The sequence below is a fragment of the Diospyros lotus genome, chromosome 15 (genome assembly GCF_014633365.1).
Source record: "Diospyros lotus cultivar Yz01 chromosome 15, ASM1463336v1, whole genome shotgun sequence".
NCBI lineage: Eukaryota > Viridiplantae > Streptophyta > Magnoliopsida > Ericales > Ebenaceae > Diospyros > Diospyros lotus.
In genome coordinates this window covers 14,241,229-14,313,317 of record NC_068352.1, presented here as the reverse complement: position 1 = coordinate 14,313,317, position 72,089 = coordinate 14,241,229, and the positions used below count along the sequence as shown (strand labels likewise).

General features: G+C 40.2%; 1 long non-coding RNA gene across 1 annotated transcript; it reads left to right on the top strand.

Moving 5' to 3' along the window:
* The first annotated feature begins 32,838 nt into the window (after window positions 1-32,838).
* On the top strand, window positions 32,839-44,454 carry LOC127791510 (uncharacterized). The gene is made up of 3 exons (XR_008020960.1): window positions 32,839-34,060; window positions 34,310-34,394; window positions 44,354-44,454. It is a non-coding gene; the product is annotated as an uncharacterized LOC127791510 (long non-coding RNA).
* The last annotated feature ends 27,635 nt before the right edge of the window (window positions 44,455-72,089 follow it).

Sequence of the window (72,089 nt, the reverse complement as noted above, 5' to 3'; positions counted from 1 at the left end):
GTTATACAATTACACAAGTACATAATAAATCAAAAACCCAAAGCTGGCGAAGCTCCACCTCCTTGCTCACGCTTTGAACTGGAACCTGAAACACCTGATATTTCTGATATACCTAGAATGTGGAACGTTCCAAGGGCATCAACCCAAGTTAGATATTACATCTAAGTGAGTGAATCAGAAAAGGGAAGGTATGTGCGTGCAAATGTAATAATGCTATTATGAAATCCACCCTTGTGGTAGCAATGCCAGGGTGTTGCAATCACCCTCGCGGTTATCATAGTCACCCCTGGCTCATCATAAGAGCATGAGATCTTCCATGATGTCCCAACAACTAGCCACAGTCACCAACATAAACATGATATATGAAAAAGTAGAAGGAATATGCATAACCAAGGGAAAATATGACATGTAAGCCACAAAGGCATGATATGCAAGCCAACACCCTCACCCAATGAAGCCAAAATGACTGGGATATAGAAAAAGTATGCAAGAAACACTCACCTTGAAGGTTTACCCTTTGATAGCACTGTTCACAGCATGATTTTGAGCATTAGGGGTTATTTCTACAGAAATCACGCATTCCAATTAACCAAACCTCAAATATTTTTACATAGGATTGTAGATACTTAAAATATGAGAATGGTGAAAATTTCAGGTCAAACAGAGGTCGTACGCACCCTCATGCTCCACCAAAAGGTGGCTGATGTGCCCACACGCGCAGCCCCTTGCCAGCACGTGAGTTACACGCGTCGCCCTTAAGAATCGGCCAGCTCCGCCTCCTTTTGGTATTTTTGCCATAACTTTCTCGTTTTAACTCTGATTTGACCCCCATTTTTTCCTACATGCTCATATTTCACCCGTCTACCAGATTATGGAAAGAAATCAGACTTACCTTGCATTTTCATTGACATTTGGCATGCTTTATGGTAGAAACATGAACATTCCAACGAGCCTCATTTCTTCTCCAATTTTCTCTCTCGATTTTGGCAAAACCTTCCCTCTATTTTTGTAGCATTTACCCTCTCCAAAATCTCTTCCTTTTCTTCCTTTCTTGGTGCCCAAACAATCCCCCCCCCCAAAGCCTTATATTTATATGAAATTTTGGCAAATACTGTCGCGCCACGTGTCGTGTTATCATTTCTCCCATGTGCATCTAACCCAAATGTGCCACTTGTCTCATAATTGAATTTAATAGAGTTTGGAATCCAAAGCTCCATTTAATTTGAGTTTGAAGTCCAAGATATTTTGAAGAGATATTTTAAGGTATTAAGAAATGACGCTTTGGCCCGAACTTTTCATGTAACTGCATTTAGACCCTTGCAACTTGGTCCCCGAGCCATTTTTAATTGCAATTTTTTGTCCTTAGAAAATGGATAAATTACACTTTTACTCGAACTTCAGTATTTACGATTTTGCCACTGGTTTAGAAACTGAATCTTTGTCTCAAGGCTTCTACAATCCCTTGAAAGGACCTATTCCCTCAAGTATTAGAACCTAACAATCTCAGGTATTACATCATTTTTGAGTTCAAAACTCTAGGGTATTATAAGCGAGATCGCCACGAGTGGAGAGCGACATAAGCAGCCAAGAAGGGAGCAAGTACATCTTAAGGTTCATCCAATAATAAGAAGAGAAAGTGGACTGCTGGACTAGGAAATACTGCAGTGAGTAATCCACAATGTAATCAGTGTGGGAGAAAGCATAGAGGATTGTGCTTAGACGAGAAAAATATATATTACCAGTATGGCTAAGAGGGGCATAGGAAGAGAGATTGTCTGAGGTGTCAATAGTACGTGATTTCCCAGATGTTTTTCCTGATGAGCTACCAGGATTACCTCCTCGGAGAGGAGCAGAGCTTACTATTGAGTTATTACTTGCTACATAGCCTATTTCTGAGGCTCCATATCGAATGACACCCAACAAATTAAAGGACTTGAAGGCCTAGTTAGAGGAATTAATAGAGAAGGGTTTTATTCGACCCAGTTCATCCCCGTGAGGCACACTAATATTATTCGTGTGGAAGAAAGATGGATCTTCGAGATTATGTATTGATTATCGCCAATTGAACTTGGTGATAGTGAAGAATAATTATCCTTTAGCTCGAGTGGATGACTTTTTTGATTAGTTGCGAGGAGCTAACGTATTGTCAAAGATAGATTTGAGATATGGATATCATCAGGTGCGAGTTAGAGATGATGATATCCAAAAGACCTCATTCAGGACACGTTATGGACACTACGAGTTTTTGGTGATGCCATTTGGATTGACAAATGCCCCAGCTATTTTTATGGATTTAATGAACTGAGTTCTGCATGAGTACCTAGATCGCTTCATCATTGTTTTCATAGATGATATTCTAATTTACTCACTTAATGTGGAGGAGCATATAGAGCATCTTACTTCGATATTACAGAGGCTCAGGGAAGAGAAACTGTACGCAAAGTTCAGCAAGTGTGAGTTTTGGGTTACTCAAATTGGATTTCTAGGCCATGTGGTGTCTGGAGACGGTATTTCAATGGATCCAAACAAGACTAAAGCAGTTATGGATTGGTCAAGGCTAACGACAGTGACAAAGATACATAGTTTTCTGGGACTAACAGGTTATTATAGGTGATTTATTGAGGGGTTTGCTCATTTATCTTCCCCTATGACTAAGTTAACAAGAAAATGAGAGAAGTTTGAATGGAATGATGCGTGTGAACAAGCCTTCCAAGAATTGAAGCAAAAGTTGACTACTACACCAGTCTTAGCCATACCAAGAAATTGAGAGAAATATTCAATTTATAGTGGTGCCTCCCATTTAGGATTGGGATGCGTATTGATGCAAGAGAGTCCAGTTAGTGCTTATGCTTCCAGACAATTGAAAAAAGATGATGTGAATTACCCTACTCATATTTGGAGTTAGCAGTGGTAGTATTTGCATTGAAGATATGGTGACACTATTTATATGGTGAGAAGGTCGAGATTTATACAGATCATAAGAGTTTACATTATCTCTTATCCTATAAAGAATTGAACATAAGGTAAAGACGTTGGGTTGAGTTATTTAAGGACTTCGATTGTGAGATTTTATACTATTCAGGAAAGGCTAATGTAGTAGCCGATGCCTTGAGTCGGTGAGGAGCTTTTATGGCTACGATGATGGTTCAAGAATGGAAGTTATTGGAGCAATTGAGTGCTCTATCTATTTTAGCCCCAAAGGATAGTATAGTGATGAGTTGCGCTTATATGAGGGTGCAACTCGAGTTATTTAATTTAATCAAGGACCAACAATCAAAAGATGAGAAGTTGGCACAGATTCTAATAGACATTGAGAAATTTTCTCTTTTGGGATATACTCTACGGAGTGATGGTATACTCTTATTTCAAGAACATATTTGTATACCCGATGATGGAATTCTTAAGCAAGAAATTTTGAATGAAGCGCACAAGAGTCTTTATACTATTCATCTAGGTGTTGGGAAAATGTACCACAACCTAAAGCTACAGTTGGCCGGCTGTCGAACCACTCCAGAATTAGATATTTATGTATCTCTTCTCTAGTTTGCAGCAAAGTGCACCCTAGGTCGTCTCTCACAAGGAGCCTCACTTTCTTCTACCAACAAGGAGAACCAATATAAACAACAGTTTGTTTAGGGGGGGGTTTTGACAGAAAACTAAGTAACAAAACAGAAATGAAATGGAAATTAGTAAATGAAATGCAACTAGCTGTGTATTTGTCCCCTCTGTGAAATCTTCCTCGTCCAACCTATAAATCTTGGCTTGTTAGATGTTTTAATCTCCGGATATCAAACTTAAAGCATCCCCAACAACCGTCCAAGGATTAGAATGATTGGAACAACAAAATGAATACAGAAATCTCTTATAAACAAAATGCAACCATTCACTCTCTATTCAACCCATCCGGAGCTATGCAAGAACAACCATTCAAGCACATTATATTCATTTCCGAGATGTTATACCAACCGGTTACAACACTCTGTTCTCTTAAGCATTTAACAGAAAATGAATCCATGCAAATTCACACAAACCTGCCATGAACTCCATGCATTCGAAAATCTGCTCAAACTAAACCAAATGGAAATGAATAAGATTAAAACAAATAAACCAGGTTTTTGCAGCTCATTCGGGACTCAGATTCCACACGGGTTCAAGATACACAACCAGTTACAATAGCTCTAGCCTTTCATTACAGCAAGGAAGACAAAATGGAGACAAAATGAAGAAAACAAAAAAATGCTAACAATAAGAAAACGGCCAGAATTTCCTCTCTTTTTCTCCTCTCCAATCCCCTTGGAAATAAGTGCTAAGAGGCCTTAAATACATGGCTAAGAAAGGAGGAGCTAGGAAGGCTAGGGTTGGGCCTAGCCCAACAGAAAAGAGAAGAAACAAAAGAGGGATAAGTGAGCCCAAAACAGCAAAATTGAGCAGCCCAAATCTGCTCCTTGAAAGTGAGCCTAAGCTCCTTTAGATGAGTCCCACAATTGCCCAAGGCCGGCCTACCCTCATGAAGTCCGAAATGAGCCACTTCAAGTCTTTTCCAGCTGCTTCTCTAGCCCATCCAATATTCCCTAAAGCTAAGCAAGCTTGGATCCATAGAAGTAAGATAGAAAATAGTGTAAGGACGATTTGAAGTATAATAAAATAGAAACAATGAAAGATCAGCAAAAATTACTTCAAATGGCGTAATAAGACTGAGGTGAAATGCCAAAATATAGCATAAATATGCATGCTATCAACAGTATTGGTGGAGTGGTATGAAAAAAGATGTAGCCAAATATGTTTCACAGTATTCAGTATGCTAGCAAGTTAAAGTGGAACATCAGAAACTCGTAGTTTTATTACTTCCATTACCTATTCTGGAGTGGAAATGTGATAATGTTGCTATGGATTTTGTGATGGGTTTACCTAGGACGAGGAGAGGCTATGATGTTATATGGGTGATTGTGGATCGTTTGACTAAATCAGCTTATTTTCTACCTATCAAGAAGACTTATCCTTTGAATAGATTTGTCAGGATTTATATTGAGCAGATCATGAAATTGCATGGTGTTCCACCCAGTATTGTTCAGATTGAGATCCTCGTTTTACTTCATTTTTGGGGAACTTTGCATGATACACTAGGATCTCAGTTGAAGTTTAGTACGGAGTTTCATCAGAAGATAGATGGTCAATCAGAGAGGACTATCAGGACTCTCGAGGACATGTTGAGAGCTTATGTTTTGGATTTCCAAGGTAGTTGGGATGAGCCATCTACCTTTGGTAGAATTTATCGACAATAATAGTTTCCATTCAAGTATTGGAATGTCATTGTAGCTTTATATGGGCGACCATGTCGATCACCAATATGTTGGCAAGAAATTGGTGATAAGGCTTTGTTAGGTCCTAAAATTGTTGAGCAGACGACAGAAAAGATCCGAGTGATCAAAGCTAGAATGAAAACAACCCAAGATAGATAGAAAAGTTATGTAGATAAGCGACGATGAGACCTCGAGTTTGAGGTAGGAGACCATGTTTGGTTGAAAGTCACGCCTATTGATAGCATGCATATTTATGCTATATTTTGGCATTTCACCTCAGTCTTATTACGCCATTTGAAGTAATTTTTGCTGATCTTTCATGGTTTCTATTTTATTATACTTCAAATCATCCTTACACTATTTTCTATCTTACTTCTATGGATGCAAGCTTGCTTAGCTTTAGGGAATATTGGATGGGCTAGAGAAGTAGCTGGAAAAGACTTGAAGTGGCTCATTTCGGACTTCATGAGGGTAGGCCGGCCTTGGGCAATTATGGGACTCATCTAAAGGAGCTTGGGATCACTTTCAAGGAGCAGATTTGGGCTGCTCGATTTTGCTATTTTGGGCTCACTTATCCCTTTTCTGTTGGGCTAGGCCCAACCCTAGCCTTCCTAGCTCTTCCTTTCTTAGCCATGTATTTAAGGCCTCTTAGCACTTATTTCCAGCATATAGAGAGGAGAAAAAGGGAGATTCTGGCTGTTTTCTTGTTGTTAGCATTTTTCTGTTTTCTTCATTTTGTCTACATTTTGTCTTCCTTGCTGTAATGAAAGGCTAGAGCTATTGTAACTGGTTGTGTATCTTGAACCCGTGTGGAATCTGAGTCCCGGATGAGTTGCAAAAACCTGGTTTGTTTGTTTTAATCTTATTCATTTCCATTTGGTTTAGTTTGAGCAGACTTTCGAGTGCATGGAGTTCATGGCAGGTTTGTGTGAATTTGCATGGATTCATTTTCTGTTAAATGCTTAAGAGAACAGAATGTTGTAGCCGGTTGGTATAACATCTCGGAAATGAATATAATGTGCTTGAATGGTTGTTCTTGCATAGCTCCGGATGGGTTGAATAGAGAGTGAATGGTTGCATTTTGTTTATAAGAGATTTATGTATTCATTTTGTTGTTCCAATCATTCTAATCCTTGGACGGTTGTTGGGGGTGCTTTAAGTTTGATATCCGGAGATTAAAACATCTAACAAGCCAAGATTTATAGGTTGGGTGAGGAAGATTTCACATAGGGAACAAATACACAGCTGGTGGCATTTCATTTACTGATTTTCATCTATCCTTGTTGTTCTATTTTGTTACTTAGATTTTTGTCAAAACCTCCCCCCTGAACAAACTCAAACTGTTGTTTATATTGGTTCTCCTTGTTGGTAGAAGAATGTGAGGCTCCTTGTGAGAGATGACCTAGGGTGCACTTTGCTGCAAACTAGAGAAGAGATACATAGATATCTAATTCTGGAGTGGTTCGATAGCCGCTGGCTACCTATTAAAGGAGTTCACAGATTTGGCTTAACAAGGAAGCTTAGTCCCCGTTACATTGGTTCGTTTGAGATTTTGAGACGGATAGGGACTTTGGCATATGAGTTAGCTTTGCCACCTCAGTTGTCCCATGTTCATAACGTGTTTCACGTATCAATGTTAAGGAAGTATGTGGCAAATCCTCAGCACATAATTGATATTCAGACTCTTGAAGTGAGAGAAGATGTGTCTTATGAAAAGATGTCAATCAGTATTCTAAAGCGAAAAGAGAAGATTTTGAGGAACCAATCACTTCCTCTTGTAAAAGTGCAATGGCAGCGACACTCGTCAAAATAGGCAACGTGGGAATTAGAAGAAGAGATGTCGTGTCTTTACCCCTCATTATTCGAGTAAATAGGTATGAATTTGGAGGACCAAATTCTTTTAAGGAGGGGAGAAATTGTAATGACCCATTAGAGGGTCTAGAATTTATTTAATTTCTTATTTAATTTTGTTAAAGAGATTTTGCTAATTAATTTTTTAATGTCGCAATTTAGAGATTTTAAAGGAAGAGAATAGCATTTAATTCTATTTAATTATTGTGAGAATTAGATGCAAGGACATGAGGGTCATTTAAGAAGTTGTTATTAGAATTTATTTATTTAATTAAAGTTATTTTAAGAGTGGGAGTCCATGCAACAAAAGGAAAAGGATTGAGATATCCATACGTGAGGAGGATTTGGATTGGAATACTCCTAGTTGTATAAGGACATTGAGAGGGCTTTTAGGGTTGCTCTCCTTCTCTCTCTCTATATATATAATCCCATAGTCATATTTCTCTCACACCGTGAAGGAGAGAGAGCGCAAGAAGAAGAGAAGGAGTCTTTGTGAGTTGTATTGCATAGGATTTTTCTATTGAAGCGGTTGAATCCGATCAAGATTATGAGGCAAGTTCTTCTCCTTGTAAGCCTTCCTTACAAGAGCATGTTTAGCATTCGATCTCAGTTTTTCAATAACTCTTTATTGAGTTCTCAAAATTCATTTACAGTCAGTATATGTATATATATATATGCGAACAGTGAGTTTATAACAGTTCATGTATGATTTTTTTATAGCGATTCCTTCCAATATCATCGTTGAATCATCCTTGTCAATGTTTCGTATCGTTTGGGATTGTTTTCCCAAGATTTATTTCAGAATGGTGTAGTTTGGTTATGATTTCAATCAAGATAGAGTCTCTATAATCATTCGTTTATGTGATATATAATAGCAGACATCTGGATGAGAGCCCTCGTATCCAGATAGAATTGTAAAAAGTTGTGAGTAGCATCCGGATGGGTTTGAGCATATCCAGATAGCTTATTAAGTCTCTGTGAGAGACATCCGGTTGGCCTTTATTTGTATCTGGATCATCTTAGTGGTATCCAGATGCTTCATCTTCATATTCGGATGTGTCTATTATGAATTGTGAGTGATATCTGAATACTTTGTATTGTATCCGAATATGTCCAATTATGTTTGTGTGCGGTATCAGGATGATATTTTGCTCATTCGAACGACTCTCACAACCCATTAAAAATTTATGTGTCTTATATCCGGATGAGACCTTGCTCATTCGAATGGCTCTCACAACCCATCCAAAATTCATATGTCTTGTATCCGGATGGGCCAATTCCATATCCAAATGGGCCTATGGTGTATAACACTCACACCAAATTTCCATCCTTCACATATTAGGTTCCAATATTTTCAAAACTCCAAAGTTAAGCGTGCACGGGTGGGAGTAGTTCTATGATGGGTGACCCCCCTATGAAGTTTTCATGTTGCACTCTCATAATAAATAATTAATTAAATAAATAAATAAATATCAATGAATTTGGTATTTTAAAGGAAAGTACGGGTAACAGTTGGGTTCCAATAATAATAATAAAAGCTTGTGCATTTTATACTATTATGTGATGTTATGACATGTTCAGCATTATTTCGTGAGATTATGTGCATACATTTTGGTATGAGCATCGAGCATGACTTTATATGGAGCACTACAAATCATGTGCCAGCATGTATATGAGTATTACATTATGCGCGCCAGGCAGCTAGTCCGTAGGCATCCCACCAGTTTTAGTTTAAGCTCAATTTATGAGTTGCCCACCAGGGGGCTAGGGGCATATTGCCCACAGTATGTACTTATAGCTTTTATATTTATAGGATTCAGATCAGTCGGGTATGTATTACAGTTATGTGGGCCTATGAGCCAAAGTTGCATACCTGCATTTAGTTTATAGTTATATGCATTACATTTTGTGAATGCTAACAGATAGAGGTTATACTCAATTCAAGTTTAGTAAGTAGTTTTTCAGTATCGATATTCTTTGATTCAGCTTCAGTTATTATTTTCAGCTTATACTTGTTGAGCTTTGTAGCTCACCTTGTACTCTTCACCATTCCAGGTCATAGCAGGGGAGTACCAGATGTGGGGCCTAGCAGCAGTGGTCAGTAGTGTGTGTGCATGGAGCCGCTTAAGATAAAAGATGTATGGGATTAGTTGATGTCTTATCAGTTCAGGTTTATTTTATATTTTAGTTGAGGGATTGTCCCTTAGACAGAGTTTATGGTTTTCATCTTATGTTAACTCAGAGTTTTTATTTTAGTTGATTGAGATATTCATTTATGTTATCAGATTTTAGTTCATCAGTAAGTTTTATTTTATTTACCCGTAACACCTTTTCTCGGGCAGTTCTAAGAGAAGGGGGTGTTACATCATATATGTCTGCATTTATTTTATCCTTTCTTGATTGGGCTAACTTTTGAGGGAAAGGTGGTCTAGGTTCAAATTTCGGTCTCTCTTCGACACCCTTCCCATTTTCAGTTTGTTTTCTCTCTTGCTCTTTCTCTCCCATCTCAGCTTTCTTTTCACTCTCCTCCTTACTCACTTCCTCTTGGTCTTTCTCACTAGTGATGGGGTGCACTATCCTAGGGTCCTTAAGTTTCTTAATTTCTTTTCCACTCCTAAGGATAGTGACGGATTGGACTTGCTCATGGTTTTCACTCGATGATGCTTCCACCCTATGGGCTTGACCTACAGGGTTCAAACTTGGCTGCAAGGGGAACTTCCCTAGTTCTCTAACACTCAAGGTCTAAGTCAACTTAGTTAACTGAATTCTTATGTCTTCCATAGCCCTATTGGTTTGTTCTTGAAACTTAGCTACTTGGGCATTGGTTCCCATCTGACCTTGAATGAATTGTTAAAGGGTATCCTCTAAAGATCTCCTATGAGGAGGCTAATATGCATTGGATGGCCCTTGGTTTGATTGGTATAACTGTGGCTATGAGGGGAATGGTGTATGGGATTGGGCTATAGAATCATTTCTCCACGAAACATTTGGGTGATTACGAGAGTACTGTGGTGGTTCATGTTGGAATTTGGATTGTATCTTGAGTAGTCCTAGCCTGATTCGGATTCTGATAAGGCCTACCCTCCATGTGACGTGGTTGTGAACTAAATTCTTGAGCATATAGGACTTCTTTGAAAGTAGGAATGGTAGGGTAGTCTTTTTTCCTATGGTCGTTTGTCTCACAGACCACACAAAGAGCTTCCACCTCATGGACAGTCTTAGTCTTTTTCAGCTCTAATTCTTTCATCTTCCTTGTTAATACTGTTAATAGGGCATTAATGTCATCACTCTCACTTAATTGAAATTTTCCTCGAGGTTGTGGACTGACATGTTCTCTCATGTCTCCCGAAGATAATGGACTTACCTCCCAATTTATGGTATTTTTAGCTAAGGTGTCAAAGAAGTGAAAGGCTTCTTCAGGTATTTTCTCATAAAACTCGCCATTACACATTGTTGACACTAGCATATTAATATTGGGGGTTAAAGCATCATGAAAAAAACTAACCACCTGCCACTGCTCAAAAGCATGATATGGGCAAGCATGGAGTAGATCTTTAAAGTTGTCCCATGCTTGAGTAAATGACTCAGTAGTCTTACAAGCAAAATTCATCATCTATCTTTGAAGGGATGTCGTCCTATTGGCTGGGAAGAATTTCTTTAAAAACTTTGTTTTCATTTCTCTCCCTGTCCCTATTGACCTTAGCTCTAATGTGTTCAATAACATTTTAGCTTTTTCTTTTAAGAAAATGGGAATAACTTCAATCTTACCACATGCTCATTAACATTTTGGTCCACACAAGTTCCACACACTTCTTCAAATTCTCTCATATGCGCGTATGGATTTTTCGAGTCCATACCGTGAAAAGTGGGCAACATTTGAATGGTGCTTGGTTTGAAGTTAAACTTAGGTGGTTAATGAAAGTAAAACAAGATCGCTAGAGGGAAAGCAACGTAGTTCAAAAATTTTGAACCTTACCCTGATCCTTGGCGATTGGATCAACGTCGAAATCAAATCATTCACATACAAATAAATAAATATAACCTTTAGATTATCGAGTCGTTCGCAGATTCGAGTCGTCCAAGCGTCTGGCCTCTAACTCGTGATACGCGGCATGCGTCCGTTGGCAATGAGAGCGGAATAGGAGTGGTAGCTCCTTCTCCTTTATACGGCTTGTGTATGGACGGAAAAAGAATGCCCACATTTCAAATTGATGCCAAAAAGAAGCGGGGAAGAGTGAACGGCAATACGTTTTTCAACTCTTGAAAAACGACACCAAAACTCGCTACAATTTTGGGCAACCCATAAAGGGATATTTATAGTGAAATATCCTAGGGTTTCTAATACCCTAATGGACATGGATTGGGTTAACCCATTAATTCTAATTCAATTAGAATCTTAAGTGGGCTTATTCTAGTCTAACTAGAAATATATTTAAATAAACCAAATCCTTTTATAGGTTTAAATAAAATATTTTGGCCCAAATCTAATTCAAGCCCAAATATATTTTATTTAATATTTAGCCCAAATCTAATTTGGTCCAAATATAATATTTAATATTTGGCCCAAATTCAATTTAGTCCAAATATAATATTTATTTTAATATTTGGCCCAAATCCAATTTAGTTCAAATATAATATTTAATTTAATATTTGGCCCAAATCTAATTTAGTCCAGATATTAACTTAAGCCCAAATATATTTTATTTCCTATTTGCCACTCCAACAAATAGAAAATTATTAAATTAGAAACTCATTCCTAATTTAATCAATTGTCATTTTAGGAAACTCTTTCCATTATAACGACTCATCGTCATATCGACGTCATTAGGTCTATTTGTTCTTTTTTCGTGAGAACCTATGACGGCACAACTTCTTGCCGAAGTGCCCCACTTAACCATACGTCCACTCTCCTGGTTTAAGCTAGGGACCGTGCCTATTGCGTATGACTCATTAGGCTTCCGAATATGTTGGCAATGTGTCAGTACAAACACATAAGACAAGATTGGCCTCTAGCAAGGCATCATGCCTACCCAATTATTCAGAAGGATTCATAATCCGCAAATAACCTTTCATGAGCATGGTTACCGTGTAATATGATCCTCTCATCAATGTATCCTATGTGATCTCAAGTATGGCGATGTATTTGCTTGATAACGATCACATGAGTTTTCTTCATTCTTCCGGATATCTTCACCTAATTAGAAAGTAAATCAATAACTCCTTATTGATCTCTTTCACCATGGCCATGGATTTAAAGTGAATATCCACCGAAGGCGCCTTAGATACATCATCCTCTATCAAGGGATAAACGACTCCCATCTTGGTTATACACCCATCTCCATAAGCCTCACGATATACCCAACGATTGCCCACATGCAGCCTTTGTATAGGCCCATCGAAACGATGTCAAACCATACCGGTCTTCTTATGAGATGACCGTGATAACCTCAAGTCCAAGGATTAGTTACACCCATCTCGTATGAGAATACCATCAACATATAACCAAAATAGATTCTCATGGCGAGTTATGTCCAGTGACACGTTCTCCAACATTGGTCACCTACGTACTTGTCTAGGCATCCCCATGCCTATGGGTGTGAGACCCCCATTGCTATCACATAGAAAAAACATAGCACATACAAGTCTTACCGCAATTGTCAATGTCTATTCTTGACATTGCTACGACTTGGGATGTTTAATGATGTCTAGAAACTATAATGCATCATCTCATATCTTTATAGATTAATTATAGTATACATCATATGGACTTCTATCTAGTTTCTTTCGGTTATTACAATAATAACAAGAAACTAATAGAATGACTTCTTGTGAATTTGAACAACTCCTTATTCAAATAATAAACATAATTACAATTGTCAGTGTACAACATGCCCAATCTGATTGGGTCTAGAGCACCTACACTAACAGTTAACTGGAAGTATGATGCAAAAGGGAGTAGTTTGCCTTTGAGGGTGCAAATATTCCCTAAGAGGTCAAAACAGATGTGGGTCCAAGGGATCCTGATCACCATGATCACTCCCTTGTGCAAATATATTTTCATTTTTTTGAGACATTTGTGCTTGTGAGGCTAATAGTTTAATTGCAAGTAAAGAGTCTACAACATGATGTGAATGCAGTTGTTGTTCTACAACTCTACCTGATCTCAATCTCATGCATAGTACATAAAAATTCAATACAAATAGAACGAAGTTACCAATATATTTTGGGGATTATTTTCACACTTAAGTCTCCCCGGCAACGGCTCCAAAAACTTGCAGCATCACTCACCCTGCAAATCAGTAACACTTTTATTAAAATGTGGGTGAGGTATTTATACACGCCAGTGCACGGGTGTACTTGAAGCAGTTTTAATTTTACTAGATGAGTCTAGGTCGGTTCATTGGGAGACTATTTATTAGTGAAAATAAACATTCCAGAACAATTATATTTGTCAGAACATGCTGGAATTAATCAAATTCAGATTAGACACTGATATTGAATAGAGAAATTAACTAACGGATGTTGAGTAAATAAATAAAACTAACTGATTTTGGTGTGAATTGATTGCAGAAGATTAAATTGAACTGATAAGTAAACTTGACTGGTAAATAAACTTAATTGGTTACTGGATATGGAAAGTCTTGGGTCAAGGCAATTTTCTGTGCCTATCCCATATAATTCCCACACAGTAGTTCGAATGACAACATCAACTTGAGATAGCCTGAGGTTTTGTCATTAAATTAACTTTTGGATGATGATAATTCTAGGTCTAGCAATCCCCATGCATGATATGAGGGATTCTATGTTAAGAAATTACCATAAATTCAAGTATAAATAATACAAAACGCCTATAGAATACTCAGTTGGGCTTGGGTATGATGACATTTCTAGGTCTAGCAATCTACATATGTGATATGAAGATTCTAAGTTAGGTATATGTCTCAATCCAAACTCAAAGATCTAATTTAAGAATATTTACTCAAGCTAAATCAGGTTTCTGTTTTCAATATTTGAGGTTTGACTTTTTTGGGAATCAGTGGCGTTAGACACAGTCCTTACCGTGGCCCAAGTATGAACTTAGCCACACATCCTCAAAATGACTTAACAGAAACAAAGTAAACATAAATTATAAATGACTAACTACTGAATAAATTAAATAGAGAACGGAGAATAAAATGAATGTTGAAGCAATTGCATTAAAGGAACAGTAAAGTAAATACAGAAATGTAAATGCTAAGTTAGTTTAATAGAACAGTGGGATATGGAATGCTAATAGAATAGGGTTATGTATTGAAAATTTAAATCTAAGCTAATACAGAAGTTAAACAAAGTAAGAATAGAATGGGGATGAAATATAGAAAGTAAAAACCCTAATTTAGAAAGTTGTTTTGAATTCTTCTTGATTCCCCAAAAAGATCTCCCTCCCCATTGGTGAAGACGATGATGGGTTTTTATGGAATCATCCTCGGGAATCGACCCATGGTTGGATGAGAATTTATAGCTCATGCCACAGCATTTATTTGCGCAAAGAATCTAAAATCGCCTTCAAAAAGGTATTCGGATGCCTGGTCTTCATATCTGGATGCTTAGTGATGGGTTTCTCTCTAATATCCAGATGAGCTTCTTAGTATCTAGATGTGCAGGCGAGGCTTTTTGTCTTATATCCAGATGCTATAGTTCCTTCATCCAAATGATTTCCTCATGGCATCCGAATAAGCTTTGAGATTACGCCTCATATCCGAATAGGCTTTGAGGTATCCGAATGTTTGAAGGTACATTTAGATGGATGACATGGAGTATCTATCTGGTATTCGAATGCATGGCTTGGTATCCGAATGGCTTCGTCTTCACATCCGGATGCGTGTCTTCCTATCCGAATGGGTCGGTGCTTCCTCTGATATACGAATGGAATCCTTATTATCCAGATAGATTTTTCTCATATTCAAATATGGCATCCATGTATCCGAATGACACCTTTAATCATGAATAATTGACAATTTAGCACATTAAATTAACAAGAAAGGGATAAAAATATGAAAAAAAAAATCTACATTTTCAAACATTAATCAATAAGTAAGAGGCTGAGGTTTCTAGGGAAACTTGCTAAATGACGTGTTTTGTTGTGAGAAGCCAGTCTAAATCTTGAGGTTAGGCATTTATGAGTTATAGAAGATAGTTTGGAGGTAACGTGATCTGGTTGACTATGGACATAGGTCTTTAGTGTAACACCCAAAACTTTAGCAAAGGGATGGCCAAACTCTAGCCAAAGGTAGGTTCATCATAACCTAGGATACTTAGTGACCAAGTCTTGGCCGTTGATTGGCCGAGGGATGGCCTCTTTTTTGCCTAAAAATAGCAAGGGCTTTGGCCAACGGTTAACATGCAAATTGCTCGCATTTGAGAGTGATTCGATGGAAATCAATAAGGGGCATTTTCTCTTAGAGTGGTGGGCATCATTTCTGGAGAATTTGTGAGGTTTTGATGCAAGTTTGAAGGTGTTTTGAGGCTTGGTCAAAAAGTCGAGTTTGCCAAAAATCGAAGCTTTGGCCGGCCAATTGGAAGCCTTCCGATTGGAATAGTCCATAGGCTAAGGTGGTGCAAGAAAATTGGGCATCGGAGTAGTCGCCGATGGCCAAAGTCAAAGAAGACGACCAGCAGGTGAGATGCACGCATTGGCCATTACGGGCAGGGCGCGTGAGTAGCGCGAGGTACCATTTTTGTCCAAAATTAATTTATAATTTTCCTAAAATTATTTTATGATTTATGGTGGTGGAAAATTTGGGAAAAATCTTGAGGTATTTATTTTGGAATTTTTTAGGAAAAAATAGGAAGAAAACAAGAGAAAAATTATGAAAAAATTAAGAAAAATAGAATTTTGATTTCCTTGAATAAATATGATGGCCAGGGTACGTTGAGGTTCAAAATTGAGTACAATTATTGAAGTCTAGCATGAGAATTGAGGATTGGGCACGAGAATCAAGGTATTCTGAGTACGTTCAAGGTAAGTGGTTTGACCCAAAACTTGGCTTCTTTTATACAAATGGTTTGACCTGTGATAGGATGATTTCATGTGGATGGTTCATCCAAAATGTTTATTTACACGTGCATTGAAATGTCATTTTATGTGATGCATCATTACATGTTGTGGTTATGGCATTGGCATGTGTATTGGAAATGGGTAGTGTTTCCGGATTGCTTTCGAGTGGAAACATAATCCCTGACGTGATTGTGATGTGATACTTGGGTTCTGACATTGATGTTTACCCTCCTATGACGGAACTAGTGACAATTGTTCTCATGGTGTTGGGGAGATGTGTTGATGTTGCCCCTCTTAAGTTAGGAATGTGTTATGCCAATGTGTTAATGTGGTTATGTTGCTCTTGAGAGATTGTTATGTTGCTCTTAAAGAGATTGCATTTTTCCTAGTTCGGTTAAGTGCTGCGTGGGGTTCTTTGGGGCTAGGACGTGTCGGTTCATGGTCTTGCATATATTCATGAAAACATTTTTGAACGTTCACTTAGATGAATCATTTAGGCTATGTCCCTTGAATATTCAAACATTCCAGGTGAAAGTAGCTACAGTTATTCAGTTGTTACTACTAGAGATGAGTTTCCATGTATTTTGTTTTGAAGATGTGATGTTAAACAATGGTTCAGCTTCTATGCTATGAATAAAGCATTTGCAATTATGTACCATTTGAGGTTTCGATCTTGCTTTTGCATATGTGATGATATTACCTATCTTAGCTTATTGATTATTAACTTGATATGTTGAGAAGGTAGAATGGGATTATTGGGAAATGATTTATGTTAAGTGTGTGTTGGAAAAATATATTACCAAAATCCTAGGTTAATGCCATGCATGGGAAAAACAAAGTGTTACATTCAGAGATAAAATGATTTGGGAGTCTTGAGAAGTTTCCTTAAAAGGTTGATTTTAATTAAGAGCCATCAAGAATCTAAGGATTCATGGTAAATCTTGAAAGTTTTTCAAGAAGGAAGTTCAGCGGTCTTTGGGAAATAACGTTGAGGAAATAGAGTTTGAATCCCTTAAGCTATGAGAGTCATGCTAGATGTTCCTAATGGCTTAACAAAGATTGGAGTTTTTCTTGTAAGGCTTTTATTTAGGATAGTTGTGTGGGGACAAGACCACCCAATGGGGAGTGAGTTAGATCTGTCCTGGTATTGGGAACAACAGACACCTCATTTGTTTTAACGATGAGATCATTTCCCAGATGAGAAGAAAAGAGAAGAGTATCATTTAGGCAAGAGAACGTTGGTATTATAAAAGTCAAGTGGTATTAGATTAGGGTACCATAGGTGACTACATGCTCTAGCTATTGGTAAGGTTATAGATTGTTGTCTTTGTGGTTATGCGAATATTGAGATATGAATCAAAGTGGAATGGGGATTTTGTGTGAGACAATGTGAACTCAATTAGAAGATATGTGAGTCTTTGTATATGCTTGGGAGAAATAGGTGATGGCAGATGTGCCAAGATGTCAGGTCATTAGGAGAAACTACGTTCTTAATAAACCTAAATCCATTAGAGATCCAGAATTTCAATTTTAAATGGAATTATTGTATTAAATCTTGGGAAAAAAGACAATTAGCCCTGGTGGGCAAGTTGTGAAGTTTAAAGGTATATAGATGGGCAATCGTTAAAGATCATGTCAACTAGTTGTGAATATAAGAGCCTGTGAATATGTGGTGGAGGTGCATGCGGTTAGTGAAAAGCCATAGGAAAGTTGAGATAGTGAAACAAATACCAGAGTGTATTTTCAGAAATTTATTGGGTTTATTTCTTAATAATGAGATTAAGCTTGTTGTCAATAGCTTGAGGTTATGGGTCACTTAGCTATGTGTGGCTTTACTGCAATTAATAAAGGTATGAGTTATCTAGATTGAATGAGGTGATAATTAGGAGTCAGTATCTTTTACCTCAAATTGATGATTTATTGACCAACTGCAAGAGGCTGGGATATTTTCTAAGATTAATGTGCAGTCGAGGGTAAGATAAGGGAATGAGACATTCCTAAAACGAAATTTAAGTTGTGATGTGGCAGATATGAGGATTTGATGTTGCCTTATGGTTTGACCAATGCATTAGCTACATTTATGGATCTAGTAAACTGGGTATTTAAAGTCTTATCTAGACAAATTCGTGATCATATTTATTGGTGACATAGTGGTGTATTCCTCGAATAAAGATAGGTGCATGAGGAACATTTAAGGATAGTGTTGGAAACTCTTAGGAAGCACCAGTTGTATGCTAAATTCTTTAAATGTGAGTTTTGGCAATCCTGAGTGGAATTTTTGGGAGAATCACTATAGATTTTATGACCAATATTTTCTTGCTAGGTCATAACAATCAAAGAGGAAATGTTGAGAGCGTGAGGCTCCATGTCTACAAACACATAATCAAGATTGATTGTCATGAGCTTGTGAGTTCAGAAAAATCAGGTGTACTAATAGGTTTCGTCAGACAATTCAAAGTTTTTGGAAGAGGTTGGTCAATAATCCAGTAGGAAGTGTATGATTTTTTGGACGAGTGATTGCATATGAGTTACGCCAGTTGAAGAGGCACAAAGTGAACTACCCAACGTATGACTTGGAGCTGCAGTTGTGGTATGTGCTCTTAACCTATGGAGGCACTACCTATACTTTGAGACATTTGATGTACTCACAAACCACAAAGGTCTGTGGTGTGTGTTCTCACAGAAGGAGATGAACATGAGGCAGCAACGGTGGATAGAGTTCCTTAAGGACTACGACTACACTATTTTGTATCACCTAGAGGCATGGCAATGAGGTGCCTAACGCTTTGAGTAAGAGTGAGCCTACTGTTGTAACTGGTGGATGGCCCGAGAATTGCAATTATTGAAGGCTTTTAGCCTATTGAGTGTGAGTATAGTGCCAAGGGGATCATCCATTTCTTATCGCTAGCCTGCCAGTTTAGCTGGATCTGGTGAAAGAGATACGAGGGGCATATGTAGTGTTAGAAACCGGCCAACCGTGTAACTTCGATTTTGCCTTCTTTGATCCGTAGAGTTGAAAGCGCAAACTCCTCCAAGTCGGTCCACTTGAGTAGTGCTAGCAAACCCTAGGCGCCTCCAATGAGAGATCCAAATTTTTTTCTCTCTTTTCCAACTTCAAAAGTGGCATATTTATAGAGTTAAAAAACCCTAGTTGTGCCTTGGAAATCCCCTAAACAATTTAGGCCCAGCCCTTAATCATATTGGGCTGAATCTCTCTTTTAAATTGTGGAACGGGCTCGACCTAAGTGTGTGACCCCTTAGGTCCACCATTGGGCTAGATGTAGGGCCAATTATATTGGGCTATATGAAGGCCCAACTGAATAGAATAATTAAACTCTTTAATTAAACTTATGGGTTTCATAATTAACTCATCTCATGGGCTTCTTAATTAAACTCTTTGATTAATAGTTTTACAACTAATCATATTAATTCTAAAACCCTATATATCATGGTTAACATCTAGCAACATGCCATGAATGCCTAGCCAACGATGAAAAAACACGGACCTTTTCAATTGCAATTACCGTACAATAAAATCCTTTCATCAATCTATGTCCCGATTGAATTTAGGGTATGGTTTTATGACGAAACCCTAGTCATTCAATAACTATGTATCCATTCCAGATTTATGACTTAATAGGTGAAATCAAAACACCTTTTGATTTTCACCTCACCTTGGCCAAGGATTTCCTTAGTCATGAAATCATCAGAATACACAGGACATCTTCTCATCTTATCGATAAGTGATGAATTCTATTTCGACATCCACAAGCCTTCATATGTGATAAGGTTATGCTCAGTGATAATTTGTTAATGACTCCATTGGAATCCAAAAAAGAACCAAAGCGTAACCAGTCAAATATAAGACTACCATGATGTCTCAAGTCTAAGGAGCAATCTGCACTATTGCAACATAGAAATTCCAATTCGACAATAAACAATTACCATTAGGAATTCTGTAGTAGGTTAGTTCAGTGTACTTATTCTTATAATAAGCACCCACATATATGCAATAGTGTCCACACACCAATGTCCATGAAACAAGACATTCTCCTAATTGAGCATGCATCATATATGCTAGTCTATCCGAGTTATTAGTGTCCAATCCTAATAACTCTATGACTAGGAACATTTAAGATCAAGGCTTATAAGGAATATGTTTCATGATCATCATCTCTATGCACGACCATATTCCATGAGCCTATTTGATCTATGGACTTTGTCAATAATGGAAATAATAAAGACAACCATCAATGACAAATAAAACATAATGCCTTACAATAATAATTGATTGAAGATAAAGAGTCATAATGAAAAATATGATCAATTACATGTAAATATAATTGGCTTGTGGGGCATAACTCTAACATGTAGGTGACAAGTGTATATGTCTATGGATAGATGAGCATTACCAGCCCAAGAATTCTGATTTTTGAGATGCGAGATGACATTCTCACGTTTTGGGGTACAATATATGCGCCTAACCTTTGAGAATTTAGGCAAAGGTTTCTAGATGAGACCCATAGGACTCGATATACAGTGCACCCAAGAGCCACGAAGATGTATCGAGATCTTTGGGAGATTTATTGGTAGCCACGTATGAAGGTGGTTAGGAGGGTGGCACAATGGGATAAATGCCAGAGGGTGAAAATCAAGCACCAAAAACCAACGGGGCTAATGTGACCCCTAGACATCCCTAAATGGAAATGGGAACGTGTTAGAAACAGACTTTGTAACAGGATTTTCGAGGAATCGAATGAATAGTGATGTGACTTAGGTCATAATGAACTGACTCATGTAATTAGTACACTCGTTGCCTAGTGGATAAATTAACAAGAGAATTTGTAGAATAGTACATAAGAAAGATAATCAGGCTCTATGACCCACCGGTGAATATAACCTTGGGTCGGAACTCGAGGTTCACGGTGAAATTCAGGTAGTGACAATTGAGTGGAAAGATAATTTGACCTATCAGGAGTCACCCGAATGGATCTTGGGTCATTGCGACCAAGTTTTGAGGAATAAAGAAACTCTTTTGGTAAAGATTCAGTGGAGAAATCGCTCAAAAGAGGAAGCGACATGGGAGCTCGAGGATACAATTAGGAAGAAATATCCCTAGTTGTTCGAGGAAATGGAAATAAAATAGAGAATTCTTATAATTTCCTGAAAGTTTGCCAAAGATCTTGTGAATAAAGAGATGATTATAGATTATATACTTCCAAAATCAACTCATGGAGGCGTATAGATCATTTTGGGATATGTGTGACTACCTGTAAGGAGCTACGATAGGAAATTCTATTGAAACTTCCATGGTCGTTACAACACACATGGTCGTTGGCCATGGGCTCGAATGGCCAGCCAGGGAAGGGGATAAGGCCATCATACCCTAGGGTAGGCCTTGCGGTGCAAGGCGAGGCTGGTATTGGTCAGAGAGGCAGTCGAAAATGGCTATAAACAGCCGAAGTTGGGCAGAGGTTTCTTCAAAAATTAAATCATGTAAACCGAGAGTTTTGGGAGAAATTATGAGGATTGGATAGAGGGCTTTTGTTCCTAAGGTAATAAGGAACAATTCTGGAAATTTTGAGGGATTTTAGAAGTGTTTTGAAGGTTATTTGAGGCTTGATCGGGAAGTCGAGAGATCGCCCGAGACGGTCTGTAAATGTCTTATTTCGGTTGCTTCAACAGAATTTTTCAAGCCACTAGTGGGCTCTTTATGTTCGGGAGAAGAAGTATAATAGAACGGAAGAAGAAATTGGGAGGAAACGAAGTAACCTAAGTCACCGGTGGTGAAGGAGAATCCAAAGAAGATGACCAACCTTTGGGCCCGTGTAGGCATGTGCCAAGCACATGGATGCAGGCGCATGAGAGGTAAGGAAAATGGGGAAATTTGGAAAAAATAGAAAAAAAAGAAAAAAATATGAAAAAAATTCTAGAAAAATAGGAAGGTATGTTTTATTAATTTTTCAAAGAACTTGGCCAGGAAATTGTCTAGGCAGATGTTTTGAGGTCAAGGCACGCATATCGAGAAAGCCTGAATGGCTAATTCAAGGTGTGATTTTCCTCAAAAATGTACATCTTGTCATATCTATACATGTTTTGTTGCATTGATGATTGTGATATTTCATTTGGCATGATATTGTTGGCATATCGATACTTATGTTGGGGTGGGATGTTGCCATGGTAATGTAACTACATTTTCCCACGTGTGTTTGCCGAAATGGCCATAGGATATCCCGTGTCATGTGTGTGTGTCAGGATATCAAAATTTGTCTTATTGTGACTGATTTTGTATGGATTTACTTCCTTTGAAATTACAATATTCCTATTAAGTTTCGATTCCTCAAGTGTTTATGCTACCTTTCCTTAGCTTTCATTTAGAATGCTGAATGTATGTATGGGGATTTTATATTGAGGAATTTATGATGAAAAGAAAAGAAATCCCAAGAATAATAGCATATTGGAAATGGAGACAGAAGAAGGGACAATTGTGACTCTTGGAGATGGGACAAAAGGTTCTAGCATAATAATAACACCACAAGTGCATGGCTTGTAACAACGGATCTGAGCCTAGGGACTAAGGACAATGAACTAGTGATGGGCTCGTAACGGTGACCGAAGCAACATGGTTGACATAGTTGAAGAACTATAGGCTGGCTCATAGTAGTGGTGTGAGACTCTTAGGTCAGAGTGACAGAATAGACTGTGGAGACGATCAAATGCCAAAGTTTGGGTAGCATCATGGTTGTCAAGAGAGAAATGGGAACATGTAATCTTGATCGAAGAAATAGTGGTGGATCCAGCAAAGAGACAGCCAACTAGTGTGAGCAAGGTGAGAAGCTTGTTGAGCTTGGCAAGCTATTATCACAGACTCATGAAAGGATTCTTTGGACTAGCTGCATCCATGATAGGACTCATGAGGAGAGTCTAATGAGAATGGTTTGCTAGATGTGAGGAGGGACTTTTGAGAGCTTAAAGGCAGGTTGACCTCCACACTTATTCTGGTAATACCTAGTGGGCCTAGAGGTTATGTTGTTATACTAATGCCTCGAAGGTAGATTTGGGTTGTGTGTTAATACAACATGGACGAGTGATTGCATATGAGTTACGCCAGTCAAAGAGGCACAAAGTGAACTACTGGACGCATGACTTGGAGCTAGTAGCCGGGGTATGTGCTTTTAAGTTATGGAGACATTACCTATAAGGTGAGACATTCGATGTGCTCACAAACTACAAAGGGCCTGAGGTATGTGTTCTCGCAGAATGAACTAAACATGTGACTAGTGGTCAATTTTATAAAAAAAAATTTATAATTTCACCCTTATTTTAATTTTAAAATTAGTTTAAATTGAATATTAATATGCATTTTGTGATTACGTGCAAGTTTACAAATATTAATATAAAAAAATATATAAAATAAAAAATAAATATAATATATGGCTTGCATACCCCAAAACAAGGAAGGCCAAGCCCAACACAAGGAAGGCCCAAGCCCAAAACTAAAGGCCCAACTTATGGAAGCTTCTTAGATATTTTGTTTATCTTTGTATTATTTAATTAGATATTTTGTTTATCTTTGTATTATTTAATTAGATATTTTGTTTATCTTTGTATTATTAAATTAAATATTTGTTTATCTTTTTATTATTAAATTAGATAATTGTGTGGTCTTCATTGCATCTTGTGGGCTATAAATAGCTCACTTAGTTGCATTTGTAACCATCAAATTTTTCTATAATGAAAGCATAGTTGTGTTTTTAGAATTTCTCTTTCAAATCTTCAACTTTAGTTTCCATATAGTTGTGTTATTAGAATTTCTCTCTTAATTTATTCAAACTTTAGTTTTCATGTAATTGTGTTATGTTATTCTTTTTGTTATCTTTTATTATCCACCGCCTAATATGGCCGGTTAAATACTGTCTTTCAATTTTTGCAATTTCAATTCCTATCTCTTTATTGTCCACTGCCTATATGGTCGGTTAAATATTGTCTTTCAATTACTGTCTCTTTATTATCCACTGCCTATATGGTCGGTTAAATATTGTCTTTTAAAGACTGTCTTTTAACTTCTGCAATTTTAATTCTCGTCATTTAAATTCCTGCTAATTTATTTTCAAATGAAGATGAATAGCTAAATCCAGTTTTGGGTTAAGGCAAGAATAGTGTCCAACACCAATGATTCCCAAAGAAAGCTGCGCTTCAAATGTGTAATATTAATCTGATTTAATTTGGGCAGTGTGCGTATAGTGTATCTTTGAGTTTGGATTGGAGCATAAGTCTAACTTAGAATTTTCATGCCACATATGGAGATTGCTAAACCTGGAAATGTGTAATATTAAATCGGGAATTAATTGGTTTTGACACTGAAATTGTTTGGACCCAAGCTGCTTAAATTCAGTGTTAGTTTAGTTTTAATTCTTACCTTTAGATCGTCTTAATCACCTCCTAAAATCAAATATTTTGTGATTTTTGTTTTCATCCATAAATAATCTCCCTATGAACAGACTTGGACTCACCGAAATATAAATTTAAAATTGTACTACATGCACACTCGCACACTGGCGAGTATAATCACCCTATACTTGCTTTAATAAGAGGATTAATGTTTGATGAATTTGGTTATTGTTTTGATAAATAAATGTGCAAGGTAGTGTAGCAGTCTACATGAGGTAGCGACGATGGAAGGAATTCCTCAAGGACTACGACTGCACTATTTTGTATCACCCGGGGTGTGACAACACGGTGCCTAACGCTTTGAGTAGGAGTGTGCCTACTATTGTGGCTAGGTTGATGGCTTGTGAGTGGGAATTGTTGGAGGCTTTTAGCCTGATGACAATGAGTATAGCACCAAAGGGATTATCCATCCTAGTAGCTGGCCTGACGGTTCAATTGGATCTGGAGAACGAGATATGGGAGGCATGTGAGGATGATCTGTGAGTAGACGAGCATGGCCAACCCAAGAGTTTGGATTTTGAGATGCAGAATGGCATTCTCAAGTTTCAAGGTAGAGTGCATGTGCCAAACCTTTAGGGATTGAGGCAAAAGATTCTGGATGAGTGATCGGGGCTCTCAAACACCAATAGATTAGATGAATAAGAATTTTGATTTGCAGCAAGGGTGCAACCCAAAGTCGTCTCCCAACGAACCTCTAACGGATCTGTCAAAACAAGGCTAAACGGGGGGGGGGGGGAAAGTTTGTGATGAAAAACAGAAAACAAGTTATGCAAGAACACAATGAATCAAGATGCAATCAGTTGCAAACCAACCTTCTATCCCAGTTTTCATCGCCTTCTCAATAAACAATTTGTTTAGTTTTAATCCTCAAATCGAAAATCAGAAAAATCCTTTAACAACCGCCAAAGATTGGAAAGAAAACCAATAAAAAGATTTCAGAAACCTCTTAGTTCAATCTATCAGTTTTGATTCCCCTTATTGCACAGATTCAAGACTGATTGTTCTTGCTTCTAGTTAAAGCCTCAACCGAGCACAAAAACCTTGGATTCTCAAACAAAGACAATGCATGCATTCATCCAACTGGCATCAACACATACACAGATTTAAGAGAGAACAGAAACAAGAGAACAATAAAGTTAAAACTAAAAACTAGATTTCCATTAAAACCAAAGACTCAAACCGGGAACAAGGATGGTATTGCAACTGATTACAGAATCCTTAGCCCTCCATCTTGACAAGAACAATGGGGAGAAGGAAATCTGGCTACTGTTCACGCCCTTCAAAAGAAATAATATCAAAATCGGCCACTTAAGGTGCTTAAGTAGAGCTTAAGGATGAAACCCTAGGTTATTGCCACTTCTCAGCCGATTTCGGATAGGTTAACGTGCGTTCTGGGCTTCGGCCTCTTCACAAGAATTGTAGATAAGGAAGATTAGATAAATTTGGGCTTTTGAATCACTTGATTTGGATATCGGACGCCCAAGATATGGCCTTTTAAAGAATCAGCATCTGTGCAGCTTTCCTAATTTGACCCAACTTCCTAGCCCCGACTTTGAAGTGCTGTTTGAAGGCCCAAACGAACTCGGATTTGGACAAACCATACCATTCCAGAAAGCCCAAGAAGTCCTCTACAGTATCTCTGAAGACATCATCTTCATTCTGGAATTTTATCTTGGCCAAAATACTGAAGGAAGTGCAGGGGGTTAAATCTGCTAAAATTGCCCTTACTTCTCTATCTCCAATTTCCAAGATATCTCATTGCCATCAAGATGTCTCATGCCCCATCTCATGCTCCCATAGCCCTAAACCTGGAAAAATAAAGTAAAATAGTGTGAAGCCCAATTCCTATGAAATAAAATGAAATAAAGTCAAGATGAATAAAATGACACAACTAATGTGCAAAAAGACTAAATATGAGGGCTAAATAATATGAAAATATGTGCTCTATCAATGAGGTCTACAGGACTAGGTATAAGTGCACCCGAGAGCCACGAAGATAGAAGGGTGGCTAGGAGGGTGCCACAGTGCTATATGATTACTTTGGAAGTCAGATGATATTCAATGTCCCAGGAAATTGTATTAGTTGCCCTAAGATATTCAACGTCCCAAGTAAGACGAATAAGAGAAAAGGAAAAGATATTTGTGAGATATGATTACTTTGGAAGTCATGTAATAAGTCCTATACCAATGCTAGGACTAGTTGTATTAGTTATTTTTATGCTGAATTTTTTTTACGAAAATTGTAATATTAAGGTTATTAACCAATTTTGTATGGATTTACTCCCTTTGAAATTATAATACTCTGTTAAGTTTCAATTCTAGCTTTCGTAAGTGTTTTATGTATCATTCCTTAGCTTTTCATATGGAATGTTAAACATGTGTATGTTGGGGATTTTTAAATATGGTACTCGAGGCCTTAAGATATGGTATTCTATATATATGTGTTGTAAGAAAACCCTAGCATAGTGACACTCCCTGAGAAGGCAGGGTGTTACACGCATAGATTTGGTATTTTGGGGGAAACTTAGTCCCCGCTATATTAGCTCGTTCAAGATATTAGGGGTGAGTAGGGTCTTCAGCTTATCGATTAGCATTACTTTCCTAATTAGCTGGTGTTAACAACATGTTTCATGTGTCAATGTTGAGGAAATGTGTGTCAGACCCTTAGCACATGATTGATTATCAGACTATTGAAATCGAGAAAGATGCATCCTATGAGGTGTCACCAATTAGTGTTGTGGAACTGAAAGAGAAAGTATTGACAAACAAAATAATTTCATTCATGAAGGTACAGTGGCAATGTCACTTACTGGATGAGGCTACATAGAAACGTGAGGGAGAAATGAGGCATTTATACTCCCCACTATTTGGTTGAATAGGTACAAATTTGGAGGACCATATTCTTTTAATGGGGGAGAAACTGCAACAACCTGTGATCGGGGTTTAGGGATTTTTGTGTCATTGAAGGGGTGTTGTTAATGTTTTGTAGTGTGTAAGAGGCAAGGAGGCAGCAACTATTAAAAGGAGGAGGAGTAGCTCTCGACTGTTAGTGACTAAGAGCACTGTCGGTCGACAGATGCCTAGGAATCTGTCGACTGATTAATGAAGCTATTGACCGAGTATGTCAGTCTGTCGACTGGTTGTGACGAAAATGGTTATCCAGCTGAGGCGGTGGAGAGTTTCTAAAAGCAAAGGGCATGTGAGGGGCCTTCTATATTCTTCCAATGCATGTTATATACTAAAGTATACCCGTGCCTAAAGGCATGATGTAAATAATATTAAAATTAAAATGTATTTTAGACATTTTAAAAAACCATTCTACTTTATTATATAAATATATTTCAAGAATTAAACACAATTACTTCATGTTCTCTAAATTAAAATACACAATTAACATTTTTAGCCATAAAATTATGCACCTTAATTTAGACAACACATTTCCCAAAATACACTAAGAGAAATTACAGATTTTAGTTTATGAGCCAATTTAGCAGCTACCACTCACTTTAATCTATAATTCAATAACTGGGATATTAAAATTATGCCCTTAAAGAGAATCATATGCACCAAACAATTAAATGAGACTGTTAATATTAATTATCTCAATTTATTTTTGTTGTTGCCAAAATACAACAATCTATTTTTACTTGTGGACAGATGTAAAAGTCTTTGGAGTCGTGCCTTCATTGATGAGAATCTTAACAAGCAACTGGATCTGGTAGATGTGCAGATATGGTGATCCAACAGAGCTAATGGTCTGACAGGGCTGATGATCTGGTGGCTCATGTAACACCCCCTCTCTTGGAGCTGCCCGAGAAGAGGTGCTACTGGAACAATATTGTACTATAAAATAAACCTGGCTCATACTATATGAACTGAAACTCTGATACCATAAGAATATCTCAACTGTGGAAAATAAATCTCTGGTATAATACTACTGAAAATAAAACTCCGAGAAATAAATCTCTAATAAGAGAGAAAAGCCCTCACTAAAATAGAAAATAAATCTGACTACTATCTGACTCTCCCAGACATCTTTGGTCTTGAGTAGCTCCATGTACACACACACTATAATCCACTGCTGCTAGGCCCCACCTCTGGTACTCCCCCGGTAATACCTGGAATGGTGAAGAGTACAAGGTGAGCTACAAAGCTCAGCAAGTATAAAGCTAGAAAGAAATACTGAAGCTGAATCGAAGAATATCGATACTGAAATAACTGAAATACTTGCTGAACTGATACTGGAATTAAATGCTTGATTTAATTGATACTGATAAATAAATCTGATATAACTGGTTGCATTCATAAACATGTAATGCACATAATCTAAAATAAAATGCAGGTATGCAACTTTGGCCCAAGGCCCACATAAACTGATAACACATACCTGACTAATCTGAACCTGCAAACAAAAAAAAACTGTAAGCATATACTGTGGGTAAAATATACCCCTAGCTCCCTGGTCGATCACAGGCGAGCAAACTAGTGGGATCCCCGCGGACAAGGCCGCCTGGCGCGCAACATGCAATGCTATGCACATCAAGATGCTGGCACACAATATGTAGTGCTCCATATAAACTCATGTTGAATGCTCATACAAGGATGTATGCACATAACTCACAAATAAATGCTGATCATGACATTTTAAATACTAGTCATGAAATAACTGTTGCCAAACTGATACTTGATGTATTTTAAAAATACATGATTTTATAAATTATGCTGAAACATAATTTATTTTAATTTATACTAATATTATTTTCAATAAAGGGAAGAGATACACTGTTTTTTTATTGAAAATAAAAGAATTTTAACTTGCTGGAATTTAATACAGAATTCTGGACAGATTTGATACTCTTTCGTATCCTGGCCATAACTCTCTCGTCTAAACTCCGATTGAGCTGATTCAAATTTCTATGGAAAGCCAAGAGGAATACCTACAACTTTTATGTTTTGTGTTTTCCAAGATTCGGGCTCCTACACTGTTTTTATTGAAAATAAAAGAATTTTAACTTGCTGGAATTTAATACGGAATTCTGGACAGATTTGATACTCTTTCGTATCTTGGCCATAACTCTCTCGTCTAAACTCCGATTGAGCTGATTCAAATTTATGTGGAAAGCCAAGAGGAAGAACTACAACTTTTATGTTTTGTGTTTTCCAAGATTCGGGCTCCATAAAGGTCAAAATTGGCCCACAAGAGAATAAAAACGTTCTGGAAAAAAATGAAGTAAATTCGAAATAGTGAAAGGATTCGCCAGAAATCGAAACTGATACTAATAGAGTATCCAGATGCTGGAATTTGATTCTAAACATCACCATTCGAAGAAATCTTGGGAAAAACAAGTCCCAATGAAGCAAGAATCATTATTATAGCAAATAAACAGATCAAAACTCGAAGAATCGATGATTCAACTCAATTGAAAAATCTGGTTTTCTGCCACTGTGTGCATCTATATATAAATATACATTCTGTTTTCTTTGCTTTCTCATTAAAAGGAATCAAAACAATAGTTTGCTATTAATCCAAGATCACATGAGGGCTGATTTATAATACAAAAACATGATCAAAACTGGAACTTAAATCTGAAATTTCCTGGAATGCTATGAAGCATGAACTGTACGTATATATGTATATATATATATCTATGCAGAATGAAGAAAGCTTGAGAATGGAATGGAAGAACTTGCCTCTAGATGCTCTGATTTAATTGGTAAAAATTGGAGAAAAGAACTTCTTGATTGCTGCTAGGTCTCCTAAGCGCTGCTCACGGCCAAGATTTGAAGAAGAACTTCCTTTTTGGCCAATTACATGCTATGCATATATATATATACTAATAACAATAAAACCTAATGGGCTAAAATAGGTTTAATTAATCCTAGGCCCACTAGACTTTATTTAAAACCTTCTCCTAACCTATTTAGGAGATTATTATTTAAATTATCTTATATTTGGATTTAATTAAATCCCATATATATATCACTTAATTAAATAATTAAGCAATAATATAAAATAACTAATGCTAAAAAGCCAAACAAGCCCTTACTCTTAATTCTCTTTAAAAATAAAAGAATTAATTCTATTTATCACTATTTTTTTTTTCGATTAAAAATCTCTATTGCCAAATTAAATTAATTAATTGGCAAATATGCATTAAACTAAAAATTAACTAATTGCATTAATTAATCACTGAAAAAAAAAAAAATTGCTAATCTAGGACGGGTCGTTACAGCTCAAGATAACCAAGTGACCTGAGGTGACCGAGTGGCTTGAGGTGACGAGGGGCCTTGGATAATCAAGTGGCTTGAAGTGACGAGTGGCCTTGGATAACCGAGTGGCCTGAAGCGACGAGTGGCCTTGGATAACCAAGTGGCTTGAAGCGATGAGTGGCCTACAAAATGAGAGCACCGTTAGGACGCGGGTGGGGATCCCCGCGCAAACCCTCCAATGCTTAAGTCAGATCTCGAGAGAAAATGCGAAATGATACTTCAATAACTCAAGAGTGAGTCCCTTGTGAGGGAGAGGGGACCTTGTATTTATAACGGAGGGTGAGGCAGGCCTCGCAATATTCTCGGCTAGAATCTCGCGGCCCATTCGGTTAAGCACCTGATAATGAGAGGGGCTCCACTCGGCTGCAAACGAGTGGATCGCAAAAAATGGCAAAGCCAGAGTGTCACTCGGCATGACCGAGTGACCCCCCCCACTTAGTCATGCCCCGAGTGGGATCTCTCGACCTAATCGAGTGGATCCCACTCAGCTAGGTTGAGTTGGGGCGAGAACCCACTCGGCACAACCGAGTGGACCCCACTCGATTGTGCCGAGTAGGGCTGTGGCCACTCGGTTATGCCGAGTGGGTCTTCTTCGACCCCTTGCCCTTGCTTTCTTCCACTGAATTGGGGCCCACGCTTGATCGGATATCCTCTTCACTTTCTCGGGTACATCAATTGCTCCCTACTTTTTTAGCCAAGAGATCGGGTAAAAGAGCATAAGATACTAGAAAATTTTGGTGCATTTTTTATTGTATTTTGCTTATCTTCGGAAGATCAAGTATGACAACTTCAGCTTTTTTGCCTTTTGAAACTCTATAAATAGGGCTCCAGGTCTTCATTTTCCCCTCATAAGGATTAGTCATGGTGTCTTCAGAACTCGAATTCTCTCAGGTCTCCGCGTGTTTTCAAGCCACGTTTCATTTCCATCCCTTGGCGGGAGTTTACTGGGCCACTCGGTCAGGACCGAGTGACCATGATGTGTGGCTGGGGGGCCACTCGATCATGACCGAATGGCCTTATTTTTCGACCGAGGCCACTCAGTCATGACCGAGTGGCCCCCACTTGGTCATGACTAAGCAGTCATGGTCTCGCAGCGCCTTTATCTGCCTCCGGCCGCTTGTTGCCTCTTTGATCTGCCTCGCTCTTCTTTGTCTTATACTGATGCTCTTGTTTTTCGTGTAGGTATTCGTTTACTACGATCCTCCGTCTCTTCCACTTTCTCAACACAACAAGGTAACGCCCTTAAGTATTTTTGATATGTCGAGGAGAAGACCGGCATCACCCCCGGCCCCGCGCACATTCCTGCCACTTCAAGCTCTCGGCTCCGGTACGGGGATTTCAAAAATGCTTATGATGCCACCCCTTCGGGATATGTGGTGAGATATCCTCATCTTGATGAACTGGACCCTTCCCAAGTGGATGAAGGTTCCATTGGTATCCATTTTGCTTCGTTTGAGATGGGACTCCACTTTCCTCTTCCGCCCTTTGCCATGGCGTGGTTGCGTCATTACAAGATTGTTCCCGCTCAGCTTCACCCTAATGGTTGGGCCCAGTTGGTGGGTTTTTTCATACTTTGTCATCAACGGGATGTAGTGTAATACCCGGTATTACATGGTGTTGAAAATAAATAATTTTTGATTATTTTGAAAGGACCTCGGGTGGTCCAGGAAGCCCAAAGGTTAATATCGAGAAATTAATTAATAAAATTGCTGAATTGACGGCTGGGAGTACCTCGGGACTTGGATGTCCAGGGAAGAGGGCAAGAGATCGATGAGCGTCTCGAGATGAGATCAATGACGCTGGTGGCGGTCCGACCGAGAATAATTTTCAGAATAAATTCTGTATAAGGCTGAATGGGTGCCAATATCGAATGGTCGTAGGGGACCTCCTGGAAGCTGAGGGGACCCTAAGGGTGGTTCGGTTTTCTGAGTAAGGCAACCCGTAAGTGTTTCGGGTCAAATAAAGGTCCCGTGCAGGCACAGGGACAAGGTCGGTATTCCCGAGTAGCGGTCGGTTATTAATTTTGATAAATCAAGATTTGGTGTAGCTTGATGGTATAATTTAAAATCTTGGGAGGGTCAAAGAGCAATTATAGAAAAATCCCCAAGTGAAATTATTAATTTTCTCAAGTGTAATTAATGAAAAGCAATGGGGTTAATATGTAATTGTATATATATGTATATGTGTGTAAGTACTGCCCGCGTGAGAGGAAGCTTCAAGGAAGTTTCCTATGTAATTGCCTCTGCCATTTTGAAATGGCCGAGTGATGCAAAATGGGAAAAGGCTTGGCCGTGAGAGGCATTGCGCGCACAAAAGAGGGAGAGATCGCAAGAGCGTGAGAGTGAGAGTGAGCTCACGAGGGAGAGACCGAGAAAGGAGATGGCTGTGCTCGCCATGGAAGAGCAGCCTTGAGCTGCTGTTTGCAGTGACCGAGGGAAGCAAGGCCAATCGGCCATGGGGACGCGAAGAAGCAGCAGCAACCGTCGATGGTGATCGGCGAGGCGCTCGCAACGGAAGGAAGAAACGACCAGGAGCTTGGAGGTCGGCCATGGCAGTCGGCAGTTACAGCGAGGCAGAGCAGCGGCGGACATGCGGAGGGTCCCAATGGAGGCCGGCCTCGTAGCAGCAGCCGGGAGCGGCGGTTTTGATAGCTTGAAGAAGCTCCAACACCGGCGTGGCAAGCTTCAATGGCCGATTATGGCCCCTGGTTTGCAGTGATGGTTGGTCAGGCGCAAGCTGGAGGCGCACGCACAGATGGTGGTTCGCGGTGGAGGCTGGCATCAACGTTGGTTGCGGTGCAGCCAGTCGTGGCCGGCGACGACGGCCTGGCCGTGAGCAGCATCAACAACCGATTGCTGGTGCGCGCCATGGAGGGAGCAGCTGCGCATGCGCCAGAGAAGAAGAAGACGATGAACAGGGAGGAGGGAGAAAATAAAGAGAAAAGAAAAAGAAAAATAGAAAAGAAAAAGAAATATGGAAAATTTTGGAAAATAGGAGAAAATCCCAAAAAATGGGGGAAAGGTCTGGAAATTAATTTGGGGCTCGAGGAGTGGGCCGGAGGTTCGATATGGGAATCCGAGGGCATTATGGCGGTCCAATAGGCGATGCTAATGTGGACGATTAGCCAATTTTCTCTTCCAGATTAACTGAGGTGAGTTATTTAATTCTTTTCAAAATATTTCTTTTATGTGAAATATTAAATTGTGTAGAGTAATTAATAGTTGAATTAAACCCTGGGTCGGAGTTGTTTGGAAATTATTGACGGCTGGTGTATGCCGTGGCTAGTGTTGTTTGGAGACATTGTTGATGGATGTTTTAACGGTGTATGTGTGGCGAAGTTGAGGGCATTGGTTTAATGCCGGATGTTGATAGAGTTGGGTTTGTGTGTATTTGTATCTAGGTTCGACTGGGGAGGCAGGTGATCCTAGAAGAGCTCGGAGTTCGTGCTGGGTTCGTGCCGAGGTAGAGATAAGGCTTCGAGCCAGGTAAGGGGCGACCCCACATGGAGGTGGCCTTGCAAGTTGGTAAATGTGTTTGATAATGTTTTTATGTTGCATTGGCATGTAGTGATTATATCTTGTGTGATGCAAGACCTAGTGGACCGATGGCCATATGGAGGACTAGTGTGGTGGGGGCTGATAGGTTGATGCCTCAAACCTTAGTGGGTTGTGAGGATGAGTGGACCTAGCCTCATTTGCATGCATTTGACATACATAAACATGATTATATTCATATTTACATGCATTGCACCCTTACTGAGTCTTTATGACTCATGAGGTTTTACCTCATTTGTAGATGATGCAAGTCTGGATATAGGCAGGGATGGCACCGAGAGGCTGTTGTGGCAACTAGCTGTGTTGCCCGAGTTATGTATTTTTAATATTGCTTGTATGTAGCCAGCGGGCGTCGTGTATGTATACCCTTGTGAGTAAATGTCTGTGTTATTGAGCTTAAATGTATTTAATTGTGTAATCATCATAGTGTGATTGATGATTGTGAGATTGCTTGTTGAATGTGGCATAGTCGGTAAAGCCAAGTTTCAAACCGAGTCAAGATCAGTAAGGTATGTTCTCATAAATCCCCAATACTCAGCGAAGTGTTTGTATGCTAGCTTTATGCCTAGGTCACCTCTGGCTTGCTATATAAGTGAGGAAGGCTAGCGTGCTTAAGTGTTAAGTGTGGTCGGTTAAGTGATTAATGTGAGTAATTGTCGGAGTTTTGGAATAGAGGATGTTTGGCATGATTGAGTGTAAGTTGAAATGTCTTAACTACTGAGTTGGGGTCGAGAACAATTGATTTGAAATTTTGAGATTTCAATGTAAGGTTGGTCCAATAACCTTGAAAGTTGGACCTATGGACCGAGGACCCTAAGGGATTGGGTCGAGTTATTGAGGCCTGCAATGGTATGTTTGGATATTCCTGTTCTAGTGATGAGAAAAAAAAATACCCTGGATTGAGATGATATACCTATAAGAGGTATACGGGTTAAGCAAAGAAGAATTGGAAACCCAAGTGTGGGTGTCGGTGTCAGGAAACCTTGAATATTGGAATTCGGGTGTATGGTGTAGTGTTTTAAGGATGGGAACTCCTTGAGATTGAAATGTTGAGGCTCGTGTGGGGACACGAAACCGAAGCATGACTAGTCTGGGAGGGGATTAATGGAGCGTCCCTATGTTAGGGATTTGCTGAGTATGTTCGAGGGAATAGAGTTGTCCCTTGGAAGTGGTGCAGTAAGGCTTGTGCGCTTGAGATAAAATGAGCTAAAGTGGGTGTTAGCTCAAGGCTCAAGGAAAAAGATTGGCATCAAGCAATGTGATCGTATTGTTATGATGATCCCAGAAGGGATGTGCCTAGGGTATGAGTGGACCCTAGTTGGTTTCATGATGAGACGAAGTTTATCCTTGGACATGATAGGCGTGTGGCAAGTGGACCCTAGCAGGTGTTTGCATGTGATGGAAGTGATAGAACACATATTTTCATATTATTTAGCCCTCAAATTTAGTCTTTTTGCACATTAGTTGTGTCCTTTTTATTCATCTTGGTTTTATTTTATAGGAATTGGGCTTCACACTATTTTACTTTATTTTTCCAGGTTTAGGACTATGGGAGTATGAGATGGGGCATGAAAACGCCTTGATGGCAATGAGATATCTTGGAAATTGGAGATAGAGAAGTAAGGGCAATTTTTAGCAGATTTAACCTCCTGCACTTCCTTCAGTATTTTGGCCAAGATAAAGTTCCAGAATGAAGATGATGTCTTCAGAGATATTGTAGAGGACTTCTAGGGCTTTCTGGAAAGGTATGGTTTGTCCAAATCCGAGTTCGTTTTGGCCTTCAAACAGAACTTCAAAGTCGGGGCTAGGAAGTTGGGTCAAATTAGGAAAGCTGCACAGATGCTGATTCCTTAAAAGGGCTATATCTTGGGCGTCCGATATCCAATTCAAGTGATTCAAAAGCCCAAATTAATCTAATCTTCCTAATCTACAATTCTTATGAAGAGGACGAAGCCCATAACGTGCGCTAACCTATCCGAAATCGGCTGTGAAGTGGCAGTAACCTAGGGTTTCCTCCTTAAGCCCTACTTAAGCACCTTAAGTGGCCGATTTGGAGAGCATTCTTGGAGAGGGCGTGAACAGTAGCCAGCTTTCATTCTCCCCATTGTTCTTGTCAAGATGGAGGGCTAAGGTTCTGTAATCAGTTGCAATACCATCCTTGTTCCCGGTTTGAGTCTTTGGTTTTAATGGAAATCATTTTTTAGTTTTAACTTTGTTGTTCTATTGTTTCTGTTCTCTCTTAAATCTGTGTATGTGTTGATGCCGGTTGGATGAATGCATGCATTTTCTTTGTTTGAGAATCCAAGGTTTTTGTGCTCGGTTGAGGCTTTAACTAGAAGCAAGAACAATCAGTCTCGAATCTGTGCAATAAGGGGAATCAAAACTGATAAATCGAACTAAGAGGTTTCTGAAATCTGTTTATTGGTTTTCTTTCCAATCTTTGGCGGTTGTTAAAGGATTATTCTGGTTTTTGATTTGAGAATTGAAACTAAACAAATGGTTTATTGAGAAGGCGATGAAAACTGGGATAGAAGGTTGGTTTGCAATTGATTGCATCTTGATTTCTTGTGTTCTTGCTTGTTTAGTTTTCTGTTTTTTATCAAAAAACTTCCCCCCCCCCCCCCCCCGTTTAGCCTTGTCATGACAGATACGCTTGAGGTTCGTTGGGAGACGACTTAGGGTTGCACCCTTGCTGCAAATCAAAATTCTTATTCAACTAATCTATTGGTGTTCGACAGCCCCGATCAGGAAGTCCCAAGTGAGTCGAGCTGGAGTCCTGGGGAATCTAGATTTGGGATTAAGGAGTTGAGCATGCGTTAATATGCGTGTAAAAGCCATGGGATTAGAAGTCCTAGTTGTGAAGAGCTAAATGACCGTTCATGTGATTGATGGATGAGGGGCTAATCAAAACTCTCATTATGACGCTTGGGGTCTGGTGGGACGCCTAAGGTTGGGAGATGAGAGGTGAATAGACCCTCATTATGATGCTTGGGGTCGTGATGACGCCTAAGGTCTCGAGACCCTTGATGGGAGACGCAGAGGTCACCCAATGAAGGGTATGAGCGGTGTGTGGCCCGAGGGCGATGAGTTTGTGGCAACAGGACATCCGTGGGCTATGCGCGCGCGAGAAATGCCAACTTTGGATGCCAAGTGGGCAAGGGCATGGCGAGTAATGTGGAGGCCCCAAATTTAAATTCCAAGTTATGGAAGCCCATGCGAGGCGTGCGGGAAGGCCAGGCCGGGTGTCGTGACTAAATGCACTGTGGGTGTGCAAGGAGAGACTAGAGGTCTCGATTTACCTGGAAGGTAATGGTAGGTGCTTTATGGTTATGGGTGCCAGAGCTTGAGGTATGATCTCGTGGGGTAAGATCATGAGGCCTCAAGAGGAAAAGTGGTTTGAGAGTCTCTTAAGTGGTAAGAGATGCAGAGTCTTGAGAAGCGAGGCTCATGGTATGAGCTTGAGGTTATCAAGGCAAGGATAACCAAGCAAGATGGTGGTGGGACCATCATAGCTCAGGAGGGCTGTAAATAGCCTTGATGCTAAGGGTGTAAGGCTCGGTGTAACGGATCTGATGCTATGGACCGTGTGGCAGAGGACTAATGAGTTGGCTCGTGTTGAGGGCAAGTGGCCCATGGGCCTAAGCAATTTAGTGAACTGCAGGTGACGGTCAAAGGCTGAAGATCTGGAGCAGCACCCTAGGAAATTTAGTCTGGTGAGACCGAGAATCTCCTGTAAGGGATAGGACATTTAGAGTAGTCCTAAAGAGGAATAGCGGAGCACGTTAAGGATCCGATAGATTGTTATCGAGTAGGACACCTGGTAAGAATAGTGGCTGCGAGCGTGGCAAGGTAGTCATGTCGAGTTCGATATTAGAGGTGTGACTAAAAGACTGAAAATCAGATTACGGGGTGCGAAACAGATCAGAGTGGGACCTGAGCCATGTTGTTGGAAACTGTTGTTGGGCCAGTGTAAGGGAGCCACATGGAAATAATGATTAGGTGTTGACTCTCTGAAGCACAGGGCAACACGATGGGGAACCAGTGTTGGGCCAGTGTATGGGAGTGACACGGTGATGGTGACCAAGTGTTGGCTCGCCTAAAGCACAGGGCAACACAGTGATTATGCAGATGGTCAGGGGCTAAAGATTTGTGAAATGCGGTAGGGTGACGAAAGTTATGGCCAGTTCCACAACTCAACTGCTAGTAATAAGAGTTGTTAGGGTGTTGCACCCAAGTGGGGTTTAAGCCCTTTATCTCGTTAAAGTAGTGTCAAAGTGATTTAGCGAAGTGGTTTGGCTAATGTTTGGGTGTTGTAGCGCTTCGAGATGTTTGAGAAAGAAACCCGGGAAAAAGAAACGGGTCTAGCGTGGGAATAATGCTACAGTTGATGCCTACGGTTGACGGGTCTAATGCTAAGGACCATTGGATATAGACGGTTAGTTCACAGGAGGGACTGTAGCCCTCTATGTGGAGTAACCTGTCTGCGGTGGAGACGGTTAGACGCCGAAGACTTGGGGTATGCTGTAGGTTATGTCTGGGCTAGACCTAAAATTTCCGTGAGGGTTGAAGAATCCCGGTAGTGCCTTTTGTTGTTTTGGCAGTAAGAAGATTTGTGAATTGAGTGGGTGATATCTTATGGTGTGAAAACAAGATGCGTGGCCATGCTCCTTGTTAAAGGATGCTAACGCAGTTGTGGTTAAATTTGATCGAAGTTGATCGGGTAAATTGAGATGAGAGACCCGTGTGACCTTGCGGTGATACAAAAAGATGGGTCGATTGGTGAAGTCGGTGAATGACTCGAGAATGTTACGTAAGTGCCATGGAGGGTAAGACTTACGAGATGAAAGCCAACCATGACATGGGATCGTTGAAGCGTGCAAAGGTTTCAAGTATGGGGATCTCTAATCTAGTCATGTGAGTGTGGCCGGCTGAACGTGTGGCTGAGGCACGGTTTGAAATTCATGAAGGCTTGCAATTTCACGGTCTAATATTAGTCCTGATGTGTCGATGCGAAAATGAGGAAGTATCCTCGTGTAGCACTGGATGGATTTCCGATTGATGACACAGGATCAGTTGCCAGGTGGTAGCATCTGATGGCAATGATAGGAGCGTGAGGCTCGAGGACTGTGATGTAAAGCCTTATTGATTGACCGTGTACAAAAAGGTTCAGTGGGTCCTGGTGGTTGGACCAGGCGAATTTTGAGAAAGAGATCCAAGGTGATAAAAGATGGTTGGTCAAGGCAAAGTTGTGCCGCTTGAAGGAATGCTACTCCGTAGCGGGAGTTATAGATGGTAGTGTTGAAATGTAGCCTAGGTAGAACTTGAGATGTTCTCCCAAGAAAAGTTGGGCATGGGGCCACAACATTAGATGGACCTCCTAAAGTACTACCACTCTAACATGATAGATCACTAGGGGAAAGCCAGCGAAATGGCAAGTGCCTGAGTAGGGAGATGAGTCCTATGGCATTGAGTGGAAGTGCGAATTCCACAAGAGTGGTAGGGGTGATTTCCAGTGGGTGGAGTTTAAATCGATGTCATAGTCGATGATTGTAAGTGAAGTGCCTGGAGGAAGGTCGTGTTGGTTACGAGCTGGGCGATCCAGCTAAAGCTAATCGAGTGGGTTAGATGGAAGTTGAGGGCGAATTTGAGATGTCGCCGATGGGTGATGAGAGCTTGAAGGAAGAGCTTATGGGATGAGATTGGTTCCCAGGGATGGTGTTTAGGTGATGAAATCACCTAATAGCTGTGAGTGATACAGCTAGAGGGATGCCTTGGAGTGTGGGCAATTGATAAGATTTAATCTAGTGGTTAAAGGTTGCCAGTTGTGAAAGAAAATCAGTTAGTGGAGTCGATTTATAATCGGCTGGGGGTAGCCGATGGCGACCGAAGACGCCGACCGGTGATAGCGGCAGCAGTAATGTAGCGTTGGCCATGGTTGTGTGCCGTTATGAGAGTAGACGGTCAGTGGCGTAGGTGGCTCCTATGTCGCGGTTGCAATTGGATGTGGCACTAAGCAATGGCAAGAGGTCGTCTTAGCTTATGATGGTGGCATAAGAGCTAATATGGACGCTCACTGAGTGGTGTGAGTTGACTGTAGAAAGGTGTTATGAGAAAGGCGACCTAAGAATGGGGTCGTGCTGGTTGCATTGACCAATGAGAGTCAAGGAGCAGCGAGCCTTTGAAATGTCATGGTGGTGTCATCGTCACTATCAGGGAAAAGATGTTGTTAGGAAAGTCATAGGTAACCATTCTACATGGTGTAAAATCAGGTGACTAATGCTAATTGAGAATGAACCTGATTTAGGATTACTAAAGGTTTGTGCCTCAAGAGTAAGAGGCCCTGTCGAGGCTCTAGTGAGATTTGAAAGGTCCCAATGAAATTGAAGCTGGGCGAGTAAATTTGGCTAGTAGATCGCTACTAGAGTCAGGGTGTAACCATGTTGGCTTGTTGTGGTGCCGACCCAAGGCACGAGTCATCCCACAAGTGCGATGCAATAAGTGTTTTTGCAGATGGTAATAAGCTAATCACTTATGCCACACACCGTGGGTGATGACGAGCGTCGATTAATGGTTCGCGACTTTAAGCGAAATGGTAGGACCCTTGACTCATGGTAACGTTTAATAGCCAAGGTAAGGCCTAGCATGGGGCATGATTGTGAAGGCCGAAATAAGGTGAAGATCTGAAAGGGGTTGCTCAATAAAGAGTCTCCTAGTATGGGTATGAGACCCCTACTAGCGTGTGAAATCGGCTAGTAAGCAAGGCCTAAGTGTCTCTATGTGCTTAATGTGAAGAACTCCCGGTTGGGAGAAGGTTGTGGCCCGAGCATGGTTGAGCTCGAGGTGAGATTGTAATGGTGCGTGCATCTCCAAGCTCGAGGTGAACTCGGGCAGTGCACGTATGGATTGAAATGTGTAATCACCTGACATGGTGTTAGGTATATCGATTTTGCGTAATCGTATCGATAAATGAGGGTCGGCTAGTCAAAGTTGAAGACCATGTATGAAATGGTCGAAGTTGGCAGGGTGGGCCAAATGGGTGCTTCCCAAGTAGTGCTAGCATAGTAAGTTGGTCGGTAACGAGAAGTTGCCATGAGGATCGATTCAAGCTATGCATACTTGTGATTAATGGCGGTATGCCATGGTGGCATAGGTGTCAGAGTGTCTTATGGGCACTAAAAGAAACATTGCGGCTGATGATCAGTGCTGAGATGTTATTGGTTGGACCAGCGTAAAATCGTGGCCATGTGTGATTGGCAGTGGGAAACGTTGACGTGTGTGATCGGCGTAAAATTGTGGTGGACTGATCAGTAATGCAATGTTAGTGAGAGTTATTTCGGTTGATGCAAAAGGGGGGAAATGGGAAGTAAACCTGCACAGTGATGCTTCGAGGCAGAGAAAAATTCATCTGGAGATGAATGTCGTTGCAGTAAGCATGACCAGCGACCAGTGGTGCGATTTGGCTGGAGGCCAAAACGGTAATCGGTTGGTGAATGTCCTCGAGAGGTGGAGGACCAAATGCCTAAGTGAAGCCTTGAGGCGGGAATAACCCGAGGTAAAGGCTAAGAAGTGGTTCGGCTACGAGATTCTCGAGCAGGAGAGTCCGAAAGTAGCCAGAGAACGTAATTATCTTGGGCAAGAGATTCAGGCAAAGTGAATTTCGAGGGCGAAATTCTTTAAGAAGGGTGGAATGTAATACCCGGTGTTGAAAATAAATAATTTTTTATTATTTTGAAAGGACCTCGGGTGGTCCGGGAAGCCCAAAGGTTAATATCGAGAAATTAATTAATAAAATTGTTGAATTGACGGCTGGGAGTGCCTCGGGACTTGGATGTCCAGGGAAGAGGGCAAGAGATCGATGAGCGTCTCGAGATGAGATCAATGACGCTGGTGGTAGTCCGACCGGGAATAATTTTCGAAATAAATTCTGTATAAGGCTGAATGGGTGCCACTACCGAATGGTCGCAGGGGACCTCCTGGAAGCTGAGGGGACCCTAAGGGTGGTTCGGTTTTCTGAGTAAGGCAACCCGTAAGTGTTTCGGGTCAAATAAAGGTCCCGTGCAGGCACAGGGACAAGGTCGGTATTCCCGAGTAGCGGTCGGTTATTAATTTTGATAAATCAAGATTTGGTGTAGCTTGATGGTATAATTTAAAATCTTGGGAGGGTCAAAGAGCAATTATAGAAAAATCCCCAAGTGAAATTATTAATTTTCTCAAGTGTAATTAATGAAAAGCAATGGGGTTAATATGTAATTGTATATATATGTATATGTGTGTAAGTACTGCCCGCGTGAGAGGAAGCTTCAAGGAAGTTTCCTATGTAATTGCCTCTGCCATTTTGAAATGGCCGAGTGATGCAAAATGGGAAAAGGCTTGGCCGTGAGAGGCATTGCGCGCACAAAAGAGGGAGAGATCGCAAGAGCGTGAGAGTGAGAGTGAGCTCACGAGGGAGAGACCGAGAAAGGAGATGGCTGTGCTCGCCATGGAAGAGCAGCCTTGAGCTGCTGTTTGCAGTGACCGAGGGAAGCAAGGCCAATCGGCCATGGGGACGCGAAGAAGCAGCAGCAACCGTCGATGGTGATCGGCGAGGCGCTCGCAACGGAAGGAAGAAACGACCAGGAGCTTGGAGGTCGGCCATGGCAGCCGGCAGTTACAGCAAGGCAGAGCAGCGGCGGACATGCGGAGGGTCGCAGTGGAGGCCAGCCTCGCAGCAGCAGCCGGGAGCGACGGTTTTGATAGCTTGAAGAAGCTCCAACGCCGGCATGGGAAGCTTCAATGGCCGATTATGGCCCCTGGTTTGCAGTGATGGTTGGTCAGGCGCAAGCTGGAGGCGCGCACACAGATGGCGGTTCGCGGTAGAGGCTGGCATCGGCGTTGGTTGCAGTGCAGCCAGTCGTGGCCGGCGACGACGGCCTGGCCGTGAGCAGCGTCAACGACCGGTTGCTGGTGCACTCCATGGAGGGAGCAGTCGCGCACGCGCCAAAGAAGAAGAAGACGATGAACAGGGAGGAGGGAGAAAATAAGGAGAAAAGAAAAAGAAAAATAGAAAAGAAAAAGAAATATGGAAAATTCTGGAAAATAGGAGAAAATCCCGAAAAATTCCAGAAAATGGGGGAAAGGTCTGGAAATTAATTTGGGGCTCGAGGAGTGGGCCGGAGGTTCGATATGGGAATCCGAGGGCATTATGGCGATCCAATAGGCGATGCCAATGTGGACGATTAGCCGATTTTCTCTTCCAGATTAACTGAGGTGAGTTATTTAATTCTTTTCAAAATATTTCTTTTATGTGAAATATTAAATTGTGTAGAGTAATTAATAGTTGAATTAAACCCTAGGTCGGGGTTGTTTGAAAATTATTGACGGCTGGTGTATGCCGTGGTTAGTGTTGTTTGGAGACATTGTTGATGGATGGTTTAACGGTGTATGTGTGGCGAAGTTGAGGGCATTGGTTTAATGCCGGATGTTGATAGAGTTGGGTTTGTGTGTATTTGTATCTAGGTTCGACTGGGGAGGCAGGTGATCCTAGAAGAGCTCGGAGTTCGGGCTGGGTTCGTGCCGAGGTAGAGATAAGGCTTCGAGCCAGGTAAGGGACGGCCCCATGTAGAGGTGGCCTTGCAAGTTGGTAAATGTGTTTGATAATGTTTTTATGTTACATTGGCATGTAGTGATTATATCTTGTGTGATGCAAGACCTAGTGGACCGATGGCCATATGGAGGACTAGTGTGGTGGGAGCTGATAGGTTGATGCCTCAAACCTTAGTGGGTTGTGAGGATGAGTGGACCTAGCCTCATTTGCATGCATTTGACATACATAAACATGATAATATTCATATTTACATGCATTGCACCCTTACTGAGTCTTTATGACTCATGAGGTTTTACCTCATGTGTAGATGATGCAAGTCTGGATACAAGCAGGGATGGCACCGAGAGGCTGTTGTGGCAACTAGCTGTGTTGCCCGAGTTATGTATTTTTAATATTGCTTGTATGTAGCTAGGGGGCGTCGTGTATGTATACCCTTGTGAGTAAATGTCTGTGTTATTGAGCTTAAATGTATTTAATTGTGTAATCATCATAGTGTGATTGATGATTGTGAGATTGCTTGTTGAATGTAGCATAGTCGGTAAAGCCAAGTTTTGGACTGAATCAAGATTAGCAAGGTATGTTCTCATAAATCCCCAATACTCAGCGAAGTGTTTATATGCTAGCTTTATGCCTAGGTCACCTCTGGCTTGCTTTGGGGTGAGCTGAAGAGAGGTGAAGCTCACTCGGGTTTCGGGTTTTGGTCCGCTGGATTTTTCTTATTTGAGTTGGGACCGATTCCTGAGTGGAGCGAAGGGACGGACTAAGCCTAGTTCCCACCTAAGGCGTTTCCTGTTGAAACATAGTCTAACCCTTTAGTTGTGGTTTGTTGGGTGAGTAATCCGGTTGATTATTTACCGGTGGCACCCGTAAGTGGGAGCAGGTCGTTACATGTAGTCCCTTCCTTGATGCTCTGTAGTTGCTTCTTCCGTTTGTGAAAGGCTGGCAAAGATCGTCATCTTTATACACTCCAGAAGGTATCAGGCTTCGAGTTGTTCAATGCCCTTCCTAACAAGATTAATCGATTTGAAGAGCGATGGTTGGTGATAGAGCCTCCACTCGGTTGGGATGCTCCCACACATTGGAATCATCATGATGCCAGCCAAGGGTTTCCTCCCTGCAAGGAAGTTCGAGGTCTATATCGTCGTCTTGTGGGGATACTAACGGCACAGGGTCCTATTGATTTGTTGGACCTCTTAAACTTAGAAAATTTCAGAGTCGCGGGTTGGGGGATTGCTACACCAACTGCTCCTCCTCAATATTCTACTCTGTCCAACTGGGAAATGGAAGGAGTAGAGGAGGAGGAGATGGGAATGCCTAGGCAATCTTCACATCCTCCTTTTGATCCTCAGAAGGAAATCACTCCTGGGGGGTGCCAGTTCGTACTCCCTACGGCCTCAAATGCGAGTGATCAATGATATCAACGTGTATTCATGCATTTCATAGTTATGTCATGTATGCAGTCTACGTGATGGATACATATCACGGTATGTCAATATGATGAAAACATTTTTGAGGAACATAAATCACTTACAAACCAAGTATTTTCCATAAACTAACTTAAATTGAGAAGTACCACTTACCTTCTCAAGCTTATCGGGCTACCTCGATATCCGTGTCTTGCCTTGATTTGCGTGCCAACCTCAAAATTTGCATGAGTCTCTTCAACTTCAGCCTCAAAGTATCCTAATCACCATAATTATTTAAATAAATATTAAAACCTATTTTTCCATAATTTATGGCATTTTCTTTAATTTTCTTTCTATTTTTTCCTAATTTTTCTCAATAAATCTAAACTAAATGTTTCTAAAATATCTTCTCAAATATTTTCTCGCCCAAAATCTCTGAAATATCATCGAAACATAATTTTCTATTTTCCAGACCGCTGCTTTACGAAGGGTGCACCCGTACACCTCGGCTTCGAAAGAGGAGGCCGCAAAAATGGTAGGTAGCATGAGGGGTGCAGTTGACACCTACGAGGAAAGACATTGCATTCATGCACGAAATATGTTTTCTATACCCTTACTTAGATGATTCATCATCTAACTTGGGTTTTGCCCCTGGAATATTTAAACGTTCCAGATGGAGATTGTAGCAGAGTCGAGAATAAATGATGCATGAAGTGGCACTTAGCAGAGTGCATGAAGAATGAAATGTATGTTACGTAGCCCCTATATTTAAGTTCTGCTACTTTAGATTCTGAACGTTTTGAGGAATGTTGAAGATATAAGAATTTATTTATGATTAATGTTAAGATATCAGGTTTCGATCTTTGCTTCCGCATTTGATGTGGATAATGATTCTCTTTCGAGATTAATGTATGGGAATTCTGGGATGGATTCGAGGAATGATGTGGTTTAGCTTTAGTGTTTGAAAGAAAAAAAATATATTGTCCCGGAATTGTCCCAAGTTATAACGCACCCGGAAAAGCAGGGCATTACAGAGATCGCCTCCTATACTTCCCATTCCTGGTGAAGTGAGACATACCATGATTCTCGAGGATGGTACAAAGCTTAGTGGTCGGGACTTTGAAGTTTCCCCCAAGGTACTAGAGACAGACTCCGTTTCTGAACCTAGGATTGGTGCCCATCTCATTTATTCCACCATTCTCCCTCAAGATGAACGTCGATTTATTGGTAGTAATCATGCCCAGGCTAGGGATGAAGCGGAGCAGATCCTGGTGCAAGGGATTTAAGGGATCGTTGCCTTCAATGCCAGGGAAAGGGCATATCATGAACAAGTAGACGCCCAGATGTCAAACTAGAGGAACCGCCAATCTTCCTGGAACGAAGAACGCTAAAAGCTAAAGGGTCGCGCTCGTCGAGCAGAGGTCGGGAAGAGAAATGTAGAGGCAGAGATTGAGCATATACGTGATCGACTGTCTTAGGTTGCTATTGGTATCTCGGGCCTTCAAGGGGAAATTCAATATTTACGTTTTAAACTAGAAGCTGAAGAGCACAAGAACGTTGGGTTGATGACGAAGCATGAAGCACTTTTGTAAGAACACTCTCTATGCCTGATGGAACTAAAGATAAGTCGTAGGGACGATTGCGCTATTCGGGCTGAAGCGGTGAAGGAATATCGTCTCTCAACCGATTGCCAAGATAGGAAGGGGAAATATGCCTTAGGCTTTCTGAAGTATGGATTTTATCTGGCGCGCGCCTATCTAGAATCTCAGCGTCCGGGATAGACTTTTCCTGAACTTCTGCTTACTCCTGAAGTTGAGGAATCTAATCAAGTGAATTGGCGTCAGTATGAGCCGAATGACCCTACGATTCCTTCTTTTTACTTAGATTCCTATTTGGTGGATGACTTGGAAAATCTAATGGGCCCATGGAATCCGTTTCCTTTCAATCATGGGGGAGAAGGCATGGCAGTCGACCCCGAAGCCACTGAAAAGGATCCTGGTGCAGCTATTGAAGATGTCCCTCACACGGACGAGGCTGAGGAAGGGGAACTTCCTACAATGTCTCCTAAGATTCCTTTTGTGTAATTCAGGTCTACTAAGCGTTCCTCTCGCAAGTCTCACTCCTGCGAGTAGACCCTCATTGTTTTTTTTTTTTTTTTTTTTTGTATTCTTGGTTGTTCCTACTGCAATGAGAGTTATTGCTTTATCGATGAGTATTTTCTCCTTTGTTCTACCCAACATACTCTACTCCTTACTGCTTGATCTATTCCTTTGTTGTTGATCTTAGTGATGTGAGCTCAGGGTTTTTCTTTCACTATTGGGTCACGCGCGGAGTGGCAAGCTTGAGTGTATTTTACCTCGTTGCCTAGCCATAAGCAGGACAACGGGCTACATCGCATTTTACCTCGTTGTCGGGCGATAAGCGGGGCAACGGGTGTGAGCATATTTTACCTCGTTGTAGGGCCATAAGCGGAACAACGGGCTAAATCGCATTTTACCTCATTGCCGGGCGATAAGCGGGGCAACAGGTGTGAGCGTATTTTACCTCGTTGCAGGGCCATAAGCGGGACAACAGGGCTAAATCACATTTTACCTCATTATCGGGCTATAAGCGGGGCAACGGGCTAGATTGCATTTCACCTCGTTGTCGGGTCATAAGCAGGGCAATGGGCTAGATCGCATTTTACCTCGTTTTCGGGCTTTGAGCAGAGCAACGGGCTCAATCGCATTTTACCCTGTTGTCGGGCTATGCGCGGGGCAACAGGTTTGAGCTTCCTTTTTGTAGATGCAAATGAAATGACAGCCATGCACACAAAAGCATTTTTACGTGGTTCGGCTAAATGTGCCTATGTCCACGGTCCCATTTAGGACTTATATTATTGTAGATACTTTATCAGGTACAGCGTTCACATACAACTTGAGATAATTCAAATTCCATGTTTTCCCAAGGGTGTCTCCTAAAAGGGTTTGTAAAATGCAAGTGTTGGGACTAATCAACTTTAGAATGCGATAGGGCCCCTCCCAATTTGCTCATAATTTTTCATCATCCTTTAGTGCGTTAGTCACAACAGATCTCCGAAGTATAAGATCTCCTTCTTTCATGGGTTTATTCTTTACCCGAGAATTGAAATAACTGGCGATTCTTCTCTGATATGCAGCTATCTTTATGGCAGCATTATCCCTCTATTCTTCAATCAGATCCAAATTTTCTCACAATGCTTCAGAATTTCTTGCACCGTTCTCTTCCTCATATGCCATAAGTCTTGGGAACTCAGCTGAAAGTTCAATGGGAATTAAGGCCTTTGTTCCATATACCAGGTTGAACGGAGTTTCTCCAGTAGCGATTCAACTAGTCGTTCGGTAAGCCCATAAAATTGAGGGTAGCTCGTCATCCCATGTTCCCCCAACCCCTTCAAGGCGAGTTTTTAGGCCATGCAGTATGGTTCGGTTGCTGACCTCAGCTTATCCATTAACTTGGGGGTATGCTACTGAAGTGAATCATAATTAAATCCCTAGGTTGTTACAGAATTTTCTAAAGGAATCACAATCAAACTACTTCCCATGGTCTGTAATGATAATTCTTGGTATCCCAAACTGGCACACGATGTCTTTCCATACCATTGCTTCCACCTTTCTCGCTGTAATGGTGGCCAATGCCTCAACTTCGATCCATTTGGTGAAATAGTCAGTAACTACTATTAAAAATTTTCTTTGCCTAGGTGCTTATGGGAATGGACCCAAGATATCCAATCCCCACTATGCAAATGGTATCGGCTAAAATGCAGGCTGTAGCTGAGATATTGGGGCAGATTAGATTGGAGCATGTCGGTGACATTTGTCACATGATTTGACCTTCTTTAACACGTCTGATCGTAGTGTGGGCCAAAAGAAACCGGCTCTCAAAACTTTGGTTGTCAGTGATATTGCTCCCAAATGTTCTCCACATATTCCGCTATGGGTTTCTGCTAGAGTATATTCGGCCTCTTGGGGGCCTAAACACTTGACAAGGGGTGAAATGTAAGCTCGTTTATATAATACCCCATCTATGATGGTAAACCTTGCGGCCCGTATCTTAAGTCTTCTTTCTTCTTGTGGATCATCTAGTAATTCATTGCTGGTGAGATAACGATAGAAGGGTGTTCGCCAATCTATTCCTGCTTTAACGCATGATACTTCTTTTTCCTCAATGCTCGGTTGATGAAGTACCTTTACAAATACTGCCCGTCCTGTTGTTTCTTTAGTAGATGCTAACTTAGACAAAGCATCGGCGTGTCCATTGAACGATCTGTTTATTTATGTTAACTGAAAACTCTGAAATGTCTGTGCTAGGTCTTTTACCTTACGCAAGTATTGTGCCATTATCTGCTCTCTGGTTTCATACTTTCCATGAAATTGTTGCACAATCAATTGGGAATCGCTATAGGCAACCAACTGTGCTACCTCCAATTTTCACGCTAACCTCATTCCTGCAATTAGTGCTTCGTATTCAGCCACATTGTTGGTACTTGGAAAAGCAAATCGTAGAGAATATTCTAACGTTTCTCCCTCAGGGGGTACAAGGACTATCCCCGTGCCACTTCCCTGTGAGCTAGATGCCCCATCAACAAACAATAACTATTCTGCATGTTCATTTTCTCCCATTTTACTGGAGTGTGTACATTCCATAATAAAATCAGCCAATGCCTTCCCCTTTATGGCTTGCCGAGGTTGATATTGGATATCATATTCACTCAATTGAATGGACCATTTAGTAAGGCGACTGGAACATTCAAGCTTTTGCAAAATACTCCGTAAAGGTTGGTCTGTAAGTACGATGATCAAATGAGCCTGGAAATATGGCCTCAATTTTCTGGAGGCATTCAATAGAGCTAACGCCATTTTTTCAGCAAAGGGGTAACGAGTCTTGGGGCCCTGTAATACCTTGCTGACATAGTATATTGGCTTATCCACCTGTCCCTCTTTCTTGATCAATACTGCACTTACTGCTTCATCACTTATCCCCAAATATAAGTATAATGTCTCTCCAATTTCTAGTCGTGTTAATAAGGGAACTTCTTTCAAGTATTCCTTTAATGCTTCAAATGACTTTTGGCATTGTTCTGTCCACTCAAACTTTTTTCCCGCCCTCAATGTTCACAAGAATGGGAGCTCTCTTTCAGCTGACTTGGAGAGAAAACGCCCTAGAGCTGCCATCTGTCCTGTCAATCATTGAACTTCCTTGGTTGATGTTGGCAGCTTCATATCCAGTATCGCTTGAATTTTCTCGGGGTTTGCCTCGATTCCTCTTTGTGTGATCATGTATCCCAAGAATTTTCCAGACTAAACTCCAAAGGCACACTTTGTTGGATTTAACCGCATCTTGTGTTGTCTAAAGACTCCGAGCACCTATGCTAGCTTTTTCACATGTGATTCATCCTGCCGACTTTTCACAATCATGTCATCAAGATACGCTTCCATTGTGTCGCCCAACAATTCTTTAAAGAATTTATTCACCATGCATTGATAAGTGGCTCCAGCATTCTTAAGTCCAAAGGGCATGACTTGGTAACAGTATGTCCATTTTTCAGTGATGAACAACGTTTTCTCTTGGTCTGGTGGGTACATCATTATTTGGTGATACTCCGAGAAAGCATCCAAAAAGCTTAGAAACTGATATCCAAACGTTTCATCCATAAGGCGGTCGATCCGAGGTAGCAGGTATGAGTCTTTGGGGCATGCTTTGTTGAGATTAGTGAAATCCACACATACACACCATTTTCCATTGGGCTTTGGGACCATAACAACATTGGCCAACCACTCCGAATATAATACTTCTCGAATGAAGCCCGCCCTTAGCAATTTATCAACTTCCTCTTCCAATGCTAGTAGCCTATCAGGGGTAATGTTTCGCTTCTTCTGTCGAACTGGCTTGAATTGGGGATCCACATTCAAATGGTGACATATCACTTCTGGACTGATTCTTGGCATATCTTTTGGTTTCCAAGCAAATATGTTTGAATTTTATCGCAGGCATCTTGCAATCTCTTCTTTTATATGTTCCGGAAGTTGTGAGCCCACATATGCTACTTTCTCAGAATCCGCTTCACTCAGATGCACTGCCTTTAATTCTTCAACAGGTTGGGGTTTGCGTGCGGCTCCTTCTTCCAAGGATTTATGTATGGCCTTCTCTACTATGGATAAGGTTTCTTCAGCTCTTTTCCCTTCTGTAGATGACACATAACAAGTTTGTGCCTTCTTTTGATCTCCTCGAACCTGTCCAACTCTAGCGGGTGTGGGGAATTTCATCAATAAGTAGCATGAGGACACCACGGCCCTCAGATTATTGAGTAATGGGCGACCAAAAATCATGTTATATGCCACCGATGAGGTTCTAACCACCATAAAATTCGCTTGTCGAGTCACGAGTTGGGGGTCCACACCCAACGTGATGGGTAACTGAATAAATCCTACAACTGGGACTACTTCCCCAGTGAAGCTATTCAAGGGCAAGGACACTTTTTTCAATCGATCATGAGATAAATGCATCTGCTCAAAATAGTTCCAGTAAATCAAATAGACAAAACTGCCATTATCTACCAGAATTCTATTGATGGGGTGCTTAGCCACAACTGCTGAAATAACCATTGGATCATCATGCGGGAGTATTATATCACCTCGGTCAGTAGGAGCGAATGTAATTGGCTCGTCATCATCTCTAACTTCCATCACTGAATTAACTTGATAAGCTTGACGGGCGTATGCCTTTCAGGAAGCCGACGTGTCCCCACCTAGGGTTTCCCCTCCTAAAATAACGTGAATGGCTTGTTAAGTTGGCTCATTGTCTAAATGAGAATCTTGCCTACGATCTCTTCCTCTCTCTTACTGCCTTGGGTTTTGTCTTCCATGCCCATCACGCCTGTCTTCCCTTTGCCAGGGTTCCCTACTTTCTTTTCCCTCATTTCTCACATATCTTTGTAGGTGCCCCTCTCGAATGAGCATTTCAATCTGATTCTTTAATTCTCTGCAATGATTAGTGGAATATCCACAAGTTTGATGATATCTGCAATACTCTTCTTGGTTTTTTCCCGTAGGTCTGTCAACTCTGCGAGGTAGTTTAAGGAGTCCCTCTCCCTCTACTGCAGCTAATATAGCTGACCGTGGTTGTAAAAGCCAAGTATAGTGATTAAACTGAGGTTTAGGTGCATCTGTTCTCCTAACCCTTTCTTGTTGTTGAATAGACTCTTCTTCCCCTTCACGCTCCTTTCTTTTTCTCTCTCTGTCTTCATTCCCCCCCCCCCCCACATTCCTCATGATCTCAGTGTGGAGGATATACCGATTTGCCCTAACAAACAAATCGGCCAAGGATGCTGGAGGGTCTAAGGAAAGCGACTCTTGAAGAGAGGCGAGACGTGTCCCTTGAAGCATAGCAGACACTACTACTTGGGCCAGTAGATCAGGGACTTCAAGAGTGGCGTTGCGAAATCTATCCACAAATTGTCGTAAAGATTCTTTATTCCCTTGTCGTATGCTAAGCAAGTAAGTGGCGTCCTTTTTCCTTCGACTGTTAATCACAAAATCCTTGATAAATTCTATTCTAGGCTGCCCAAATGATGAAATGGAGGCTTCCGGTAGGCTGTTAAACCATGTTCAAGCATGTCCTGATAGCGTTAAGGAAAAAGCTTGGCACATTATGTCGTCATCCCATCCATGCAATATCATCAGTGACTCATAATTTTGAACATGATCGTATGGATCGTCTTTTCCTGAGTAGAGGGTGATTTGCGGCATTTTAAATTTTCAGGGCAAAGGCCTCTCAAATATATCTGCAGTAAAAGGACACATTCTACGTTGGTGCTCCTCTGTCGCAGGGATTAACTTTTTCCGCTCTGATGTTCTACCCTTGTGTTTAGTTTTGATGATGAAAAATAATATCGTGTTTTATCCCCAAGTCATGAGTCAAGTTTATGGTTTTCAACAAAAATCAATTTCAAATACTTTGTTAAAATGAAAACCAAATGATTTATATTCTTATACATGGAGATGTGAATAAACATGTATTATGATAAAATCTCCTAAAATGTTTTTCGAATTAGCTTTGAAGTCATTGGTCAACATAGAGCTAAAATTGTTCTAAGGCAAAAGACCAACTAGAAATTCAAATGAAAGGTTTTCAATATAAGTTTTTCATATTTTGAAACATGCATGAAAGGTTTTGGCTTGAAACTTAATCGTATGAAAAATCCTTTAGTTCATGCATCATGTCTTGAAACTCATTTTGATATCGTTTCAATGTTTTTCTAAGTCTGGAAAACTAGCACCTTATAAGGAGACATATATGAAAATGTTTTCTTTTTAGAAAACTAACTCCCGGTAATTCAATAACTAACATTCATTAGTGATAAAATGATTTTTAACGAATTTTTCAAGAAATGAAAAGTGTATATCTTGGAGGTGGTAAAATAGCAAAATCCTAAGTTCCTACTAAAATCCAAATTCTACTTTTTTATTCTTATGAATTTTGATTTTTTTGATATTTTTATTGAATCCAGATGGGGGGTACTTTCTTATTTACATTTATGTATTAAGGTAAATGGAAGGTAAAATATAAATTAAACAAAATGTGGTGATGTTTTGTATTAATCAAGTGTGCTTCTCATGTTATCTGTCAAGTTTCCAAATTTTCCAAGAAGATAGTCGACTATGTTGTTTAGTGCTGTCGACTATGCATAAGGATAGTCGACTATGCTTGTTCAGTCTGTCGACTATATCTTGCATCTGTCGACTATTTTTGCGTCTGTCGACTATTGTGGAAGGATAGTCGACTATGCTATTTCATCTGTTGACTATGTTTGTTCATGAATTTCAAAATTTTCTTTGTAATTTTTGATCTGTCGACTATGTAAAAGGATTTGTCGACTATGAGATTTTTGTGTTATAAGATAGTCGACTATGCTTTTCTGTCTGTCGACTATGGCTAGCTTTATTTGATAAAATAATCGACTAACCTATTTGATCTGTCGACTATGTGTTTCACAGAAAATTTCAACGGCTAGTTTTTGGCGCATTTAATGCTCGCCCAACCACCACAACGGTCGGATTTTTGGATCTATCTACCATCAACTATAAATATGGGTTGGGAGAATCGATTGGAGGTTGTTGGAAAACATTTAATATCTTCAACCACCGAGCTTTCATTTTTACATCGAGCTATTAATATCTTCTCTCTCTGTATTTACATTTCTGAGGCTTTGTATACACTATTACATTCATTGTAAGCCTAAATTTATCAGTTGGAGAGAGCTTGTAACTAAGAGTTTGTACTCTTAGACTCTCATCTTCACGATTACTGTAATTGTCCTAGCGTAAGCTAGAGGGCCCATTATATTGGGAGGTTTGTAAGTTTTTCCTAGTCACGGACTATAGGACCTACTCGGGTTGAGTAAGGGGTTGATAGTGAATTTGCTTCAAAATCTTTAGTGGGTAGCTAAGGTAGTGGACTAGGCTTGGAAAGCCGAACCACTATAAATCTTTTGTCTTCTGTGCTTCCTGTTTTTATTTGTTCATGTTAGCATTTTTATCCCTACTTAATTCATTCATTCATTCATAAGATTTCATATTTACTTTTCACAAAACAAGATTGTTTTTACACGGATGATATCTCTGTTTCTCTACTTCAATTTTTAATATAACCAATTCACCCCCCCTCTTGGTGTGTGCCATAGCACCTCTTCTACTACTTTTTTCATGTTATCATGCATACTAGCTACTATTTGATTGTCATGTCTTGTTCGCGTACTGGCCACTGTTTCATGATACCTCCGCCTTTGAGGGCTTCTGGTCCTGTTTTCCATTCTTGGGTTTTCATTTCTTCGGGGCACGGAATGAGGGTTCTTTCTTGGTGGTGGTGATCTGGGCCTATTCTTTCGTCGAGGAGTAGATCAGGAATGAGAATCGAGAGTGGCCTCTTGATAGGAATTGTAACACCCCAATTCCCGGGAGCGTTAACGTAACGTAAGATTCCGGGGATAAATTTTTTTTTCAAACAAAAACCCAACACAAAAATCATTCCCCGAAGATCCCGTTACACCTTCTAAGTATATCAACTATGAACCATTAATAAACCAAGACAGGTTCACCAACACAAATGCGGAAGCTAGATCGAAACCTCAACAGGTCATAACCGAAACCACTTTATTTATATATAAAGTTGCACCAACGTTTACATGACGTTTTCAAAAGTAAATAACATAACTGAAAAGACATAATGTAAACTATCCGCTAATTGCTGTCACTCCTGGACGATTCCTTTCCCTTTTGCACCGCTGCCTTCACCTGGAACGTTTGAATATTCCAAGGACAAAGTCCAAATTAGATGATGAATCATCTAAGTGAGAGTTCAAAACACATTTTTCATAAATAATGCAAGACATGAAATAAACCAATACACCCGGTAAGCCCTAACTCAAGAGAATTCCCACGCGCTTAACCCTACCATGGGGAAAGAGCAATCTCTCTAAAAGCTATGCCACCACACCCACTCGACGACACGACGACGCGACGCGATTCTAGCTTAAATGGGGCTGCCAACGCATCTCACCAGAATACGTTCCCACCTTAAGCATCCAGGAACCACCATACAATCCCAACTCCAAAATTTCACATGGACCACCTAGTCGTCCTAGTGCAACTTCCCTGGCCAAACGGCCTGGCACGGAAATCAAGGCGGTTATCCTGACATGCACACCTAGCATCAGATACCCCTATTATTCAGTCACGCCCTTGGAGAATTACGGCTACACTATCCAGACAACATCCTAGACTGACATCCCACATGAACAACACAGTATGGACCACCTAGTCGTCCTAGTGCAACTTCCCTGACCAAACGGTCTGGCACGGAAACCAAGGCAGCTATCCTGACATGCACACTAGCATCAGATACCCCTATTATTCCATCACGCCCTTGGATAATTATGGCTACACTATCCAGACAACATCCGAGGCTGACATTCCATACGTACACATAAAACTCAAGACAATGCCACAATTCACAATTCAATGCATCGTATAAACAACATTTATAAAATGCAATGCACAGTTCAAAACGTTTAGGGACAAACCTCCCTCATAAATCCAACCGTCACCGGTTACCATTTTAATGCACAAAACTATTTTCCATGAAATCACCATATGTTCAGATAGAACAAGCACAATAAATCAAGTTTTGGGGGCAAACACTCACAACTTAAAACCAAGTTTTTCGGTAGAACACTCACCTTGGACGAAACTCAGAACACCTCGAATCTTGTGCCCAACCTCAATTTTCGTGCAACTCCTCAAGTCTTTTAACCAAACCACCTCCTTACAGGTCCTCACGTGCTGCCTAAGTGCTCTACGCGTGTGATGCCTCGCGTATGCTTTAAAAACCCTCTATCCACTAAACCCGAAGCACTCTCGTCTAGCACAAATGTATCACAACTTCGAATGAGAGAATCCTTAGCCTTGAGCCCCTATTTATATGTTTAGGAAACTTAGCCACCAAGAAATATATATTCTGCAATCATTTCAAATCTTTCAAAATCTTTTCCAATCATTCCAAATCTTCTAATATTTTCTATAATCATTCCAAATCTTTTGATATCTTTTGCAATCATTCCAAAATCTTCTAAGATTCTCTGCAATCATTGTAAATCTTCTATAATCATTCCAAATCTTCTAATATCTTTTGTAATCATTCCAAAATCTTCTAAGATTCTCTGCAATCATTGTAAATCTTCTATAATCATTCCAAATCTTCTAATATCTTTTGTAATCATTCCAAAATCTTCTAAGATTCTCTGCAATCATTGTAAATTTTCTATAATCATTCCAAATCTTCTAATATCTTTTATATAATCATTCCAAAATCTTATAAGATCTTCTGCAATCATTGTTATCCAAATCAAATCTTATACAAATCTTATCCTTAAAGTCATCATGAGCCTTCATCTTATCTCTAACGTCATCATGAGACTTCATCCTTATCTCTAAAGTCATTTATGAAGCTTTTTTCTGAATCTCCCAAATGCCCCTAGTAAAAAGATTTCAAGAATTACACTTTGGCCCGAACTTTTGGATAATTGCACTTAGACCCTTTTCAACATGGTCCCGGGCTAATTTTTAATTGCATTTTAGTCCCTGAAAAATAGACTAATTGCGCTAATCCCCCTAATTTTTAGGTAAATTACACTTTTATCCCAACCTCAAAAATTACGATTTTGCCCCTGGCTCAAAAACTGAACTTCTCTTTAAAGACCTTTATAACCCTTTGAAATATCCTAAAACATTCTTTTTAAAATTCTGAAAAAATATCGTTTTGATCTCCCTCTGTCAATTTCGAAAAACCAGCACTTAGGCCCGAATCTTCGTTTTAGCTACAAACCCTTTTGTTTCTTCCAAAAACTACTGAAAGGTTACTCTATATGCCAAATATGAACTTCCTCGGGGTTCCATTGACTTCCTGGATGCCCCGTACGATAATTCGGTATTTCAGCCTAAACCACAATTGCCTTTTTTTAGTTGTACCGGGAACCGTTCCCGATCCAACTTCTTTTGATGCCTAAAATCATAACTCATATTACTTGTCGATACTATACCATTTTCCTTGGCTATCTAGGGTCCAGGGTACTCCCTCTGACTAATTCGATCATCCAAAGTTGCGTTAGTATACCCTATAGTCTTATTTTCCACAAAGTCCATTTATGCCCTTCATCAAATATTATTTATGACCTCAAATCATTCTCGGGTATTACAGGAATCAACTCCCACCTCGGGCTGAGGCTCAGGTGGTGGCATAAACTTTTTCAAAGTATCTGGCAATGCCCCTCCAGGCATCATACCTTGGAGTATACCAGCAATGTCCCGAAGTGCCTACATGCCCTCAACGTGTTGCTGTCTCAATGCTTCATACTCTTCCCACGGGACCGTACGTGGTGGCTGTCGTGAAGTCCCAGCTTGATCAGTAGGAAGTGACCCTGAGCCGATGTTAAGTGGAGGTGGGACTGATTGGTTCCCCATCTGCTGGCTTGGGGAAACGGAGCGATCACCTCCTTGAGGTTGAGCATTAGGAGGGGATGGAGGTGCTCCTTGTTGTTGAGAGTTCCGTGGTGGTAGGCGTGTTTCTACACCTTGAGAGAGAGTTCGTCGGTGTCCACGAGTGTTTGCCATTCTTTAAATTAACTTTTTGTCTTGCGTTTCCCACAGACAGCACCAATTTTTGTTACCAAAATACAACAATCTATTTTTACTTATGGGCAGATGTAAAAGTCTTTGGAGTCGTGCCTTCACTGATGAGAATCTTAACAAGCAACTGGATCTGGTAGATGTGCAGATCTGGTGATCCAATAGAGTTGATGGTCTGACAGGGCTGATGATCTGGTGGGCTAATGATCTGATAGGCTGATGATCTGGTGGCCCAAGATAACCAAGTGACCTGAGGTGACCGAGTGGCTTGAGGTGACCGAGTGGCCTGAGGTGACGAGAGGCCTTGGATAATCGAGTGGCTTGAAGTGACGAGTGGCCTTGGATAACCGAGTGGCCTGAAGCGACGAGTGGCCTTGGATAACCAAGTGGCCTGAAGCGGCGAGTGGCCTACAAAACGAGAGCATTGTTAGGATGCAGGTGGGGGTCCCTGCGCAAACCCTCTGATGCTTAAGTCAGATCTCGAGAGAAAATGCGAAATGATACTTCAATAACTCAAGAGTGCGTCCCTTGTGAGGGAGAGGGGACCTCGTATTTATAGCAGAGGGTGAGGGAGGCCTCACGATATTCTCGACAAGAATCTCGCAGCCCATTGCGGAGATCTCACGGCCCATTTAGCTGAGCACCTGATGACGAGAGGGGGTCCACTCGGCTGCAAATGAGTGGATCGCGAAAAATGGCAGAGCTGATGATAGAGCGCATATTTTCATATTATTTAGCCCTCATATTTAGTCTTTTTGCACGTTCGTTGTGTCATTTTATTCATCTTGATTTTATTTTATTTTATTTTATAGGAATTGGGCTTCACACTATTTTATCTTATTTTGGACAGATTAGGCCTTCCTGGGTCATAAGGAATTTTGATAGCAAGAAGGGAAACAAGGAGACTGGAGATAAAGAAGCAAAAGTGTGCTCACAGATTTGACCTTTTGTGCTTCTTTCAAGTTTTTGGCCAAGTTATAATCCCAGAACGTGAATGATGTCTTCAGAGATATTGTAGAGGACTTCTTGGGATTTCTGGAATGGTATGGTTTGTCCAAATCCGAGTTTTTTTGGACTTCCAAATATCGCTTCAAAGTCGGGACCAGATAGCTAGGTTAAATTAGGAAAGCTGCACACACGCTGAATCTTTAAAAGGCCATAACATACGCGTCCGATGTCCAAATCAAGTGATTTAAAATCCCAAATTCATCTACTCTTCCTGATCCACAATTTTTATGAAGGGTCCGAAGCCCAGAACGCACGTTATCCTATTCGAAATCGGCTGTGAAGTGGCGGTAACCTAGGGTTTCCTCCCTAAGCTCTATTTAAGCACATTAAGTGGCCGATTTTAGGAGGATTTCTCACGATTTCAACCAAGAAGATGGAAGGCTAATTCGCTTGTAATTCGCTACATTCTCATACCCCTTGCCCGATTTGAGTCTCGATCATATTGTTGAATCCGGTTTGGAACTCGATTTTCATGTTTTTATTGATGATTCTGTTTCTTTTCCTTCTCTAAGTCTATGTATGTTTCTTTTATACGGTTGTGTGAATGCATGCATGATCTTTGGATGGGTTTAATTGACGTACTCGATTGAGGCTTTGATTAGAAAGAAACAGTATATTTGTATGAGCGATTGCTCGATTGGATTTAATCTTTTACGGTTGTAGAAGAGTTTTTTCAAATCAAAAGAAAATCAAACCAAACAGATTGCTTTCATAAATGAGACGAGGATTACCGTGGTAAAGAGGTAGGGTTTGTAGCGAGTTATGTTTTAGTTCATCTTTGTTTCATTCTTGAACGCTTTTAATTCCGGTTTTCATCACAACCCCCCTCGTTTAATCTTGTTTTGACAGATCCGTTTGAGGTTCGTTGGGAGACGACTTTGGGTTACACCCTTGCTGCAAATCAAAATCATTATTCATCTAATCTATCGGTGTTCGACAGCCCGATCAGCTGACGGGTCACTCGGCATGACCGAGTGACCCCCCACTCAGTCATGCCCGGAGTGGGATCTCTCGGCCTAACCGAGTGGATCCCACTCGGCTAGGCCGAGTTGGGGTGAGAACCCACTCGGTTGTACCGAGCAGGGGTGCGGCTAACCGAGTGGCCCCCACTTGGCTAACCGAGTGGGTTTTCTTCGACCCCTTGCCCTTGCTTTCTTCCACTAAATTGGGGCCCACGCTTGGTCGGATATTCGCTTCACTTTCTTGGGTACATCAGTTTTTAAATAAAAAATTGGGTTTATTATTTAATTTATAATTTTAGGTTCAAAATCAAATATTAACTTAATGCCTAAAAATATAATCAAAACAAATTAAATAAAACCCATGATAAAAATATAGCCTAGTATATATATGGGTTGAGATAGTGAAATGAGGCCCAAAAATAAAACTGGTCCACTCTAATGGATCTTTTAACAGATTGGGCAGCCTAGATCCAACCCAATAGCCCAGTCCGACCCAATAATTGCCTCCTTTCTTTCTTGCACCGCCGTTAACTGCATCTTCCTCCTTGCACTGCCGCCAACACAGCCTTTGTTCTCCAACGTCGGCCACTTTCTTCCTTCATTGCTAGCAACTTTAGCCCCGGGCTCACCCCTTTAATAGCGACCTCAGAACTTCGAGGCTATGACAGAACCTAAACCACAAATCGACCATCTCAAACACAAAACCAAGGCAGAGGCAAGACCGATCAAAGAAGCTTTAGCTGTCGGCCATGGGGGATCTATAATCGATGGTCGGCCATAAACCAGCGACACCCATGAGGAGGCTGCCACCAATCAATTGACCAATAGCTAAGAGGAAGACGGCCATGGTGAACACACCAAGGCATGGCAGCCGACAACGTAATAAAGATGACCCACAATGGCAACCAAACGCGCACCATCGAAGACGACGAATGACTCCATGGGCGCTGCTGCGTGGCAGGGGGAGCCATAGAGCCTTTTGATGATTTCTTTAACTTTTCCCCCATTGAATCTTATGCCATCCCCTCAAGCTTCTAGTGAGTATTTCGAGGAAGGATGCTTATCAAACCCATCATCACCACTGAGCCTAAGGATGTAGACTACTCTTGTAACAACCTGCCTCCCAAAGCCCTCGCTAGCATAGAAGATCCGTGAGAAGGTCATTAATATATAAAGTGATATAGAAGCTACTTAAACTATACGACCATAACATGCCACATAAACTCTTATTTGAAAACATAATAATGCAACAATATCAAGGTTTCCTTTTTACATTAAGGATATACATTCCCACTGGAACAAAAGATACATCATCTAAATACAATACATCAAGTCATAATCACAAAACATATACATACACACTCTCAAGGCTCAAGATCCTAGCTAGGACCTCTCAACACAAAAGTCCCCTAGACCTTTTTCTTTAGGTGAGCTCTGTACATCTATAGACACAAAATCAGCCTCTGGTAGGCTCGCCCTTAGCCTTATCTTTGCCTTTTCCTGGAATGAAGCAAAGCAAAAGAATGAGTCACAAGGCTCAGGAAGTATAACAATGAATAACAAAAGACATGAGCTAATACGAATAAGCCACAATAACCCAATAAGAAAGGAAGGAATTAAGCCAATGAATCATGCCCATGCCATGCATACAAGAATTCATGAGTGGATATGTTCAAGAAACAAACATCCAGAAACTCCGAGTCTTACACCCACCACAACAACTGACTTTTAGGGCCAAATAGCTCACTCCTAAGGTTGTCCTCCTTCACCATACAACCCTTGAGGACAATTAGCTCCCACCCAAGGTCATAACCATATTTGATTCCATGAGATCTACTAGGGTTATGCTCATGAGTACATACACCCTTAAGGACAATCAGCTCCTACTCAATGCCTTGGTCTACCCATATAACATACACAAGACAAAGAATGTAAACATGCCCATGATATGCACATTAACCATAGCCTCATAATAAGTTTCATATGAGCCAAAACTCGAGCAATGACACACCAAAGAATTCACATTTAATCCCCAAGATCACTTAACATGATTCGAAAACCAAAGAGAAACTCCCAAACCCGGCCAAAACTCTAGAAGAAGAAAAATAGCAGCATCGGTCGGCAGATGCCCAACAATCTGTTCACAGTTCCTTTAAAATGGGGTAGTCAATTGATAGATGCAAAACCATCTGTCGACTGGTAGTAGCCTTGGAGGCCATTTATCGACCGATAGAGAGATCTGGCCTAAAATGGGGGAGACCCGAAACATGCAAGCTCTACCAAATTGCTTGCATGATCTACATCCTAACACAAAACACATCATCCCCAAGGGTTTATAAGATGGAACAAAACCTATTTTGAAGCTCAAAAAAGGACCAACAAGATCAATCAAGAGACAATGGAGATTTACAATCATTTTTACATAAACACCAAACAAAATAAGCTTTTGGAAAACCTAAGTTTTTATACTTACAATCTCAACATCCCAAGATCCAAGAGTTTAGTGAAGGAAGAAAGGAGAAGAACTTGCCTTTAGAAGCTTTTCTTTTTATGGTCTTACTTGAAGGAGACCTCCACAAGCTATACTTTACTCTACACTCCAAAACAATGGAAATAAGTAAGGGAAGAAGAAAAAGAACTACCACCAACTTGCACAACCTCTCTTGGAGAACCAAAATCAAAGAAAGATGGAGAAGATGATGAACCCTAACCTTTCTTGCTTTCTCTCATTCGGCCACTCACTTCCTCTCTTTTCCTTTTCCTCTTTGTCTATTACTCACATACAAAATGAACCATCTTCATATATATATACCCATATATCTCCCAATTTACCTAAATGCCCTTATTACATCATAATTCAAATAAGAAGTGTTTATACCTTAAGTAATACTTTAGACATTAATTAAACTCCACAATTCCAAATAATATTTCCATACACACCTTGGTTTATGTTAGGTCCCATTACCACTTAAGTCAAACCATTGACTTTTTCCACTTCCTTTGCCAATCACTTAAAAATACCACAAATAATTCCTTAAAAGTTAATACCCAATAAAATAAATGTTCCAATCCAAGATATATCACCTTGACCCAATAACAGGTCATTATAGCTCTAGAGCTAGGGCTACAAAGGCAGTAGAGGAGGAGGTTGAGGTGCAATGGGAGCAGGTTCAGCTAGAGATGTATCACAACTAACATTGGGCTATGTGCAATTTATCGTTCTCGTAACCAACAGAACACCTGCCCTGTTGAGAATTGGATTCAAAGTCTAGGGTACATCCACCCCTACTACCTGCTATGGGACCCATCCACTAAGGAGAGCTCTATCTTCGGCACCGATGACTAAAGGGGCATGAATTCCAAGTGCACCTAAGGCTCTTGGATATAGATTCAATAAGGGAGCCTAATGTTGGGGCTAAGCTGATATATGCTATGGTGCTGCCTCGTGATGAACAAAATTTCACAGGGCGCATGTTGGAGGCATTAAACGTTGCAGAGCAGTGCCTGGTTGAGATGTGGGAATTTTTTAACCTTTTTTTTTTTTTTTTACTTATTCCTCTATTGGATATGGCGGCTAAAATTTTGTTTTTTCTAACAAGGGATACAATGACAGGTTATTGCTACCTTAAATGTTAAGACCGACTTGTCTAAAGCTGAGGCAAACAAACAAAAGTTTATAGAGGAGGACCTATGCCTCAGAGATGAATGAAGGCATATGGAGCACAAGGTTAGGGATCTCAAGGGCTATCCGGATCAAGTCCAAGGCCTCAAGAGAGACACTGAAAGAATAAGAAGGGAGAGAAACTCCCTTAGGGATGAGCTCGGGCAAGCAAGGAACAAATTACAGAGGGTGTAAGCATCTGATGTAGCCCTCCAAGGGGCCAATGCCTTGCTAATAGAAGAGCATCGCCCTGCCTTGGAGGAGAAAGAGGATTTGCAAACTCAACTCGAGGAGGTGGAGAGGAAGGTTGAAGGGCTCGCCCGCGACTAGAAGGGGTGGATGTAGATGCCATTCGTGTAATAGTGGTGAAGGAGTACCGGCTTTCTCAAGCTTACCAGGTGGAAAAGAAGAGCTACACTGTGGGCTTTGTGAAGTATAACTTCTACTTGGCTCGAGGGTATCTAGAGAAAACACACCCGGGAGATGATTATTTAGGGCTTACATATTCAACAAAAGCAATTCATTGTGGTGCCCCTAACCCTGCTGGTCCATGGAGTCCGTACATAGCGGAGTTGGAATCTCCAGTGCCATCAAGCCCTACCACTCCTAGTGCGACGGAAGCAATTGACGCTTTGGGCGATATTAACTTTGAGGCTTTAGACTTCATAGAAGGGTTCCCTACTTCTCTTCCCAAGGGCAGATTCTCTGGGGCGCAACCTTAGCCTAGGCATTCTAACTTTTGTACTTTGAACTCACACTTATTAATGAAATGAGCATTATTTTTTTTTTTGGAAATGGACAAACACTTAGGTCATTTGAGTGCACATGCCAGGTGTTTATGTATGCGTTTTAGGCATGTATGCATGCATTCATAAAAGTAAAATAGGAACATAATATAATATAAAGAGGTGGTAACGATTTACCAACAATGGTGTGATATATTCAATTGCTTAAAGTGGGGATAACACACATGTGAGTGCATGTATTCCTACATACTCACATGGATACACAAACAAAGGAAACCCAGCTCCCTAATGTAATTGATCTAGGAATGCCAGCCTATCCCAATGGTTGGGGGTACAACAGTTGTATATGTAAAATTATGGAAAGAATTAAATAACTTCAAGGATAACAGTGTACCTGCCAGGGCACTATGAAATACCTGGCCCTGATAAGTTTTTAATATAACATTCTAATAAGCATCCAAAATGTTCTACTAATCATCCAGCAAGAAAATCTAGCCGGGGTACCATCGTCGCCACCTATAACTGAGGGTGAAAAACGTGCCCGAGTCCCCGAACCCCTTAAACTCAATGGTCTCATCCTTAGCCTGGTCGTCGCCACTATTCCCTTGAGGCTAAATAGGAGGGAGGACGCTAAAGCCCATAGAGTCCTCTTATGGAAAGGTATGGTTGCAGGGAGCATTCATACGACAAGGACACCCTAGTGTAGTGGAGAGGGGTAAGTACTAGTAGACCTGCATGAAAGAATGTTACTTGAGCCTTGCTCCTTTCGCCAATATGCATGAATGTGTAAGGCTGAGATTAGTAATTTGAAGAAAACAACCCTCATTTTTGCATCCAAAGATAAATTAAACTGTCTCGTAGCTCTTCATCAATGGCACAAATGAGAGAGAGAATTCTAGGTGGAAGGATACTAGACCTACCTAATGGCAAGGGGCATGGTTTAGCTCTTCACCGCCATGACTATTTTATTTTTGTGGCTCGATCTAGTGCCTACATCCGTGAGCCTATTTTGTTTTAGCGGTTTAGCTCTTCATCTACGTTCGCAATCGAAATACCAATATTTTGTTTCGACAATTCGGTGGAACACCTACTTCCACAACTAGAATGCTAATATTTTTGTTTTAGCAGTTTGGTGAAATGCTTACTTCCACAACTAGAATGCCAGTATTTTTTTTTTCTTTGCGGTTTAGTGAAACACCTACATTCCCAACTAAACATCCTGAGATGAATGTTGGTTCAACGCAAGGCATAGTCGCTCCAAGAGACGTGCTTGCTTTTTTATGGAGCACAAAGGCCACAACATGGTGTTGTACTTCACGGGCCAGAAACCAATTTAAAGAGTTCCATATGAGACGCGGGAGTCATGTACTTCGACTAAGAATCCAATAGATGTTCTAATATTTTACTCAGACATCTTCATTTTGAATCTTGTTTATTCATGAACAATTCCTTAATCACATCTGGGTTCACATACAGAAGATTGACATCAGGTTGAGCCCAGGGGGTTCCATCCCCCTAGCTCCCAATGTGAGTCGAGTCAACTTTTGGTATATCTTGAGTTGCTATAAAATAAAGAAGGCATAGGCATATATACATATGAAAATACACATGCACTACCAATACTACACTTTTTTGTACAAGTACATTTTGTTTACATGGCTCAAAGCATACACCTATATCCTCGATTTATAATGAGTTACTTTGGATTGATATTATCTTAACTTTGACGCTCTTGCTTGTGTCTCAAATTTGTTGGTCTTGGTATCGGTCGGATATCAGAGATCAAGTGATTTGTACAGTAGATTGAGTGAAGGTTATGCTCAATCGAATGTCTCTAAAATTCACTCAAGTATATGCTAATCCAATAAACTATCCTTATCTCGAGTGTTTACACGCTAAAATAAATTATAGTCATCACACAAAGTGATGAAAGTTCACAATTTCGATCGTTTGAGCTTTCTTTCACACATTTAATACGGTCTGATTAGTTTCTCTTAAAATAGAATGAAAAATATGTTTACATTGTAGGTCCCTTAAGGTATGGCCACTCAAGAGAGGAAGTGAATTGAGTGATTAAAATTTTTTACAATTTTAATAAATATTCTTGATTAATGAATTTATTGGAGAATATATTTTTTATAATTATAATAGATAATGTTTGAGATTAATAATAAATTTCAAGCAAAAAGATATAGCAAGAATAAATAAATTAGGCACAAGACAATTTATAGTAGTTTGGTATCTCCACACACACCTAGTCCACTCTCCCAAGTTCTCAACCACCTTTGGGATTCCACGGATCTCACCAAGATTTTCACACTAGCTCACATTGGAAACTAGATACACTCCTAGATTACAATGGATTCTAGGTAACCACTACACCAAGGTTTTTCCCATAACTTACCTTAGAAACTAGATTCACCTAGATATTAATGGTTCTAGGAAACCTATGCAATCCACAACAATAGTTTAAATGATTACAAATAATTGTCCACACTTGAACACAAATAAATAAGCAACGAAGAATAAATTATACAAGGCAATAATATTTAAAAAAATAAACAAATTGGTGACCTCAAATTTGATGGAGAAATTTGAAATAAACTTGAAAATGTTTTTCTCCTCTTGCCTTGTGGCTCTTCAATGGATGTGCAATAATGAGTCGAGAGCCTCAGTTTACTTGGATGATTGCTTGAGAGTGTTTGAGAGCTTATGGGTGCTTTGGATGTACAAAATAAGCAATGAATGATCTTGAAAATGAGCCCGGGGTATTTATAAGCGTTTCTGGGCACTGTTACTATAGCACCATTCACAATGGTTAGATTTACTATAGCAATGATAAAATCACTATAGCGTTTTGAAAATATATTTTTATATAAATTTCTTTATGCATTTTAAAATTACTTGAAAGATAATTTTAATAGAAAATAATATTTTTGGTAATGCATATACTATGAAAAAATATTCTATAAATTAATAAAAAATTATTCGATACTACAATTAGTATATTTAAAAATACTATTTTTGTTAATCATCAAAACTTAATTAATATGAGTTGTAATACCTGGACTCTTTATAGGATTTGTCTATTTTAAAGAAAGCGATATGCCTCGAAAACCTAAGGAAAAGTAGGAAAATCCTGAGGGCAAAAAAGGTAATTCTTGGAAATGAGGGACAAAATGTAATTTCTTAAAAATATTTGAACTATCGTTTTGAGGCAATGGTCAGCACTCAAGGGTGATCCTAGAAGAGGCCTTAAAATATTTTGAGAAACAAAAGGATGACATTTTAAGGGGGCAAAGTAGCTTTTAGAAACTTAGGGGTGAAAGTGTAATTTGTGAAAACTTTGGGGCCAGAACTGTAATATTGACAAACTACCTAAAAATATCTCTCAAAAATATAGGTAATTAACCAATCAAAGGCTTCCAAGTGTCCCTAAGGTGTGGAAGGATCCTATTGGCTAAAAACTTCTATTTAAACCATAGCCACTCAACTAAAACCCATGCCAAGCCAAGTTTGAGCCAACCTTTGGCCAAAGTGAAGGGTGTGAAATTGAGAATTTTAGAGGGGGAAATTCTGGAGGAAGCGGAAGAGGAAAAGGGTAAAAGACAAAGGAGAACGAGAGGGTTGTCAGAACATGGACAGCTGCAACTAATAAAAAATAGAAATATAAGTCCAATTTCTCCACGTAATCTTGTAAAGCATTGAACGATGAGTCTTTAGGTTCAAACAAGAGGCAAAACGAAGCTCGAATGAGGGAGATATGGCTATTTTAAACGGTAACCCGAAAGTCTAACGGAAAAGGTAGCAACGCGTGCAACGCATGCGCCGTGGACTGCTGCGAGTGGCTGTGCATGGCCACCCTTCTGGTGGCATGTGTGGGCGCATGTGAGCCCTCCTTGCCCTGAAATTTCTATGACATGCTCCTCTTTTAATTCCCTACAACCCTATATAAAAATATTTTGAGTTGGTGACACGAAACTTCTGTAACTGCAGCAAAACTAAGGTCGATACCCTCTGAATATTAACCCCGAAAGGTAAACCAGTAAGGTGAGTGGTTCTTGCATCCAATAAACTCCATATTGGTCATATGTTGGTTCATTTGTGTGATGTTTGTGGCTTACACTTCATGTTTCTCTTTGTTGAAGCATATTTCTTCCTTCTTGCATGCATCTTCGGTGTTGTGGATGGTTGGTGAGGCGGGTGTGGTGATTTGGGGAAGGAATCTGGTGCCCTCGGTGGGGCTAAGGAGTCTGGTTCCCTCGGAGGGGCTAAGGACATCTAACCCCAATCACGTGCCCCAGTGAACTAAGGTGTTTGAGGAGACTTCATTCTCACGTTGTATTTTACACCTGCACACATTATTACCTTTGAACCATCTCACCTAGATGTCAATATCTAACTTGGGTGTTTGATACCCATGGAACATTCCACGTTCCAGGTATGATAGTTGTGCTAGGTACTGGGGAGACAAGCAGAAGAACCGGAAAGGAGGTGGTCGAGACTTAATTCGAGTCCTTTAATTTCCATTGCGTTTATTTTAAGTGTTGTAAACATAAGCCTCAAGTGATGTACTATTAAACCCTATAAGAGTATGGAGTTGTATGTTGTACTTATTTCTTTGATCTTGAGAAGGTTATGTTGTGGTTGGGGAATAGTTGTTGTTTGGATGGGTATGTCTTAAAAATTTAAGGGTTGTGTTTGGTTTTACTTCTACTTCGTGTGTGGGTATACATGTGCTCATGATGTCACAATTATGTCCATAGTGATCTATTGTAAAGAGTTGCTTAGATACTTGGAAGTCACCTAAGTATATGTATGCATCCTTAATGACTCATGGAAATCCTAGCTATTTAAGCTCTCAAGTTTGATCTTTGCTTCTGTTGATAAAGGATTTCCAATAACGCCTAGGTGTTGTAAATGTTAAACGTAGCCACCTTGTGGATTGAAAATATGGGGCGTTACATGAGTAAGTTGGCTCAACATACATATGTTGTACAAAATGCTTAACCTTTTTATATGCATATTTGTAAACTAATTTAACTATTAGTAGTCAACATCAAAGAGCTATTGAGGTTGCAAGTAACATATTTTCAAATTCAAATTCAGAACTCCTATAAATAGGCCAAGCTATGCACAAGATAATGCTGTTGAAACCTAACCAAACTAAGCTATTGGCCAACCAAATTTTGTGTTGATGATATGGCCACTTGAGTGATTAATTCTAACTAATATTGGTTAAAAGCCACTCAAAGTGATATTTGGTCGAGCATTCAAATATATCCTTTATCCAAAAATTATCAAGAGAGTGGAGTGCTTTGTTTATCTTATGTCTCACACTTCTCTTACCAAATCTCTCATTAGATATAAATCTTATTCGTTGAGGGTCATTCTTTGTTGCAAGCTTTTCTTTCATATTTTCATTCAACATAGAGATTGTAAGGGTTTCCTTCTCCTATGAAAGGGTATGTAAGGTCGTTACTACTTAACCTGTAAAAGTAGAGGTTCTAACTTAACCTATAAAAGTTTGAGATTCTAACTTAGTCTGTAAAAGTTGAGCTTCCAACTAAGCTTGTAAAAATTGTATAAGGGTTATAGTTGATCCTTTAAAAAATATACATTTATTGGATTATTAAAATTTTTATGAAGAGGCAAGGCAGTGGATATAGGAATTTTGGTTGAACCACAATAAATGTTGTGTTTGGTGTTTCCTTCTTGTTTCTAAATGCTTTCAATTTCTACAAGCCATGCATTTTCATTTTATGATTCAAGGACTGTTTTATATCACAAGTTTAAATGATTTATCTTTAAACATTAGTCTTGAATTCATAAATGTTCATTATTACTAATCTTCATTCACGACAACATTTTTCAAAGGGAATGAAGTCATTTATTTCAGTTTTTATACATGATTTTCAAAATTAGTAAAAGTTTTGAAAATACCAATTCACCCCCTCTTGGGTGCACACTCTAAAAGCTCTTACATCTTCTAATGCGTATTTTGTATATATATACAATGGATTGTTAATAATTTGAAGTATAAGTACACTTATTATTTAGGAAATTGCCATAGCTTCTAGACTTTAGTTTGTGAAATTTAAAGTAGTAATAGTTGTTATTTTCTTGTAATGCCCCACTTTTCAAATATACAATGGTGTTAAATTTAAGCTAATATCCCACACGGGTGTTATGAAAATCCTTACTAACTGAAGCGAAGGAACGAACTTGAAAGCTAGCTAAAGTTAGATAATAAGGATTTATGCTATAAAATCTTCAACACAAGTACAATTGTAACATACACCTTCAAAGGCCAACAAATAATCCCTTATCATCATGGCAATTTCCTTATACAACATTTGTAGTGCATCATTCAAGATATACATAGTGAACCCATATCCATCTAATATTAATGAACATAACAGAAAAACCCAAAGGTTACATTAGCCCCTTTTTATACAAGATCGTAGTACATGAATAATAAAAAAAAAAACTAGACTTTCGCCGCCTCTTTGCCTTTCCCTTGACTCCGGGGTACCTGGCATGTTTGATATACCTGGGATGTTGAATATCCCAGGGGTATGAAACACCCAAGTTAGATAATTACATCTAAATGAGATGGTTCAGGAAAGAAAATACATGTGTGCAAATGCAATATGATGTATGAAATCTCCCCCTGTTATAGTAATGTCAGGGTGTTGCAATCACCCCCATTGGTCATCATGTCAAAATCTATCCCCACACTCATGGGCACGTGATCACGCCTTAGCCCTACACTCATGAGCATTGTCACCATAATGACTTACAACAACTAGCCACAGTCCACAAGTACTGTGATGCATGAACAATATAAAAGATGTGTAAGAACAAGGGAAACATGATATGCAAGCCACAAACTGTTGGAAATGTATGCCCTAAAGACACGTTTTGTTTAATTTATGGTAATGATGTTTCTTTTAGTCAGTTTATGGCACATATATTATTTGCATTTAATTGTTGGAAAAGTGTCCATGCTATTAAGTAAGTGATTCATGTGATGGGTCGTTCTTCACAATTAGGCATGA